This window comes from Pteronotus mesoamericanus, unplaced genomic scaffold (assembly GCF_021234165.1).
Source record: "Pteronotus mesoamericanus isolate MK-2021 breed Mesoamerican mustached bat unplaced genomic scaffold, CSHL_Meso_final contig_20, whole genome shotgun sequence".
Classification (NCBI taxonomy): domain Eukaryota; kingdom Metazoa; phylum Chordata; class Mammalia; order Chiroptera; family Mormoopidae; genus Pteronotus; species Pteronotus mesoamericanus.
The window spans coordinates 21388936-21461024 of record NW_026555085.1 but is presented as its reverse complement, the minus strand read 5'-3'; the positions used below and the strand labels follow the sequence as shown (position 1 = coordinate 21461024).

Sequence of the window (72089 nt, the reverse complement as noted above, 5' to 3'; positions counted from 1 at the left end):
GAGAGAGAGAATTCTCAGTGAACATGTAAGAGTCGATTCAGACCACAGTGGCAATTTATTTTACCGTGTCCAGACTGTCTCTCCATCCTTTTTGTATCACTCTCCCTTCCAGGCTCCTGAATCCCCAGATTTTCCCTTTGACGCTAAGAAGTGAACTCCATCCTTAACCTCCTTCTCATGACCACCCGGTCAGTTCTTTTCCTCTAACGTTGCTCAGCTTTTCCCAAGCCAGTAAGAGGGCATCCCTTAGCAGCTCTCTAGAGAAGCGCAGGCTGGCATTCAAGCCCCATGCATGGCCTCCCAGCTCACACCCACAACTCTTAGACTGGAGTTAACTGTCACTTCGGCCCCCCACCCCTCTCTTCAGGGACTGTAGTGAAGATGGCCGAAGAAAGAGCAATTACCGCCTTCCAAGAGGACAAGGAGGGATGAGCTGCAGAGGGAGGGTGGCGAGAGCATGGGCTCTGGATGGAACCTGAGTGCCGAAGACTTTAGGCTTACAGAAGGCACGAGAGAGGAGAGGCCAAACACCTTGCCACTGATGGCCCCGCTGCTTACCCCATTGCCTTTCTCCCTGAGGGCTTCTGCTGAATTTATGTGATATTTCTGGCATGTGAACAATGCCAACTTCCCCTATTCATGTGTTTCCTTAATCCTTTTGATGGGAATTTGAGAGAGGCGGAACCAACAATTACATCTTGCTGGGAGGAACAAACACACTTTGCACAAGGAGTCATTATTATAAAAGAAAAGGGTTTATGAAGGGTTGTTTTTCTTTGGATAGTAAAATACTTGATGTGGGTGATATAGCATATTTCAAAATCTGAAACACTTCCTAATTCAGTAAATTTCTGCTATTTTTATTCATGTTCACTCAATCATTTTATAATCCCAAAACTACAATTTGTCCCCATCATTTCTTAAATTTAGGATGTATCATTACTAACATGTCAACCTTACAGATTTCTTAAGTCAATTTAGCTTACTACTTCCCCTGAGGCCCAGAGGAGCACCATGTTCCATCCTACAAGAACACCTTGTCTTTGTTCTCTGGCACCTTCCTATTATTGAAGCACTTTCACACACATTAAATTATTTCGTCCTCACGATGACCCTGTCAGGAAAGTAAAGTAGACACTCTGACCCCCATTCTGCAGGTAAGGAAACTGAAGCTCACACAAACCAAGTAAATTACCCCAAATCATGAGGCTAGTAAGTGAAAATATTCGCACTCCAAGTTCCAGTCTTTTGCTCTTTCCACAATCCCACCACATCTCGTCTTTCTGTGCATCCATTTTCTGTATATTGGGCCAGAACATGACTGCCTCTATCAAAAAATATGCATTAGCCCTGGCGGGTTTGACGCAAGTCGGTTGGAGCATTATCCGGTACACCAAAAGGTTGGGGGTTTGATTCCCAGTCACGGCACATACCTGGGTTGTGGGTTTGACCCCCATTTGGGGTGTATATGGGAGGTAAGCAACTGATGTTCCTTTCTCACATCAAAGTTTCTCTTTCATTCCCTTCCTCTACCTCTAAAATCAATAAACATTTTTTAATTAAAAAAAAACTATTAGTTGTGGCTTAAACATATCCTTCATGCTACTTTTATTTCCCATGAATGCCAGCCAGATTGTTCCCAAACCTTATGCATGCATAAGAAGTATCAAAACTGAACACTATGAACCAGTGACATAGAGACACTAAAAAAAATTCATGTAAAGTGCGGTCTTAGATAAGTATGCCAACCTCTCTTCTCCCAGCATCCCTGGACCTGCTCCCAGTTGGAACTACACTCTGGGGAGCATTAAATTTTGGGATGGCCATGCATTGTTCTGTGCCTAATGAAAACATGGAAAGACATTTTCCTTTCCACACATCTCTTAATAAAGGAGTGAAAAGATGAAAAGGATTGTCCTGGGTCCCTGACTTCCTATTCTGTTCCTTCAGCCCATCAAAATGTCAAAGGGTATAAATATTTTTAAGATTCCTGATATATGTTTCAGAATCATGTTGTCCTTTGATAGGAAGCTGATTTCTAGAGTAAGGCACATAACTTACTCTGAAGGTGTCTGAAACTTGTTCACAATAAAATGTAATTATCTGGGAGCCAGGTGCTCAAACTGATAAGGGAACTCCAAAGTGAAAGATTTTAACTGTAGTTACAGTTGATAGACTTAAGGGATTAATGCATATGGAAAACTGTTATTTCAAGAACTGGAATACTTGACCTGTGTAACTCCAGGAGGTCAACAAGCAATTCAGCCTCTGTGCCCCAGGGGGTCTGCAAGCCACTGGTGGAGGTGGTACCTGAGTCATTGGGTTCTAGGGAGGAAACTTCCATGATGCAGGTGAATTGTTGACTAGCAGAAAAAGAAATACTAGGAAAATCCTTGCCAGACTGCCACTCTTACCTGATTAACCTTTTTTCTAAACCCCTTACATATATTTCTGGGCTCAAAACTTTAGTGAAGGACCTGGCCAGGTAGCTCAGTTGGTTAGTGTGTTCTCCCTATGTGCCAAGCTTGTGGGTTCAATCCCCAGTCAGGGCACATACAAGAAGCAACCAAGAAATGCATAAATAAGTAGCACAAAAATTAATGTTTCTCCCCTTCTCTCTCCTTCTCTGTCTCTCCCTCTCTTTCTCTAAAATCAATAAATTAACATTTAAAAAAAAATTTAGTGACTAAAGAATATATGTGGAGGTTGGTGGACAAGAACAGTATATGGGAAAGATAGAATACATAGCCAGGCAGCGTTAACCTCAAAGTCACAAGAACTTTCCATAATAGTGAATGTCTGGAAGCTTCAGGGAGATGGAAAGAGGGTTGCAAACTGGCTCCAGATTCCAACAGCCAGGGAATGTGGGAAAATTTCAGCCTGCATTTGAAAGGGCTGCAGGGAAGCACTGTCTCAGACACAAACCAAGTTTCAGGTAGGGAAAAGAGACGAAAGCATAAAAGCATAGAAAGGAGGAAAGTATAGATGATAGTGTTAATAACCTCTTAGTGAAGAACTCTAAAGGAAGCAATGGGAAGATGAGAGAGGGATTGAAACCGGAAAAGTTGGCATTCATGTTGCCTGTCACTCTACCAGAACTAAGGAGTAGAGACAAGGATTGAATCTCTATGGGCATTTTATTCACATGTCAGCAATCTGAGAAGATGGCAGGTTATATGCACTCAAAAACCGTCTTAACGTCTCATCTCAAGCTGACTTTTTTATAAGGAGAAGAAAGGGTGGTAAGGGGTTTGGAAAAAAGGTTAATAGGATAAGAGTTGCAGTTTGGGGGCAATTTTCCTAGTTCTTCTTCATCAGTTGATCAACAACTCAGATACAATCTCCATCACTTGCAGACCCCATGGACACAAAGGTTGAGTTGCTTGCCAGCTTCCTGGAGTCGCACAGGTCATGCATTTTAGTTCCTCAAATAACAGCTTTCCACATGCATTAATTACTTAAGCCTGTCAATAAGGCTAAAATCTTTAACTCTTGAATTCTATCAGGATGAGAGGGAGGAGGTAAAAAAGAGTAGAGATTGGGTCAGAGGAGAGAAACCATGGGAAATGATTAGGAGTAAGAAAGAAACAGTTAATGATGTATTTTTGTCATGACCAAGACCAACGGGCCTACCAAGTTAAATAAAAATATCTTGACAATACATTAATCCTGAAGGCTTGGATGGAAGTGGACCAGCAACTACAGGAGTTCCTCTGGATGATGGGTGGAGAGTGAGTATCTGGCTGTGGTTCTCAACCTAAAGGGCACTGTAGAGTTTCCTAAAGAGTTTTATAAAATACAGATACCCAGACCCCATTCCCAATCAATTAAAATTATTGTGATATCAGTGTTAGAAACTTTTTATAAGTTTATTTGAGCAAAAGTGACAATTGCTAGGAAGCAAAATCTCAACAGATTGAGAAGATGCTCTAGAGAATGGCAATTTTGCACCTTATTTTATTCATTATAATCAATGAAGGAGGTGTAAGGAAATTACATGAAATTCATTGGTAATAGATTAGGGAGGTAGGAGTAAGCAAAGTGGGGAAGAGGGAGAAATCTCTGGGATTGGATAAAAAGTAAAACAGACACATACTTCTTTTGCATAGGTGGATATAGGATAGCTAATAGTTAATGATTAATATGATAATAATAATAATAATGAAGGGGATTTGTGGTCTTTGCTGTGGTGTGGTGACTGTGCTTTGAGGGGTCCAGAAAAAAAGAAATTACTTTGATATTCCAAAGTTACAGTTATCAGGTACGTTATTGTAAATGGGGAAAAAAAGACAACAGACAGGCTCAGTGAAGGTAAAGACTGGCCTTTGCTAGGAAAAAATAGCGGCCTAGGACATGTCTACCCACCACAAAATTCTTGTAGTTAGAAAGTTTTCATTTCGGACCATCCTGTGTGGTTACAAGTCCTCCATGCACGGCCCTCTTGAGCTTGTCAGGTTTACTCTGTGGCCCTTCCAGTAGTTTTTGGCAACAATATTCTTTCTAAGGTCCTCAGGTACATCCAGGGTTGAGAACCACTCATATTTGGCAATGGTTCTTAAAGTTTTCCTGGACTATCAGTGTCACTTGGGAACTTGTTAAAAATGCATATTCTCAGGCATTTCCCCCAGACTCACTGGGTCAGAAATCTGGGGTGTATGGCCCAGAGATCCATGTTTTAACAAGCGCCTGGGTGACTGAGGCATGCTGAAGTTTTAGGACCACCGGTGCAGGGGTTGTGCTGGGGGTGGGGCTCACCTGCTGCTACACAGAGGCTGCTATAGCTATGTCTGCAAGTCTCCTTCATGGGCAGCAGAGTTACGATGTTTCCATCAGTATTTTATAAGAATTCTTACTGTCAAAATCTTTTTACATGTAATTTTTGGCAGCTTGATAGGCAAGAAAAAAATTGTCTTAAGACTAAACATTCTTCATATGTTTATAGTTAACATAAACCTAGCATGTTACAGTTCAAACTAATTTTTTTATTTTAGTCTAAAATAAATATAGACCCCAACCACTCACTATTGGGTAGAGGGGCAAATACACAGAATGGTTGCCAGGGGGTCAAAAACACTCCATCTAGCCTGCTTTAGGAAGAATCATAGGATAAAGGTAATGTTTTTACCAACTAAATTATGAATATATACAATAACATTTGTTCATGGTCTTTATTTTTACAAAAAGAAAAAGGGAACCACTCTCAAAAAAATTGTGAATTCCTCAAACAAAACAAGAGTAAATATCAATGGTATATGGGAATATAATACCCACATAGAAATGCGCACATAGAAATGTGACATATATTTCCTGAAAATGTAAATGGAAGGGATCATGTTTCTGTATTTTCTTAAATAGAACGTGGAGTATTCAGGGTGGTGCATAAGTTTTAAATAATAACAATTTGCTCACCAATTTGGCTTCATTTAGTTTCCTTTTTCACATCTCTACTTTCTGTCAGTGCTGAATTTGTAATTCGCTTTAAAAAAAAAAAGAAAGCTGAGAGTAAATATATATAGAAAAAAATGGAAAATAAAACAGTAGGTTCTTCAAGGTTGGGCTCAACTAACAAACCATTTATACAGAAATAAAATCCTCCCACTTGGATATACAAACTATTAGTTCAGATCTTCATTACTGTCTACCTTGACTAGTAACTGTTTCCTTCCTCCTTTTATTGTACTCTGCTGCAAAATTAGTTCTCTCACAACATAACCCAAAGGCTCTCAGTAACCTATTTGACACTGCTCCCCCATGAAGCACAGGCCCCATGGAATCAGCTTTGGGGAAACCAGGAGGAGGAGGAATGCATTTATCTTAAAAACTGAGAAATTCCTGAAAAGACCAAAGGTCATCAGAAACTTCGGGTGGAGAGACTTGCAGAGGTGGAATAACAGGTAAAGAGAGTGTTGTTAGGTTCTACTCTGCTTCTCGTTCAGATTTCCTTTGGATCATTGCCTGCTCCGTAACCACTGTGAGTCAGGAGGCAGCAACAACAGTCCACCTAAGGTGGGGGACGTTAAGCAGTTGCCCTGAGCACTCACCGCTTCAATCCTCACCAAACTTCCCATCAGATAAGGGATGGTGCATCCCATGTGAGATAACTATCTTTTCCTTTTAAAACTTTAGAGGAGAACCCTTATCAGAGGAATGCCCAGTGGAGGGGCAACAGATGGGTAGCTGACTGTAGTTCTGTTGTCTAGGACTGTCTGTGCTGCGACTCATCTTCTAACCTCTTCTTAAAATTATGAGGAGGGCATAAACTAGGACCTGAACCTTGGTATCTCATCCTGGTACCTGACAACTCTAAGGGAACATGAGCTTACAGCCTAAAGTACCTGAGGTTTGAACTGCTGTAGAAGGAAAACCACAAACTGAACAATAGGCATCACATCAAGCAGAAATATCGGAACAAACAGATTAAGAATTTAAAATAAACACAACTTATCATGTCAAAAGATATTGGTAATATGAAGCAGGTAAAAAAATAAAAAAAGAGACAAATGGAAGATTAAGTATAAAAAAAATACTACTTGAAAGAAAGTAGATGGAATAAATAGCAAGCTGGAATATAACCAAGGGATAAATTGCAGAACTGAAAAAGCAGACTGAGAATATCCTCCAGAAAGCAGAAAAAAAGTTAACGAGATAAGTATAGAAATAAAAAGTGGCATGGAGGATAAAAGTAGACATGCCAATGTATTAAAAACAGGAATCCAAAAGGAGGGAAAAATATTTAAGGGAATAATAAAAATAAATATTCCTGAATTAAAGAAAGATGAAAGAACTTAGGTGGAAAGACTTGTGTACCAAATAATAGAGATTAAGAACTCAGATACAGCATTGGAAAATTTAAGCACATCAAAGAAAAAGAGAAAACTCTACGAGCTTCCTACAAAAGTACAAGAATCAGATTGGCATCAGATTTCTTAACAGCAACACTGCCAAATATTTGGGGAATTTCCAGATATTATCTTGTTATTTATTTCTCATTTAATTCCATGTGGCCTAAAAATATACTTTGTATGACTTGAATCCTTTTAATTTATTGAGACCTATCTTATGGCCCCAAATATGGTCTTTCTTGAGCAGATATTTCACCAAAGATATATAGATGTCAAATACGCACATGAGAAGATGCTCGACACAATTAGTTATTACGGAAATGCAAATTAAACCATAGTGAAATACTTCCACAAACCAACAATACCAAGCATTACCAAGGTTGTAGAGAAACTGGAACTCTCATTACTGCTGGTTGGAACGTGAGGTGGTTCAACAACTTGGAAAAACTTTGGCAGTTTCTTAAAAAGTTAAACATATGCTACCATGTTTAACTCGGTATTCCATTTTAATGTATTATTTAAGGAAAAAGAAAGTGTATATTCATACGAAGACTTATACATGAATGTTTATAGCAAATTTATTGGTAATAGCTCCAAATGGAAGAAATCCAAATGTCCATTAACAGATGAACAGGTAAACAAATTGCAGTACATTCATATAAAAGAATCCTCAGAGGTCTCAATTCAGCTCTACAGGACTCCTCCTCCAAATTTATAGATTAATAATTTTGATTTCTTCTAATATTCTGCAGAAATATTTGGGAAATAGGAACAATAGTTATTTAAGAAATAATCAAGAAATTGTCACTACTTTTTAAGCAATAGCTTCAATGTTTCCTTTAAAAAGTTCTTTTCTTTAAGAGATGTATATTGAAATATTTACAGAAGAAACTATATATCTGTGATTTGTTTCAAAATACTCTCAGGAGGGACTGCTAAGTAGGTTGAGCTATAGGTAAAGCAAGATTAGACATAAATTTATAATTATTACAAATGGGTGATGCATTGTTCATAATAAAAGGTATATTCAAAAGCATGCACACAGTAGTATTTACATAATACTAAAAGTATAAAAATCAAATGCATTAAAATGATTGTTTGGTGGGAGAGGGTATGGGACCAGAAGTGAGAATCAAAGGAAATTAAAATGAATGAATGAATGAATGAATGAATGAATGAAACAGAAGGGTTAGCACAGACCAATGGTCAAACTATGTTATAACCCCTGCAAAGTATTCACTGATGGCTGCAACTAAGGGAACATGACTGAGAAGCAGATGACCAGATGTAACTAGACTGCAGCTCCCCTCCATGATGATGCCAGCACCAGGAGAGAGAAGGAGCACCGACGCTCTCCGGAAACGCTACAGGAAATGGAGAAGAGGTCGGAATAGAGGGGGTCACCGAATGTCCCCGGAGCCAACAGCTGACTTTGCAGGAGAGCCCTGGGCGCAGTGCCTTTGTTCCCCTATGGGGCTGGGGAGGAGCAGATGGCAGGGGATGCCTCGAAAAGCAAGGAGAGGAACACCTACATTTGAATTGGGGTTCTGCCTTTTATTAGATATAACTTTTAACACTATGCTTAAATCCTCAAAATGTTGCTTTTTTCCAACTGCTAAATGAAGATATTATTGCCTACCTCATATGACCGTTGGGAGAACTGAAAGAGAGGATGTGCAAGAGTTTGAACACTATGACAGACACACACTCTAGCCTCAACCAAAGGAGCTCAGGTCTTCGTAATTATTTGATCTTGGCCTTAGATTAGATGAATCAGGCTTCTTGATCTTCCCTGTCTTGTAGAATGAATCAGTTACCCACTTTCTGCCTAAACAATGAGATAGCATATCTTAAGTATGCAAAAGTATAGCTTTTAAAAATTTTACCATAAGCACTAATCAAAGAGATAATCTGCTCCTACTGTTTCCTTATACACTCAGCTGGAGTATAAGACACTGCAAGCTTTCTCCCGAGATAAGGGATATTCATCCTTATTCTCTGTGCTGCAGGGCCTGAGCCCCACTTGGAGGCCCTTTGAAATACCTCAGATACAGTTGTAGAAATAAAATGGTAAATGGGCCTGTGCCTTTTATCAATTGTATCTAAAGAGAATTTTCTTCTGTAGAGAATTTTTTCAAAGTGTTACCGAACAAATGGACCTGTCGTTGGGGGGCGGGGGTTGCCCAGATACTGTTACTGAAAAAACGACACCCCTCTTCCCCGGGGTCCCTCGGTTGTAGGTCCTTTGCCCGCCGCCCTTGGAATTAGGGCTCTGAATGGCAGAGTTTGGTGAAAAGGAAAGGAACTCTTTATTCAAAAGTTATACAGTTTTGATTAATGGCTAAATGTCGCCTTTAAACCTCAAAATCCCTTTAAAACAATCACCAGTACACACAGTCCTGCCTTCCCCGCTTCGCCCAGTTAGGCCAGTCGGGAGTACCGTCCTTCAGAAGAAAAAAAGAACAGAAGTCCGGGGCTCGGCTAGGCAGGCCTCTCGCGGTTCTCAGCACCATCCACTGTGTCGCCGCGATCTCCAGCTCTTAATCCATAACCGTGTGGCACCTCCTCATGGCCCACTAGCAAGAGTCCTTTCTCCCCTCTTTCTTCCCACATGGTCTTCACACTGTTCCCCAGAGTCTGTATCCCTTTGTCTCTCCTGCAGGCCCCTGTCTCTCCTCTTTCTCTCTGTTACATTCTCTATTAAGTCTTTCAAACCTTCCTGATTAGCTTTGGTGATATGCAAAATAACCCTCTTTGCATATGAGGAAGGAAGCTATCCTGTTATTGACATGCAAAATGACTCTCAATGGCCCTGCTCAAGGCCCCCATCCCCCATGGCGGCCGCCCTGAGGTGGGGAGAATGTATTTTTCTTGGACATTCCATTTTCTGGACCCTGTTACAAATACCCTTTGGGGGGCCCTGGTTGTGCCCCGTTACAAAAGCACTCTCATACATGTTTTGTTGTTTAACCCTCACAATAACTGTGAGACAGGGCTGGCATTATCATTTACAGTTTTTTTCTCTTTACCTTTCTTTCTTAATCTATCCCCCAACCCCAGAACTCAGGCCAAGAGGTTAATTTGTTAGCCCAAAGTCCTATCAGTAGAACACTAATATTCAAAGGAATGAATAAGTTAATTAATGAGCTAGTAAGCAGGGAATCTAAGACACTAATCCATGCTATCACTATTTTCTTTCCTTCCTTTCCCTTTTCTCCCTTTCTTCTTTTATTTGTCCCTGTACTGTTTCTTTCTCTCTGCCTTTCTGATAACTTCCCATAATTTACACCAGTTTTTATGTCCTTCCTCTGGGACTCTGGAATGCAGTAGTAATGCGATTACTGAACTACAAGCCTCAGAGAAAACAAAACATAACTGGCATTGTTTCTTTATTATTGCAACAGTGTTCTTTCTAAGGACAGTTAAAAGAAACTCAGCTTTCAGTAATCATGCAACAACATGTTTCCTGAATTGAGCTGTTAACAGACTGTAAATGTTGAAGTAAATATTTTCAGGCTTACGTTGGCATTTCTTTTGCCTTTCAAATAAACTACCATATAATCATCAAACTATAAAACAGGCCTAAAACTGTATAAACTAGACATAACTTGAAAACTAAAACTTGGAAGCCACTAAGCATATTACTTCAGTTAAAATGTGATGACCCTGACTCTCCTTTCATAACTAGAAAACACAAAAATGTTTAAAAGAGAGAAAACTCTTGTTGAGGATTCCTTCTTCAAGCAGAATTTGTTGTTTTCCTTTAAAGGGAACAAAACGGGATTTATAAACACCTTTGAGTGTAACATAATTAATATGGGTTAAATTACTTATTTATTACAAAGTTGACATTATCAAATGCACTGAATTTCTGAAAAACAAAACTATTTGTACTTTTTCCTCTCTTGTTTTACATTCTAGATGCCTTCCACCACCCTGTGCTGGGAACTTTATAGCAATACTGTCTGCCTACAGAATATTAGAGTGTAACATTAGTAAAAGCATGCCATTCGTCTTCATTTTCATCCCAAGTAAACTGTGAAAAAAAATAAAAATCTTACTCATGTAACAACATAAGTCAATTTAACCAACAAACTTAAAATATCAAATCAAATATTTAACATTTGACACAGTTTGGCTTTTTGAAAAACCCTACTGTGAATCTCTCATAAACCCTTCAGGCTTTAGCAATTGTTTAAATATTATGTTTCTGTAGATCTATAGATTTATAACAGAAACTAAGGACGATCAAAAGTAACTGTTTTTCAATAATCTTTCATAATAATTATCTCACTTTGAAGGAACTTAGGGAGGAAGCTATATGCCCTACCTGAAGGAAAAGGGGAGAAATTTTTCCTCTTTAATAGGCAGATTATGTCCCCAGCTAGAGCAAAGGAAAATTTCCTAGAGCTGGCAGTTTCTTCGGCCTGTAAAATCCCAGCCCTGGTAGCTAAGTCATTAGCAAAACTAACCAGAAGACCGTCTGGCACATGTAAATCACCACGATAACAAAACTTTCTTCAAAATGGCACCTAAAATGACGGAGTTATTTTTTTTGTTTATTGTCTGCCTTCTCTCTCTAGAAGGAAAGCTCCAATGAGAACAGCTGAGTTGCCCTTCCCATTCACCCAGTATCCCCGTCACCAAGAACTGGACCTGCCCAGGGTGGGTACCTGTAAGTATTCGTTAAATAATCAGAAATTTAATCCAATTGGCAAAGAATCACCTTAGCTATATAATCATGGAAATGTATGTAGTGTCCAAACTTACAGTTTTTTGTAGCCCAGATCAACATTGATACTAATTTCATAGTTAATTTATTGACATATTTAATCCATGTTAATAAATATTAAAAGTCATCTGTAAAAGATTTCTTAGTTATTTGTTTTGCATAGGGAAAACAAAAAGATAGTGCCTGAATCTAACTTCAAGACAGTCTGACCTCCAAGGCCACATTCTCATATTCAAGATTTTAGCTTTCGCCTTGATTATTGCAATCCAATCATAACCCGGAAAACTTACTGACTTTCCCCACGACACTTGCCAGCAGCTACAGGTCTGTGCCCCTGACGTCACTGAGGGTCGTGATAACAGTGATTAGTTCCCTATATGTAAAAACGGTTCATGGTCTCTCACAAAAGCTGTATTTAGTTTTTCTGGACAGGAACAAGGGCTTTGCTGTGTACTTGAGAGATATCTCTGGACAGAGAATTCTCCTTCTTGTTTTTTTTAGTGAATGAAATTACTAAATGATACTAAGAAGGAGAGGTTTGTTTTACATCCACGGATTTACTTTAAGGATCATACTTATTGAAGGTTTTCCTTTAAAAAGAAATCGTCTCTTAAGGGACTTCTTATTAGGTCTCACAGTAAGTACTCTCATCCCACAAGCTTGTTCTTCACGTGACTGATGATTTAACCTCTGATCTGTCTTTCTTTCTTTCTCCATATCAACCTCTCTTAGCATGTGACATAGGTATTAATCTAAAATCCCAATATTATGAGCAAAGAAATCAAAGTGTATAGAGATAAAATTAGATATGTATATAAATTTAAAATATAATCAACTTTAAGAGTATGTTTTGTATAGTCTTTACCCAGTAAAGACAACTATTATATTTTGAAAGTCTCTACTGAATGAAATTGGACCATCGCTCATGGGGCAAGAAGGGTCCTGAATTTTAAGTCAAAAGTCCTGGGTCTAAGCGCAAGTTCAATCATTCAAATCATCTCTAGCGCAGTTTTTTCATCCCTAAAATGAAACTGTGTTAAAATTCTACAAGATTATATAATCCAGTGTGAAAAAAAGAGCATACAAAATAGGTCATATATATGAGGTCTGTCTGGAAAAAGTCCAGCCATTGTTAATGCAATGAGAATGGTTTGTGCGACATCGATGAAACCTGGCAGCCAAGGAGAGTGGACTGGAATGAAGTGTGAACAATGACAACATCACTGTACTAGTCGGTGAGGGTGGTAGATGCCATTGAGTGTGCATGTGTACTGTACTGTGTGGCCATCACATTCAAAATGACTGAGTGAGTAGACCAATGAATCTGCATCAAATTTTGTGTTAAGCTTGAATGTTCTTCTGCAGAAATTATTCAGATGTTCAGAAGTCCTTCCAGGATGATGCAATGAGTGTAACACAAATAAAAGTGTGGTGCAAATGCTTCAAAGATGATGGAGAATCTGTTGAAAGTGATCTACATTCTGGAGGGCCTGCAACAAGCAGAACACCTGAGAATGTTGAACATGTACAGGCTGCAGTCAACAAAGATTGGTGACCCAGGTGACTCAACCCTGCTACAACCCTGATTTGGTGCCCTGTGACTTCTGGCTTTTCCCAAAACTAAAATCACCTTTGAAAGGGAAGAAATTTCAGACAGTTGATGAGATTCAGGAAAATATGATGGGGCAGCTGATGGGATTGGGATAATTGTGTAAGGTCCCAAGGTGCCCACTTTGAAGGGGATGGAGGCATCATTGTCCTGTGTGCAAAGTTTCTTGTATCTTCTTCAATAACTGTCTCTATTTTGCATACTACATGGATGGATACTTTCTGGACAGACCTTGTATTAAAGTTTAGAAGGAGTGAGGTACAGAGAGAAAATTATGAAAGGCCATATTAAATTGGTAAAACATATGAAAGCTATCTACTATAAGATTATACATAAGAAATTGAAACTGTTAGAAAATTAAATAAAACTATTGGTATAAAACACAGACATAGTATAGGTATATGAAAAATGTTCATTCCCTCATCCCTTAATTCCCCTTTTTGTCAAAACCCTTATCAACATACAGGCCTATTCAAAATTTAGGTACGATTGTTTATATGGTTTTGTTTTCTTTTTAGCAATCTGAAGGAAGCAAAATGAACTTAGACTTTGGAGGCAAATAGACCTGGAATCAAATCCTAGTTCTGCTGTTTACTTGCCTTCTCTAAGTGTGGCTTTTGAGTGTTTCCTAATCTGTGAGCCTCAGCTTCCTCCTCTGCAGAATGGGGTACATACCTCATAATAGCCTTTCCCCACCTTTTTCATAATACTGCACTCCTTGAAAATGAGAATATTCTTACTGCCAAGCATGTTGCTGCCCACAGTGAGATGTAGCCAGACCAGAGGGCTCTGGTCACCAAGTCAGGTCTTGCTTTGCCATTGCGAAGGCTGTGGGAAAGGACATTTTTGAGGGAAAGGGCACTCCGTTATTATTCAAGGCATGTTAGTATCTGGGTGTGCTCTTTGGGAAGCTTTCCCTTATTTGGTTTGTGGAGATGAATAAATGTAAACCTTCCTGATTCTAACAGATGTTAAATGATTTCTTAGTTCCCCTTCCTTCCCTAGATTGAGGATAAACAAAGCAACTCGCTTAGCTTGTGCCCATTACCCTGGCTGAACTCCCCTCTGAAGGCTGAAGGTCAGGATGCGCCAGAGCAGAGATGCTCACACCAAGTGATATTTCATGGTGACTAACTGGTACAACTCACTGGCCCACCTCGCCATCTACGCACCTTGAAGCAAGGTTCTATCGCACCCCTGCCTGAGGCTGTGGCGGCAGCTGCTGACTAGCAAGTTGTTCTCTACTTTATCCAGGTTGCCATTGGGGAGGAAGAAAATAGAGGAGCCAGTGAGGGTTGGCCTGAGTGACACTTGCAGGAAAAAATGGGCAATAGTCACAAAACCTTGGAACTTAAAGTGGTAGAAAGGCAGCTTTTAGGGACCAGCAGAGAGCTTATAACCCTGCATTTTACAGGTGCTGGGCTTTTGAGTAAAGGGGAGTTTCTGAGGAGTGTCTTTTCCAGTAAAGTCTAAACTTTTACCATTGCAGCAACGGAAGCATCCAGGGCTGGAAGGTGTTTTCTGACCTTACTGATACTAGAGCATAGTAGTATTGCTCCTCCTGAAAGTCCTACCTTGCCTTGATTGATGCAAAAGAGCTCCTGTTTAATGAGTTCCCAATACGTGCCAGATGCTCTACATGTTATTTTCGGTTTTTACAACCACTCAGCAAAGTGTTACTTGCTTCCCCCACCCCTGCCCATTATACAGATGATAAAACTGAAGCAAAGTAGCTTGTCCAAGGTTATAGAGCTGCAAGTGGGCAGAGCTGGGATTCCAGCTCAGTTCTAACACTCATGCCAAGGTTTTTCCCATTACCCATATTCCCTCCCTGTCTAATAGTAATAGAGCTTCTAAGAGATCTAATGAATTTTCATTCTTTAAAATTGAATTTTTAAGAAATGTTCTTAAGGGGGACTAAACACTCTGCAGTTTAATATTAATATTGGTACAAAGTATATAACCAGTCTCACATGGACAGAAGACACTATGGAGAACAGACTGCTAAGTGGCTATGAGGAAAAAAGAAACAGGATAAAGAACGGGCCGTAACCCCTCCTATCATGGGCTCCATCAGCACACTAGGGAATAGTAGTATATTAGATAGCTGTAAATATTTCTGCTCATAACTACACATAAAGTGATACTAACATTGCATATATTCACTTCTTCTCAACTAATCATTTTGATGACCTTAGAAACTTGCAAACATTTAAGGAATGGCACTCAGGTAACACTAAGAATGAATCCTGATACACTTAGACCAAGGTGTCTCAACATTGGTACTGTTGACATTTTGATATACGTGATTCTTTGTGTGGGGCTGCCCTGTGCAGTGCAGGACGTGTTGTTTGCCTAGATGAGCTGATTTCCACCTCCCTGCTCCCACAGAGATACCTGCTACATTTTAGCCTAAGTACTAAAATAGGTGGCAGGGGGAATTGTGTGTGGAAAAATACAGTACCTTCGGGAAGTACAATTATGTTAATTTTTACCCCCCCCCCCCTTGAGGAACTGGTCTTATTGAAGCAAAATTGCTCAATATCCAGTATAATTGCCTTTCTGCATAGATGTAATCATGGTTAGCCACTTTTTCACATATCATTTGCCAATATGGGTTTCTATGTGCCAAACATTAATTATTTGGTGTTATCTAGAATTATTTGGTGTAATGTAGAATAAAATTTATATATTTTTGTGTGAACCAAGGTGAGTGAAATAGGAGGAAAAGGTGGTAACTAAAATTAAGAGTATTTAAAAGGGTAAATACTGCCTTAAAGACCTTACTCACCTTTTCACAATGGGTTTATTTTGACCATAATAATTATTCATGCCAGCCATTGTGAAATAGTTAATGCTACACATAACAAGCAAGGCTTTTTAGCTTTGCTCATAAGTACAATGTACCATAATTTAGAACTACAATAGCTAGAAAATTTGGAATAAAAACAACTGGTTAACATCAATAATCTCCAATTTCAGGGTGAAGGAAATTGATTTCCAGTAAGGGATTAGCCTATCGCTCATTCCTTTCCATTTTCCTGGATCATCGTCCCTCATACCAGTTGCTCAAACTGCCTTTCATGTTCCCCTCTCTTTCTTTAGCCCTCACTTCAAGCTAACTACCTGAAATCATAATCCAGCAAGATTTGCTTTAAACTACCAAAAGAAGATGAATATCCGAAACAGGATTAGCCATGTGATGATTCTGAAGATAGGTAACTGGTACCTTGCACTATGTTCTCTGTTTTCATGCTTGTTTGGAAAAGTCCATTATAAAAAGTTGTGTTTCTTTAGCCCTACTCAAGTGAAAAGATTGATGTTACTCACCCAGCTATCACCTTTCCCACCCCAACACACTGACCTTGGCATCCTTATTTTCTTCCCTAGCAGCTGACAGGAAAACAATGATCCTGTTACAAAACAAAGCTCACCATTTCACGTGTGTTCTGGATCCCATCAAGTTATGTCTCCTGAGACACCTTGCTCTAAATGCATCCTTTCTCACTTCCACATCTTTAATGTTACTGCCCCCAACCTCTGCTGACTCCTATCCATCTTTTCTATTCACTCAAGCTTCCCCATCGTAATAACTGCCTTCACTTAACTCAGCAGACCTTTTGTAACTCTACATAAAAATGAGCATATTTATATTTTCAAAAACCCATAGAGGCTAAAAGTTGGCTTTAAAAACCAAATTAGCTCTAGGTGGTGTGGCTCAGTGGATTGAACGCCAGCCTGTGAACCTAAAGGTCGCCAGTTTGATTCCCCAGTCAGGGCACATGCCTGGGTGTGGGCTAGGTCCCCATTTGGGGGTATGTGAGAAACAACTGATTAATGTTTCCCTCACACATCGAAGTTTCTTTTCCTCTTTCTCCCTCCTTTCCTCTCTCTCTCTTTAAATAAATGTTATTCATTTACTTTCTTAAAATAGCAGTGTGCATCTCAGAAGCGTATGTCACAATACAAATACAAAAATATTACACAATACAAAATGATTTGCACTTTTTTTTCGGCCAGTTTGGTAGGATTGACATCAGAGAATGTTTAGGTTGGAAGGGAATAATCATTTTGTTCTTGACTCTCATTTGAAGAGGTGAAGAGGGAGGGGTCCCTGAGGATAAACATTACTTTTCTTAAATTGACCCAGCAGGTTTCCCTATGAGGTAGGGTGAAGACTCCGGTGTCTTCTGGTTCCTGCCCTTCTATCATAAGCTCCTGGGGAACTTGTTCAGTATAATCAAATCAAATTCCAAGTATAACACAATTGTAGGGAGAAATCCTTTCAACATCTTTTGCCCTTTGGGCCATGTACACTGAAGTTAAGAAATAACTGCATTTATTGCTACCACTTAATTAAAATCAGAAGTAAGCCTTCAGCACCTCAGTGGCAGACCAGAAGTCTTTTGGGGAACAGGTGGGTCAGAGGAGAAGGAGGGCTCTGTGGAGGTGGTATCAATATTCAGGAAGAGTCCCATGGAAGGAGGCCCTGAGCGTCCCCCAGGCTGTGAGGTGTAGTAGAAAAGGCACAGTCTTTGAAATCACTCTGGGGTTCAAATACCTGCATAGCCACTACCTGTTATTTACAATTACAATAGTTCCTCCCTTATTCAGTGTTTTGATTTTCCTTGTACGGTTTCAGTTACCAGTGCTAACTGCAACCTGAAAATATTAAACGGAAAATGGCAGAAATAACTTATGTTTTAAGTTGTAGGTGCCATCCTAAGGAGTATGAAGATATCGCTCATTGTCTCCCTCCAGATGTGAATCATCCCTTTGTCTGGAGTATTCATTCACCCTATGTAGCCGTAGCCATTTAGTAGCCATCTCGGTTATCAGTTCAACTATCTCTCATGCTTACGTTTAAGTAAACTTTATTTAACTTAATAATGGCCACAAGGCAAAAGAGTAGTTTAAACGTTACTGTAAACATGTATGTATAGGAAAAAACCCACTAAACATAGGTACGGTACTCTCTGTGCTCTCAGGCATCCACTGCGCGTCTTGGAACTTATCCTCCACAGATAAGTGAGGACTACTGTACTGGATTCAACTGCTTCATCTATAAAACACGGCAACAACGAGGGCCATTCTTTGGATTCCAGATTGGAGCGCTTGGCATAAAGCAGGTGCTCCATAAACAGCAAGTTATTGAGACCACCAGACCATCCAGGGGGGGATGCTCAGGCCAAAAAGAGCAGTATTGTCTGGGGCGAGCGACAAGTGACTCCAACCTACACCTACAAGTTCTTCCCTCAGAGCCACCTATGAACACCCTCTCTGTTTTCCTCATTTAACCTCTGCTCAGCCAGCTCCACGCTCTCCGCAGAACCGCTGACTCAAGGGAAATTGGGAACTGCGTGCCAACAGGGAAATGATGTTATTTTGCCTTGCCATGTGTACCGAAACGGACGAGTCTTAAATGGCTGCTGCAACACCAGCAGCAGCAGCAGCCCAAGACAGGCTTGACCAACTGCGACTGTGTCCAGGAGGAGCCCCCTGGGGCTGACCTCTAGCACGGCGCCCGTACAAAGTGCTGAGTCACGGGGAGGCGGCGCCGCGCTGCGCCGGGAGGCGGGCCCGGTGCAGTCACATGGCAGGGGCTGTACCACAACAAATGCGCGGCGTGCCGCGGGCGCCGCTTCCTCGCGCGACGGAGGAGCTCTCTGAGCATGCTCAGCTCGGCTGCGCGGTTGCGCGGAGTACCCAGCCGGTGCGGTCCTCGAACCGGGTTTTCCCAGCGGCTGCTTTGGGTGCTAGGAGCGCTGGAGGCATTCTCTGAACCGCCGCTGTCAGGGCGTGGTTCCGACCCGAGGAGTCTTGGGTTTTTTCATCGGAAGAAATGACCGAGAAGCTGCTTTTGGGCAAGGCCTGGTTAAGAGCTGATTCCGCAAGATATGCGTTTTTCTCTTTAATGATCATCAAAGCCCTAAACCATCAGTCCTTGGCTGTCTACTGAAAACTCACTCCCAGAAACCCAGTTCTGGTTGCAATATACAGAATGAAATTGAGAAGTAAACCTAAAAATGCAAAGGACTGTCAAATAGAGGGAAATGACTGTTAAATATAACTTTCGTTGATCTGTAGTAGGTTTCTTTTCCCCCTGTAACAGTTATTGGCAAAGGCATTGTGGAGGTCATGGTTTAAAGTTGACATAATTGCCAGATGGTGCTACCACTCTCTAGCCAATTTGGGATTGTCCAGAGCGCAGGAGTTCCCTCTCGGGATGCCGGTTTGGAATTTGGGGGCAGGATGGGAGAAGCACCCTTTTGTGAGTATCAACCGTATCAACCGGAGTCTGAGACTTGAGTGATTCAAATTATAGCATTAACTCACTACATTCGGTATCACGTAGAGCTTTAGCTAGACTAGAACTTTGTCTCTTCCTGACCCTCTCTCCCGGCACCCCCGCCCCGTTTGTTTCCTTATTAAAGCGAAACTGATACTTTCCCAAGAGACCAGCTTCACAGTATTGTGAGGAAATGAAGCAGGTGTAGGGGGAAAGTGTGTGTTTTGCAAAGTGTAAATGTCTACACCTGCACTGTTCTAATTAAGTGGAATGCAAGCCACATATGTCATCTAAAATTTCCCATTAGCCACCTTTAAATGCTAAAAAAAGTGAATAAATTTAAGTAATATATTGTATCTTAACGTTTAAAATACTAGTATAACAACATAATATGAAATTATTACGGAGATATTTATATTTTTTGTACTAAATATTTTCATTGGAAATACTTGATATGTGCTTAGATTTCATAAGATTAACAGATGAAAAAATGGATTCACATTTCCAATCTTCCAAATTTACTTAAAAGTTTTCCAGCAACTAAATGGGATACCAATTTTGAAATTTATATTTGTTGATTTAAATAAAATTAAAATATAGTTTCTCAAATTAGCCACGTTTCAAACACTCTGCAGCCACAGGTGTTGGATGGCTATTGTGTTGAACAATGCAGGTCTATGCAAATATGTGGTGAGATTATGAGAATAACAAAATGATCCTTTGGATGATTCACCTGTATTTGAAACAACGATCAACACTGTCCTTTCCCCAGCCCTCACACTTACCTGCCTTCCATAGGAAGCAAACATTTATGCAAAGAACTTTTTTAGAATTAAAGACACAAAGGCATAAATCATCTCTATCCCAGGGGAAGTCACTCTCTAGTGTGGAGATATTTTTTAAATGATTCTATCATAATACAGAAATAGAGGTATGTACAAATGCAACCAAAATACAGGGAGGAGTAACTGCAACTCAAAGGATGAACAGGAATGGGCCCCGTGGAGAATTCCAAGCAGAAACAAACAAGAGAAAGCCAGGACCGCAGAGGTCTGGAGAGGTTGGTGGAGGGAGTACAAGGAAGAGTAGGGGCACTAATTGAGGATGTTGAGTCAGCTGTGGACAAATTACTTCGAGGCTTGGTTTTTACCCTGGCTCTGTGCTGGGGAGTGAAACTTCAACCACCACACTCAATCCCCCATACGTATGTACACACATCCTGCTGTGGAAATTACAGCCAGACCTTGGGAATCCATGTCCCCAGGCCCTGAGATAGGCACATCCAATAGGAGGGGTGTGGAAGAAGAGATTCCTACTATCATATATCCATTCAGCAGTTCATAAGTGCTTACTAAATTTTAACTTTGTAGTGTGAAGGAAGTGGGCACAATAAGTACACATTTTCTGGCCTCATACATGTATGCTCAAATTTCTGTCATTTTCCCCCTGACCTGTTGTTATGTCATCGCCCTGTCAACACTTATCTATTGAACAATTACTTTGGGGCAAGGTGCCTCATATCTTCCCTTTCCTGCCAGGATAGGACCAACCCCAGCTGTTTCTTACATCTTCTACGCCCATGCTTAAGCTCACATGAACATCATTTTAATTACTTAACATGTCTCCTAGGCTTGGACCAAGTATATACTTTTGGAAGTGTTTCCTTCAAATGATACATTTGGAGATATTAACAAAGCGCCTTTTGTGGCAATCAATCATGTCTGTGTCATCCAAAAAAATGTCAGTCATCAAATAGAGAATACACAAATGCTTGTAATTTATACATATGTCTAAAAACTTGTAGACAAACTGACTCCTCTTAATAAATAGGTTATTTATTGACCGTTAACTCTATGCACCTCTTCACTGTGCGCACTTTTACAACATACATAAAAGATAGAATATAATTTTGTACAGGTATGGAAATAACATGTCTAATGTCTCACCGTCAGTAAATGTTGGAGACTAGAATTGAACAAGTTTCATCTGATTCCCAAGTATTTTTTCTTGCCCTAATACCCTGCTGTTCTCACCCTGCTTTTGTAAGTGTGAAGACCCTCTAACCCAAAAATTAATCTGGTGTGTTCTTCATTAATTCAAGTAATCAACTTTTTTCCCCAAACCAGAGTTGCTCTCTTTAGATAAAACGGTTTTTTACATATCGCGTCTACTTACAGCGAGGCCGACCCCGCACGCCCCACCCTCTTGGAGCTCCTTCCCTTTGACTCCTCCCCAAGCACTTCCGCACACACCTCCCCTGCAGCCCCCTTTGGTCTCTTCTGGAGCTCAACCACGCCTTCTCTCCGGCACCGCTCCCTTTCCCCGCCCCCCGCCTTCTCCACCCCAGGGTCCGTAGTTTATAAGATCCGGAGCGTCGGATCACGCTCTGGAAGGGCGAGCGAACGGATAGGAGGACTGGGCATGCTCCGCGGCGGCGCAGGTTTCGGTCACAAGTAGGAAGAAACCAGTGCACGACACCGGCAAAGAGAAGCGGCACCGCGGCTGTGAGGTCCGTCATCGCCTCCTCGGAGCAGGAGCTGGGCGGGAGCTGGAGCAGGCGAGGGCCGAGGCTGCCGGGCCGACAGCCACACACCCTGACCCTCCCACCTTCTGCCTCTGAGCCCGCGAGGTGCGCCGGACTCCTGGGTCGGTCACCTGGGCGGTAAGGACCCCGCGTCGAGCCAGACCGGACCCTCCCGCTACCGACCGCGGCCCGAGGGCGCGCCTCCGGCGGACTGCTGAGTGTCCGGCTCGCGCCCCGCGCCCGGAGCGTGCGGCCGCCGTCAGCCTCGAGGAGAAGGAGGAGGGGGCGGCCATGGGGCTGCTGTCCCAAGGCTCGCCGCTGAGCTGGGAGGAGACCAAGCGCCACGCCGACCACGTGCGGCGGCACGGGATTCTCCAGTTCCTGCACATCTATCATGCCGTCAAGGACCGGCACAAGGACGTGCTCAAATGGGGCGATGAGGTGAGCGCCCGCGACCCCGTCTCCTTGGGACACCCCTGTCAGGCCGCCCTACGCCGCCTTTGTTCGGCAAGGCCCTACCTGCGACGCTAGTCCCGGCTCCTGGGCACCACGGCTGTCCGCGTCCTGCGCTGCGCCCCGAGGGTCTTCGGGCGCCTCCTCGCCCGGCGCGCCGTCTCCCGCTGGGCGTCCAAGATTGTCTGGGGCGTGGGGGCCTGGCTCTGAGCCTTCTAGCCAGACTTCTCTCTCCCATTCATTCAGGGCACCTGGAGGGCGCAACCAAGAAAAAGTGTGACATTTGGTGCTTGAGGGATTTTACAATCTCATATCTGCTGTCCGCCTTTCTCTATCCATCGTCCCATCTCGAAATGTGCTTTTGATAGTAATATGAAGGAAAAGTTGTCTTAGCGACGGAAACTTGTCCGTCGCTTAGGAATTAGATCTAAAGGATGTTCCCGTCTGCCCCCCACTGCCCCTCATTGCAGTTACCTTTTAAACGCCCAACTCTGCTTCAGTCCGCTTCCCCAAACACTCACACGCTTAATAGGGATAAATTGAAACAGAATCTGCGAATCGGTTTTCCTGAAGGGGAGGAATCTTTCTGGCCCTATTTAATTCTATCTGGGAACTCTTAGCGCTTCATAATTGGGATTTATTAGTACCTTTCTATGGCCTAAATCTAGCATCTAGACTTGACGAGTCAGTGCTTCATCAACGTCTGTTCTACCTAGAGGTGAAATGTGTTTGGATTCGCAGTATGTTGAACCATTGTTTAATTGGAGTGATCTGGAGAACACCTCCTGTTAAATTATTTTCTGCCAAAGCATTTTGTGCCTTCTCTTCCCATTTTAAAAAATCACATGTATATACAGTTCAGGTAAATGAGCTTTTGGAAAGTCTGTTTACATTTTGTTTTTATTTGTTTTTCTAGCGTTGGTCAGGTGTTAATAATGATTTATCTTCTAATCATTGTTAGTACCCTTCACCGAAGTGTGAAGGTGCTGCTTCACCAGTACAGAATCTCTGCAAAAAGTTTTTCTGTTTTCCAAGATTGGAACATAATTCTGCCTCTACAGTGGAAGGAATTGTGCTGTTTCAAGTTAGAAAAAATATAATGACCAGTAATTCACATTTCTACTGTTAAGTGGTGGTGTACAGTATGTGGTGGTAATTGTTCAGTTTTAGTCAAAAGTTCATTGTTTCTTTACAGCATCTGACATTTTATATATTCATTTGTGTATTGTGGGTATATCATGATCTGTCCTCTATCCCCCTAGGTTTTGTTTTCCTCTCCCACACCTCCGTTTGCTTTTTTCCCCTGCTAATAAACCAGTGTCCTTTGGAGTCGGGAGTTTACTGTTTAGTAGAAACAATGAGGTAGAAAAGTTATCTTAGATTTAAAAAAATAACCTGCTACTTATTTATTAAGTTCTGGTTCAATCATGCCTGGGTAGAATATAGGATTTTCAGGAGGAATAAAATTTCTGTTTTTGTGTGTTGACAGACCAGTTGGAAACAGGCAGCCTGACACAAGAGGTAGAATTGAGATACTGAAGAATGCCCAGGTGGTGAAGGAAAAAGAAAACAAACCAAAAAACAACCCCACTTTACTTCCTACCCCTGAAATGGCGTTTTTAGTGAAGCCTTAGTCTCTGCACCGACCCCCCCCCCGCCCCCCCGCCCCCCCGCCCCGCACCCACACCTGCACCCGCACCCAAAGTTGGTTCTCTCTGCCATCCTTTAGCAGTAGTGTGGTACTAATTCTCCATTGTAGTATCTCTGTTTCTACATCTTTTGGGGCAGACACGGGGTGTAACATTTCCTGTGGGAGAGGAGGGTCTCATACCTAAGTATTGGTTGATGCTTCTGTTTTTCTAGCATCATGTCAAAGTAATCACTGTTTTATGTTACAGGGCATTATTTTTCAAACTACATTATGCTCCATTAATGAGTGGGTTGAGAAATACATTTAAAAGATTTTTAGAAGTCTAAAGTTCATTGTTTCTTTACACTGACATTTCATATAAATATTTGTGTGTTGTGTGTATTTATGATCTAGCTTCTCTGTCTCCTAAATTTTTTTCTATCTAGGCTTTTTATAAAAATGGAGTAGGATGAAGAATATTGATTTATCATACATACAAAGACTATCATGTCACACTTTTGCGTTAGAGGTGCTGTGGATTGGGGTCACGTGTAAATTATTTCTTACCATGGTTGCAGTTAAAAGTTTGAAAGCCAGAGTCTCAGGTTTATTGTGGAAAGCTTCCATGATGAGATGAACCTTTGAAAAAAGCAGTAGTTATAAGTACTCCAGTGTTTGCACTAATCCTTACACATAGTAGTAATTGGCTGTTACATCTGTTGAATTGTGGTCTTTCAGGCAGGGGCAAACAGCAAGCCAGCTTTGTTTTTATGGAGAAGCCTTGGGCAATAACTGAGAAACAGGCTGGGCAGATAAGAGTAGAGAAGGGTGTGGTGGGTAATATGGCTCCTGAGATGAAGATTGGCCTTGGCAGACAGAAAGTGGTGTTTGGGACGCGATTATGTTGGACATTATTAGTGTGACACCAAAATAGTGCTCTTTAGGGGAAGTTTTGGTGTCCTTACAGGATCATGGGCTTGGATTAAAAAAAAAAAAAAGAAAGAAAGAAAGGAAAAAAAAAAGGGCTTTAAAACCGTGGAAGGAGAGCCTGCCGCTTTAGAAATGCTCGGCCCTAGTTTCTAGGACAGTATTTATCTGTTAGTATTTATTCAGCGAGAACCCTGGATCTGAAGTCCCACTCGTGTTATATTCCAAGGCCTGCCAAACTGCCTGTGCGATTCTGAGCCTTGGCTTCCTCATTTGGCGAGAGGGTGGACCCTCTTTCCCTTCTAGCTTTTACAGTTTGAGTAAGTACAGTTTGAATACATTTTTAAATAATGTACCTATTTCAAACTAGGATGTTCGTCTTTTAAATTCACCTGGAGATAATCTTCAGGCTGCTGAGGGAAGAGAGGGCTGTCATCAATTGCCATGGTAAAAATGGCTTGTATAATAAAGGTGTGTGTGTGCTGGCTCATTGGAACTCAGAAGGTGAGAGTGCCTTAGAAATAGGTAGATTCCTGGATCAGCTTAGAGATACGTGTTTCACCTTTAGTGTGACAGGTCCTAAGCCTTGCCAGCATTTATCATGCTGTTTCTGTGGGAAATAGAAGTTCTAACTCCTGGGTGTCAGGAACTCATCTGTTCTTTTTGCCCCGGGATGGGGGATGTGGTAAAGGGGAGAAGATGAAATATTCCTGGGTGCTCAGCATTATATGTATGTCAAAAGGAAGCAGTTCTCTCCTCACAGCTCACACACTTTTGAGTTACAGATTTTGTTTATAACTTGGAGTCTGCACATCAAAAGACAAACCTAGGAAATCCATGCTGCACATGTGGCAATAAATACAACTCTTGAATTTTTCTTAATAACCACTCTACTGTTAGCTGCGTGCCAGGCCTTTTCAGCTATTTAGTGGCAGAGGCATTATCAGAATTGAAATCTGTCCGGCTCCGGGTCCATTTCTTAAACACATTATACCAGGTTTTGGATTATTTACAATGTATGAGATTTCATCAAATCTCCATTTACAGAGTTCAAACTGCAGGTTTCAGAAGTGCCAGAACACAACATTTAAAAGCAAACATAATTTTTCTAATTTTTTTTAACACAGTGTAATGTGGCTGTTAAAGACAAGAAGGGAAATTGTCCTCTAGCAGAAACTTTGAGAGGAAAATATAATGTGTTTAAAATTTATGGGTGTATTCTTAACATGCATAAAACTAATAAAACTGGGGTGGGATTTAGGGGCTGGAATACCTTCCATTGATTTTTGAGCTCCATATTTGCCTGTGTAGGTTAAGAGTGCTTAAGTGACTCTTTCAAAAATGCATAACTTGTCAATGATTAAGGTTATGATCCTAATAACAAAAAATGCATAGTCCTAAGCTATAAATCTAGAATAGGCAAAGGCATAGTCATTTTAGTCTAATGGAAGGTTTTGTGAAGCTTTGGACCAATTACTTAATCTCTCTTAACCTTATTTTTGTCATCTATAAAATGGGGACATTAATAATACCTTCCGTATAGGGTTAAAATTAAATGAAATAATGTTGATGAAATAGTTCACAAACTATTCATAAATAGCAGCTTAAAATGTTTACTTGAAAAAATTTTAATATCTGGTATATCTCATTTAAATAGAATGGTCATTGGGGAATGAGGAATTCCATGTATGTGGGGTTTTTAAACTAACAAATTTGCCTGCTTAGATATAATTATTAACCATTAGTTTAGTAATTTTTGATGGTGTTTCTATATTGCATTTCAAAATCTAAATTATATTTTAAAAAATGCATTATTGGACATTTACTTTTTAGAATAAGATATTGAGCACAAGGTAATTATTTCTTGATAGTCATTATGGAGAGTTTGGGTTTGTGGGACATAAAACAAAGTTGTTGCATCTTTCTCTTTCTCAGCTGTCACTGTGGCTGTTGGTTTAATAGCATTTATTGACATGCGCCTAAAGCACAGTGGTGAAATGAAGGAAAAGAGTGAAACATGATTGGGGCCTTCTGGTGATTTTATGCCCCCCACCCCCCATTATTGCCATTTGTACGAAGAGTTTCATTTTTTTTATGGTTAGGGAACCAGATAACTGACCCTATGTTTACATTAGGTATTTGAGTCCGAGAATTGAAAGCTTAACTGAGCTTGACAGGGTAAGTTTCAGAATTTTGCTCTTCAACTTGTGTTAGTTTTGCATGGGCTTGCTTTTTAAACCAGTTTCATTGAATTATGATTTACATACAATAATATGCACCCATTTTGAATGTATAGTTCAGTGGCTTCTAACAAGTGTATATAACCAGATGTCTGCCAACACGGTCAAAATTAAAAATATAAAATATTTGTATATAGAACACTTCCATCACCCTCGAAACTCCCGTGTTCCTTTGCAGATGTTTGTGGGAGAGAGAGGGACAAAGAGAAACACAGTACTTCAGGCGATTCCGGTTCTTCAGACACCACCTATGGGAAGCTGCCCTAAGAATGTGTGGCTCTTAATTAGATGAAAAGAAGGGATGGCCTTCCAGGCAAAAAACAATGTAATAAAGGAAGAAAGGTGAGGAATAATATTGGTATGTAAGGGTTACGCATACTTAGATACTGCAAGTGCTGTGAAATAGGTATGATCAGTTTGTAGAGGTCTTTGTATAGTTCTGGATAAGTAGCAGTTTTGCTGTATTTTAAAAGCATGAGGAAAATAGAATGGAAGAAAAGGTCTGTACACCTGGCTCCTCTAGAAAAATATTTCTGAGCTTCTGAACTATTTACTATATCCCTACCATATCACTGTTGAGTACCTCTGTGAAGGAGAATGTCTAGAATATCACTTCTAATACCACTTACAGTAATGTCTAGAATGGTATTAGCAAATGTAATTGCTAGTATTCTGTGTGTAGCTTCATTTTGAGGTATAAATTTAGGTTAAGTTCATTAAGACTCTGCATCTTGATAAAAGGTGTCAGAATATTAATTGAACCTTTAACTTCAAAATTTGTGTTTCTGAACATTTTTAGATACTCAAGTCATTTGACTGTATTGTTACATTTAGAAAACTGTATATGGGGTGTTACTGATGTTGCTGGTATTATTGGACGTATCATCCTAATCACCTTGCTAATTAATAATGTCTGTGTATATGCTCAATGATATAACTAAGGTTTTTTTTGAGGGGGGGGGAGCGAGAGAAACATTGATTTGTTGTTCCACTAATTGATGTATTCATTTGTTGCTTCCTGTATGTGCCTTGGAGAGACCAAACCCACAACCATGGGGTATGGGGAGGACCCTAACCAAGTGAGCTACCTGGCCGGAGGCCAAGTTTTTGGTTTCTTTTGTATTTTTAAACATTGTAACAGCTTTATTTAGATATAATTGACTTAAACTGCACATATATAAAATGTACAGTTTGATAAGTTTTGATATATGTATCCACCTGTGAAACCATCACCACAATTCAAATGGTGAACATAATCATCATCTCCAAAAATATTCTTGTGACCTTTGTAATTTCCCCTTTTCCTCCCCATCTCCCCTGGGGATTTTCTTTGTTTCACCATAGCTCACTGTTTGAATTGTATCCAATTTTTAGGTATTACAAACAAAACATTCATGAATATAAACATACAAGTTTTTGTATGGACTTATGCTTTCAGTCTTATTATCTAGGAGTGATGTGTTTTATCTTAAAACTACCGAATGTTTCCAAAGTGATTGCACTGCATTTTACATTTCCACCTGCAGCGTGTATTAGTTCCAGTTTATCTGAATTCTTGCCAATGCTTGGTGTATTCTATCTAATTAATTTTAGCCATTCTAAAAGGTGTGTGGGGGTATTCATTGCATTTTTTATTGTATTTCCCTAAAGAGCAGTCATGCTGAGTATCTTTTAATGTACTTATATGCCAAAAAAAAGATGTGTACATCTTTTTTGTGAAGTGTGTTAAAATCATTTGTTTGAGTTGTTTTCTTTTTAGTGAGTTTTGGGAATTCTTTATATATGCTGGATATGAGTAGTATCAGATGTGTGCTTTTGCATCTGTGTTCACCTAGTCCATCTTCATTCTCTGAAACTGTGTGTTTGGAAGGACAGATATTGTTCATATTGGTGAAGCCCAGTTTTTTCATTTGTTCTGTTATGGATCACGCTTCTGGTGTGGCATCTAAGAAATCTTTCTTAACTCCCAAGCCACAAAGGTTTTCTACTGTGTTTTCTTCTAGAAGTTTTATAATCTTAGATTTTTACAATCAGGTCTGTGATCCATTTTGAGTTAATTTTTGTATATGGTGCAAGGTATAGGTTTTTTCTTTTTGTTTTTGGCACTGTTCGATTGATCTATTTATCTTTATGGCGAAAAACACACTTCTTATTGCTGTAGCTGTATAGTAAGTTGTGAGATCAGGTAGTGTTAGCTTTACAACTTTGTCTTTCTGAAATTGTTTTGGCTCTTCTGGTTCCTTGAATTTCCACATGAATTATTTCTATCAAAAACAAACCCTGCTGGGATTTCAACTGGGACTGCATTGAATCTATGGGTCAATTTGGGGAGAATTGACATCTTAACGATAATGAGTCTTCTGAGCCATGAACAAATACACCTCTTGACTATTTTTGGTTTCTTAAATTTCTTTCTTCAGTGTGTTGTAGTTTTCATTGTACAAGTCTTTCACATCTTTGTCAGATTTATCACTGTTTCATATTTTTTATTCAATTGTAAATATTATGTTTAATTTTTGATTGTTCATTGTTAACATAGAGGAGGACAAAAGAGTATTTACAACTTTGACTAGTGTGGCTTGGTTAGGCATCATCCTGCAAAGAAAAAGGTTGCCGGTTTGATTCCTGGTCAGGGCACAGGCTTGGGTTGCAAGTTGGTCCCCCGTTGGGAAATGTGTGAGAGGCAACCTGATTCAAGTTTCTCTCTTTCTCTTCCTCCCTTCTTCCTAAAAATAAATAAATAGATAAAATCTTTTTTTAGGTAGGTTTACAATTGTGAATATGTGAAAACAGGTTATTCTTATGTTTGTTGTTTATATTATTGTATTTTCCATACAAACAACTGTAAACCTACTTTTGCCCTACTCTGTGTTTTGAAATAAAATTGATTTCTGTATATTTATTTTAAATCCTGCAACTTTACTAAACTCACTTTTGAACATGTGGAATACAGTTCTAATCACCGTTTTATTTTTTTTTAATAAAGATTTTATTTATTTATTTTTTAGAGAGAGGGGAAGGGAAGGAGAGGAAGAGAAACATCAGTGGGTTGCCTCTTGCATGCCCCTGACTGGGGATCTGGCCCATGACCCAGACCTGTACTCTGGTGATTGAACCAGTGACCTGCTTTGCAGGATGGCGCCCAATCCACTGAGCCATAACAGTCAGGGCTCTAATCACTGTTTTAATATCTTTTGTCATTCTTAAAAATATCATTTTTTTACATTTATTTTTAGAGAGAGGGCAAGGGAGGGAGAGAGGGAAAGAAACATTAATGCGTGGTTGCCTCTCACATGCCCCCTACAGGGGACCTGATCCACAACCCAGGCATGTGCCCTGACTGGCAATTAAACTGGCGACCATTTGGTTCTTAGGCCTGCACTTAGTCCACTGAGCCACACCAGCCAGGGCTAATATCTTTGTCATGTAAGATCAGGTTCAATTGATTTTTCTTTTTTCCATCCTCATTTTGAATGTTTTCCTCCTCTTCTGCATGTCTGGTAATCTTTGATTGGATGCTAGACATTATGAATTTTTTATTTTTGGGTACTTGATATTTGTGTATTCCTAAAAGTATTCTTAAGTATTCAGAAGTATTCTTTGTTCTGGAATGTAGTTATTTGGAAATAGTTTAATCCTTTCAGGTCTTTCTTTTACAATTTATTAGGCAGATCCAGAGAAATCTCAGTTTAGGGCTAGTATTCCCCTCTACTGAGACAACATCTTCATGAGTACTTTCCCCAATGGCCCTAAATTAGGCGTTATTCTGTTATGATTTATGGGAACACACCCTGTTGCAGCTTTGAGTACTTGCCTCACATGCATGGGTTGATTTACTACTGAATCCTTAAGGGGCACCCTTTGCAGCTCTCTCGGGTTCTGCATGCAGCTCTCTTCTCTTTGGTACTTACTTGGTCCTGTGAACTCTAATTGACTTGGTTTCCTTGGACCTTCAGCTGCATGTCTTCAATTCAGGGAATCTTCCATGCTCTGGTCCACCTCTCTGCCGTAATCTAGAGCCTCTCTTCAGTCATAAGTTGGGGCAATTGTAGGGCTAACTTAATTCATCTTCCCCCACCCCCGGTATCTCAGGGATCTCTGCCCTTGGTTATCTGATGTCCAGTGTCTTGGAAAAAACTATTCTTTTATAGTCTCATTCATATTCTTCCCCCCCACACCTCTGTTCTAGGCGGGAGGGTAAAATTGGTTGCTGTTACACCATTTTGATCAGAAGTGGAAGTCCTGTTCTTCAGCTCTGCTCTCCTTTGTAAACTTTGCTCAAAGTTTGGCTACCCTTTGTGGTTGATATCTCCAGCAACCAAGATGTGGACAGATTTTTAAAGTCAGGGTTTTCTTACCTCTTATGATACAATGTTCAGCAACACTTGGTATTGTTGTTATCATCCTATTGGCCAGGTAATTGGTGAAAACACAATTTTTTTGAAAGTTTGCATGCATTTTCTGAATGGACTTTAATTTCAAGATAGGAGTCCAAGCCCCAAGTCTTCCCTCAAATGGTTGTGTGTCTTAGATATGGAACTTAAATTTTTTGGACTACAATTTCCTCATCTGTAATACAGATTTAAAAAATCCTGCCATTTGCTGCTGATAAACTAACTGAATCATAAAACCATAGATAACTAGATTTCTAGAAACTTTTTTCTTTAACTTTCTCATTTTCTGGTTGAGCCTCACAGCTTTTTTATAAAAAGCAAGATGGTATTACAAAACGTTTCCTTCAGAAAAACTAAGACTTAACCTTTACTTATATGTGGTAAAACACTAAAGCCCTTGTTTCCATGGTGGATGACTTTTAAATGAAAAAGTGCTTATTGAATACCTCCTACGTGTGGAGGACTTCCTATGCTAGGTCATGGGGTTGAAGAGAGAAACCAAGAAAAGAGAGCAGCTCTCTACCCTTGAAGAACTCCAGTGGTTGGTGGGGTGGGTTTGCGCTATACATGGAGATCCTGGGAGTCTTACAGATGGGGGTCCTTCAGGTAGGCTCTCAAAGGACATGTGCAAATGTGAGTTTATGAAGGTGCCTAAAGTTGAGGGAGTTACTGCTATAACATAAGACCAAGGCAGGGAATAGGGAATGGCTGGAAGTTTGGGTTAGAAAAGTGGATTGGGCTCAGGCTGTTGAAGATCCTTTATAAATGAGTTTGGAAGGGTCACTAGAGATAAGGAGCCCACACTGCATAGGACATCTCTGCGGGGTGGGGGTGGGGAGAAAGAGAAAAGAGAGTCCAGCCTGAGGCTCTAGAAACAGAGTTGTGCCTAGTTAGAAATATTAAAGAGCCACTTGAAGGGGGAGCTGAGTACCTGGCACCTGGTTATGTTTCTCATCCAGGTCCTAGCTTATATGATCAAGTGAGTAAGAATTCCTGTGGAGATACTTTCTCAGGGAACTAGTTTGGGTAGTCTTGTTTGGAACCTTTAACTTAAGGAGCCCAATGCTGCTTCTACCAGGTGGATAGTGGGGAAACAGCTGAAGCAACATCTGAGCTGGTTGTGTGTGCGCCTGCGCAGCTACAACCTAAAGATGGAGAGCAAGGTAACCCAGAAGAGAGGAAGCATTGCTGGTGATCGGATCCCTGATGAATACATAGGTAAGGGACAGGGACTTGGTGTGGGGTCCTGACAGGCACGGTAGGACTGTTGTGTGTGGAAGGATGGGAACTGGAGTAAAGTTGTTGGATTTCCCAGTTAGGTGAAATGGAGGCTTTGGCAACAACCTATTTCAAACATGTTAGCAACTTGGGAAAAGAGCAAAAATTGGTTTCAGGCCAAAATTAATGGCACAAAGCCCGTGAATGTTTTCACAGCTTGTAGAATCCTTGAAATCATGATTATAATTTTCAGAAAGAAACAGGATTGAACTAAGAAAGCATATGAGCTTGGGCCACTTAAGTAGTATCTCTGGCTGCTAAGTTATCTCTGTTGTATATTGAAACTGTAATAGATTGAGTATGTTAGGGGGAGGACTCTGAATCTCCACTTAAAGGTTGGCTTTCTCAGACATTGTTTAAGAAGATGGGGAAACATGATAAGCCTCAGACTTTGAGCCAGAAGAGCTCATTTTGGATGCATCTTTATAAGTATCTGGAAAACTTGATCTAGATCACTGTATCCTTGGAGAGTTCATATAGCAAAGGTTCCACTCTGTTGGACACTTTTTGGAGAGCTTTCTGTATTCTTAGATACTTGCGTCTGTTATGGTCAGGATTTGGTAGTTAAACTTATTTCCACAACAAGATTACAAAAGAACCCCCAAACCAGATGTTCCTGATTACGTAAGTATTCACAAAGATCCACTGTCTTCTTTGTCTCCCTTCCCCCAGCTCCTTTGTCAGTCCTTTGGAGTCACTTAACTTCTTTTTAAACTGGATACTGATTTAGCAGCTCTAAAACAAAACCTGAAAGCAAGAGACATTCTATGACCCTTTCCCTGGAAGTTAGTAAGACTCAGCTGAGCTGTAACTCTGCCCCTTTTGGATCACCCACAGGGGTCATGGGCTGGGGTGCACAGAGCTTCACATATTTCACTGCTCTCGAAGTACCTGGGAAAGCTGGCTGGCACTTGGAAGGGATTGTAACAGTTGACCTTAAACACTAGAAAGTTAAGAGATTTTTTTTGTTTGTTTTTTTAAATCTCATTTGTAATGTATATACTCTTAAGAGAACTGTAAGCTTCAGATGAACCTAAGAGGGTATTTTGGGGTGCTTCCTTCATTTCTCTCTCTAAATATTTACACAAATCAGGTATCTGGAAGGTACGTTGTTCTCTAGCACAACGGTCCCCAACCTTTTTGGCGTCAGCAGCTAGTTTCGTGGAAGAAGGTAGTTTTTCCACAGGGGACAGGGAGGAGTGTGTGGGGGGTTGTTTCGTGATGATTCCAGCGCATTACATTCAAGCTCAACTCCTGCTGTGCAGCCCAGTGCCTAACAGGCCTGACCGGTGCCAGTCCAAGGCCCGGAGGCTGGGGACCCTTGATCTCGCACACTTTTCAACAGTCCTGCCTGTGCTAAGCATGGTAGTCTCTCCTCTGTGCCCCCAGGGCCACTTTGGTCAGGTGAAGCCGGCCATGTAGGGGTCATGATTTGCTGACTTTGTTACTCAAAGAGTAAGACCTAGGAAGTAAATGAAAGTCCTCTAAGTACAGAGTTCATGCACTTGACTCCTGGAAGTGTCTCAAGTCCTTACCCAGAGATCACTGGCTTCACACATAATTCCTGCAAGCTCTTGCATCTGTTTTCCCAGCTCAGGATGAACTATAAAAACATCATTTGAGGCAGAAGTGAGAAAGAAATTCACAGAGAGCAACGGTGGAAAGCAGATCTAGGTGCAGCCCCTGAGGGCCTCCCAGGGCCTTGCTCTGTTAGGACTCCAGTTAGAAATGAAGTTGCCAAAGAAGTCTGAAGCCTTAATAGAAAGTAAAGCTGTCTTTATTGTCTTCCTATTGATAGCAGAAGAGGATATAATCAGTTTTAGACAGATTTCTACTGATACACAGTTTTTTAAGAGATCATATGCTTAAAAGGGTGTATAAACTGTAAATAACAAGGAAATCTACTTGAATAAAATTACATTCCTGGCAATGCAGAGTAGGTAATGTATTTGAGAGTGAAATAAAAATTGATGCTTATATACTAAGAGGATTTCTTTAAGCGTTTAATTACAGAAACAGTAGTTTAGAGCCGGAATGGACTTTTTTCCCCCTTACTTTCCAGAGGATGAAACTAAGGCCCAAAGATGAGAACACATTCCAAATGTCTATAATTGTAATATTTGTGAAAATAGAGGGTAAGTTAAGATTGCTCTGGTCAGGGTAACCACCTTGCACAAGTCCAGGAGGCACTAGTATGGTTGGTGCCGCTTGAGGGTGGAGACAAGAGGGTCTCAGTGTTGAGTGGGGGGGTGTCAGCAGAGGTTTCTCTGAAGGAGTAGTGCTGGACTTGAGACCCGCAGGAACCAACTATTTGAAGGGCTGAGGTAAAATCTTTCCAAGCAGAGAGAATAAAAGTGTGTCAAGGCCCTGAAGTGATTACTGGAGAAACAGAAAGATGGCCACTGTGGCTGCATCCGGGTGGTGGTTGAAATGGAGAAGGCGGAGGCCAGCAGATGGGCTGAATGCTTCTGGCTGGGGGCCTTGGGTTTTTTGCTGAGTGTGGACCATTTGTAAGTTTCAAGAAGGGGAGGGACTTGATCTGCTTAGTGAAGGAACCCCTCCAAGGTCTGCCTTCTTGCAGAGTTAGGCAGTGTTCTACACTAGTTAAGCTTTCCACCTTTCACTGAGACCAGTAGTACCTGAAACAAGTGCTATTTGAAAGTGCAGTTTGAAACAGTATTTTGGTAAAACAGTGCTTCCCATAAGTGACATATTCTGATATTTTATTCTACTTTATTTCAAAATTTTTTTGTCATGTTGATTACAACCTGCCACGGCCCACTAAGCAGTTTGTAACCAAAATTTGAAAAACTTACAAGACACTGGCCTTCCTCAATCAGTGCATCACTGCCCTGGAGCTAGAAAGTAATAACCACTAACGTTGGAGTGGTATTGTGTACTTATACTGTTGAATGCACTTTGCATGCATCATTTTATGTAATCATCCCCAGTGGCTCTATGAGGTACTCTTAATCCCCATTTTACAAAAGAAAAAAATCGAAACTCAAGAAGTTACTAAGATTCAAACTGATTGATGGCAAACTGTGCACTCCTAGCTGCCCCCCCAGGGAGCACGTCCCACATACACAGGAGCAAAAGAGCTCTGTGACAGTGTCTGTAGCTCCAGCCGAAGATGTGAATGAAGGAGAAAGGGAAAAAAAGAGTAGAGGAAGGGATGGTGTCAACAAAGAAAGAAGTATTTTTGTTGGGGTAGGGGGGTTGTTTCTGAAGGAAAATATAAATATCTTGGAGTCACAAATGCAGGCTTAAGTATTTTCCATTACCAGATAGCCAGTGATTCCCTTCTGATGAAATGCCAGCATTCTTTCTTTTTTTCCCCTTTACTATATATTATTGGAATCCTTTTAATAAAACCAAATACTTGGTTAAGACAAAGTGGAGAAGTGAAAGCTAAATGACATTTAAGCTCTCCCCACATTTCAGGGCAGTTTTTTTCTCCAGTAATTTGACAGCTGCTCACACTGGCTAATGCAGGAAGTTCTAGGGTCTGCCCAACACCAAATAGAGGGTGTACTTTGTGTCAGCAAAATCCTGTGTTGCTCGGTCAGTTGAGAGCTGTCCCACAAAGTGAAAACCCAGCAGTTGATTCATAGTCAGGGCACATGCCTGGGTTGCAAGCCAGGCCCCTGGTTGGGGCACCATAGTCGCCTGAGAGAAGGACCGGGCTCTTCTTGTCATAGCCTGAAGTGGCAGGAACCATCACCCAGCACTTTTTCAACGGGAGTAACCCTAGGCTTTCAGTCACCACTGTAGTGGTGAATCTGGGAAGGGACACTTTTTCAACAGCACTTTTTCAACGGGAGTAACCCTAGGCTTTCAGTCACCACCGTAGTGGTGAATCTGGGAAGGGACACTGCCCCTGGCTGGGCTTCCAGAGTTCATGCTTTATTCAAGGATAACACACTGGTGTACACCCAAAGTCCCCTGTCACGCCGTAGACCTGCCTGTGAGAATCAGTGGCCCTGCAAGGATGGCCAGGGCGCTGGGGACTTGCACCATCCTCCTTAGGAGGCAGGTAACGCCCAGCTGCTAAGCACACTGCAGGAGACGGACACTCTCCACCAGGCCAGCATTCTTTGAAAACTACAATGTTGAACGTGCTTGGTTAAATGTCTCGGTCTGCAGGACAGAGGCTAACAAGGTTAGTAATGTGGCCACAGCCTTCTCAGCTAATCTGCTGCTGGCAGTGGAGCCCTGTGAAAGGCAGATAGGGGCATGCCCTTTGTATGAAGGTCATGCTGACCTCACTTGATAGTTAGGCAGCCTGTACCCACCTCATCCCTGGACAGCAGGTAGCGGGCCAGCATCAGAGGCCCAAGGCAGGAGCTTGAACTTACCTCTGAGGCTTTGCTCCTTCGACGTGCATTTCAAAATCACCAGTGAAGGAGTTTATGTAGCAAGGGGCTCCATCTTCCAAATCCCGTCTGAAGCAGGTCTGTTGGTGGGATCGACCCTGCCTTCCAGGAGTAATTCCCGAAGGGAAGCCCTGCTGCTGCCTTTATGAGATGTGATCATGAAAGGGTAGCTCTGCTCAGATTATTGTGATGGCGGACTAGCATTAGACTCGGAGGTCTTGAATCACTGTCACTGGGCATATAGGTGGGGGCCCTCTGGGCACAGCAGTTACTTTGGAGTTAGAATTCCTATATCGTAGCATTTGTTCTCACAGTCTCTTTAGAAAGCACTTTTCCCCCTCTTTGTTAGGTGGGTTAGTCTACCACCAATTCCTGAGAACTAAAACCCTGATTTTCACATAAGCAGTCCCTGAATTTAGGACAGCCTAATTTATAAACACGTGTTTCAAGGGAATGTGCTTGCTTTCTCGCTTGCTCAGCTCTAGTTAGTGCATCAGGCCCTGAGCTGGGCTCCACCATGGAGGGTGGGTGTTCTCTCTGGCAATAGTCATGCCTCTGCTAAAGTCCTAAGCTCTTCTGCACTTGGTAGGAGCCACCTCAGAGGTTCTTGATGTGGCTTCACTCTCTCACACTCTTCCTACCCCACATCCAGCTGAGCACTGCAGAGCAGTTGATCCAAAGTAGCCTCTCTCTGGGAACCAGAATGCCCTCTTTCTTGTCAGTCACATGATAACTGGGACTCTGGCTGGGGAATATGTTCTCAGGAAGAGCCAAGGAATTCACTTGTCCTTGGAACCCAGAAAATATAGTCTAAAAGCACAGGTGTTTTGAGATCAGTGAAAATGACTTATCTTTTACAGAATTGTTTCTTTAGGAGGAAAAGTCTTCTGGTTTAGGTTCAGGTTTCTCAATTGCAGACTGTCTCCATTAACTTAGAATCCATAGCGAATATCAGCATTGGTAACTTTACTTGATGTGCTACTTTTTTTGAGGTTCATTTGTGTGAGAAGACTGGTTGGGTTCTATTAGATTTGGTCCAGAAATAATAGGAGTCCCATAGCATGGTCTTCATAACCATTAGAAAATTACTACTGACATGCCTGAAGTGTAGTGGTATGGTTTAAAAAAAAAAAAAAAAAGTCAGTCAATGTAAATTCTCAGGGCCAGAAATGAAATATCTTATTCCATCTGTAGGCCATGAAAGAGCAGATCTACATTCAGGGATTTCCTGTGTAATGAATACGTGCGTCCAGGTACAGTTCCAAGGTTGTATGTCTCTTGGGTTTAGTCCAGTGATGTCCATTACAACTTTCTGCAGTAATAGATAGGTTTGCACTAGCCAGTAGAGTAGCCACTAGCCATAGTTGGCTAGTGGGGTTTGAGAACTGAATTTTAATTAATTTTAACTCTAAATAGCCACACAAGTCTGGTAATTGACAACATGATTTTCTTTCACTTCTCTTTAGTGAAAGGTGTCATTGTCCCCCTGTGAGATTCACCGCGATTTTTCCAGCAGCTCCCAGGCTTACTCTCTGGTGACGTCCTAAAATTTTTAACTTAGGCTTCCTATCACTAATCTTGGCACGTGAAGAATTTGTTTTCTCATTGTGGGTCAAGATACCCATTCAAGGAAGTTACTTCACCGAAACATAGGAAATTAATTGCTCTTATGCTGCTCTGCAAGCTGAAGTCCTGTTCTAGGATATCAGCAAATAGAAGGTCATGGTGAGGCCACATTGATTTTGGTTTCTAAAAGTGTAAACTTCCTTAGAGTTCACCTGTGTAATTTTGTTGTCTAACATGACATTTCACGGTGGCGTGGAGGGGTGGGGGGAGTGAAAATGCATCATATTATAAGGACGTGATAGAAGTTTAGACTACACTACTAAAACATTTCTTTGGGAGACATAGGACAGTTTAATCTGACACATCAATAACTACCAGTTTGAAATATATACACAACAATACAAAAAGTGTGTTCCAATTTCTGCTTTATACTTGTTTCCCCAAAACGCTCAAATGTTACTACATAAAACAGTGGTTTTGATATTAGTAGTGATATCACCCTTAGACATACCTAACCTGGGAGTCTGCCTTGAACTGCATTCTGCGGTATATCAAATTTTATTACATCTATGTTAGAATTTCTTGCTGAAATTTAAGCTCAGCAGCCCTTTCGGTCTTGTCGTTCAGGTCTTCCCTATGGATAGATGATTTTTTTTTTTTTTGAAATGTCTGTCTATGGTTAGCACTGTCTTAGGCCTTCCAAGTTTCCTGTTGTGCTAGGTATGGGAATGGAACATCCAATTAGATGTTTGAGAGTGCTCAAAAATAGTAGTCGTTAGTGTTTTGTCATAGGAGGAACTAGTCTTCTGGAGAGAAAGCATGGTCACTAGCTTTAGAACAGCGTGTAATCTAGAGAAGGACTATTGTGGCCAGATCTCCGTGGTTGGGACCAGTTCATCTGCATCTCTGAGCAGCCAGGCAGGCGATTCTACTGCAGCAGTCAGAATGGTGGTCCGAGAAAGCACAGGGTTTCCTGCGGGAGGCTGTGTTCATACTGAAGCAGCAGCAGGCCCTCTCCTTTGGCTGGGCAGCCCCCTTCCTCCCGGAAGCCTTCTGATCTCCCAGCCTGGATCAGGTGTGGGAGTGCCCCTCTCAGGCACTCCCGCAGATCCTTTGGCTGAATTGGGTTTAATGGCAGTGGCTGCAGCCCACAGTGTAAGCTGGAGAACAGGAACTGCATCTGCCTGGCTCTTCACAGTATTCGCAGCACAGGGCTTTCTTGGGGCAGTGAAGGGACAAAGCAGGTAGGGGAATAAGGGAGGTGGACGCAGCAGAGGGAGGCAGCAGGATGCTGCTTTGGCACTGATTTTGTCATCAACTCTCACTGGAGACTTCAGGATGGCAGTGGGCTTTTGCTAGAGTCAGCGTACGCGGAGAGCTGGGCCCCTGAGAAGCAGTGGGCAGGTCCAGCAGGAGTCAGGACTGCAGGCCTGTGCCGGTGGAGGAGAGCCAACAGCGAATGAGGGCTCTGGCCTCAAACCCCGAATTCAGATTTCAGTAGGGTGGCTAGAGACAGAGGAATTTTCGCGGAAGTGTGACTTCCTTAAAGAGAGAACTGCCTGTAACTGCTTATAGAGCTAGATTGTTCTCCTAATGAAGCATGGTTTTCACCTCCAGAGAGCAGAAGTTTTAAAATTTGTATTTGATAAAATGCCTAGTTGTTCCTTAAATGATAAGCTCCCTGAAACCCTTACCTTAATGGTAGAGTACCAAAATGTTTTCCTTCTGTTCAAAAGGAAAACTTTGATTTTAAGCTATTGGTAAATGCCATTTAAAGACAACATAAATACTAAAAATTTTAATATTGTAATATTAAGTTAATATTTTAACTGTTATCTTGAACTTGAAAGCCTTGAGTGTTTCATGGTTTGTGTTCAGCACTGTACTGGGTACTTACGTCATCCTCAATTAAAATTTTATTTATTGGCTTAATTTCAGATGAGCATAATGCACCTTGTGCTTGTCCAAACCTGTATTAAATGACTAGAGAGTTACTCTGTCGGGGTCGTTCCAGGCAACACTATGTAACAGTAAACTATATAATAGCCTTCTGAATGTTCCTTTGTTTTTGATTCAACAGCTCAGAGATGTTATTCTAGAGGGATAAAATAGCCACTTAGCCCTTTACCAGTGAAATTTAAAGGATTTTAATTTTCATTTGTAGAAAAAATTGTGTACATTTTAAAAAATTGAGTGTCTCACAAAGAGTGATAGGTTATTTTTATGGGGTTTATTCTCCCCCCTTTTAAAGAGATAGCTGATGGACACCAAATAGTGTCCCTCAGATACATCTAGGGCATGGTAATCTGTGTACTGAGAATAGCACTAATTTTGCTTCTTCCAAATGATGTTAATTATACAAATTTGAATTAGTCACTCTGCAATCCATTAATAACGCTCTTTGGGCATCCACTTTTAGCGGTGTGTGTGTGCGCGCTGCACATGATGTTGCTGTAACTCTGGGGAATCAGCCTACATGATATTCAATGCCAGGAAGCTGGTACAATTTAATGCTTGGAATCTGTGTTGCGTACAGAAGGGCCTCTGTATCCTTTTTTGTTATTTTCTGTTTAACTTTGTCTTTTCCTCTCATTCTTGGGATGCAAAAAGAAAATTTAGGATGGGGACAAAAATCCAGAAATAGGAAAATAAATAAATTACTGTGGCTTTAGGTATTTTATACTGGGAAAGCATGTCTTACTGTATCACTTTTTATTATTTCTCAACAACAACTAGGTTACTGAACCAAAATCCAGTTCAGCTCTTGTTTGACTCTTAATGATTGAGTTATTTGAGTATATGAGCTAGAATTGGAAATTAATATAAATGTATTGAAGTTGGTGGGGTAAGGATTAAACAAAATAACAAAAAGCCAAGAGATAAAGAACGGTTTTGAACACTGGTGCAGAAAGGGGACAATTACTTCAGACCACCTTAAATTTGAGTTTGAAAAATCTTCAGATAATTCTTAAGGCTTCTAATTGAACTTAGATTTTATCCAAAAGAAAGTTTGTTTTTCTTTCCCACTTGATAAATATTCTGATGTTTTTCTATTTCATTTGCTTAATGAGATCATGAATGATTATTTTTTAATTAAGGAGAGTTTGGTATGTTAGCATTTTAAATGTCATCCATTTGGCTGATATTTAAAACTCAGGCTGAGTTTTACCTTTTTGTTCTTTTTGCCCTTCCCGTGCTCTAAATTGTGGGCTGAGAGTGTTTTTGAAAACTAAGGATTTCAACTATTTCAGAACTAGGAAACTAACAAAAGTTATTGCAACTGAGGTTATACGGCTGGTACAAAAGTTGGTTGTGATAGTGAATGATGGGAACCCAGTAAGGCAGAAAGTTTCTTTTCTTCTTTAGGAAGCAGGTTATCTGGTGAAGAAGAGAACTTAATCCTGATAACAGATGCTGGCAGGCAGAGGTGTTGGAACCGATGGTGGAAGAAGTATTGAAGGAGGAAGATTGTTTCTAACTGGAAGAGTTAGGAAGGCTACATAGTGTGCTCTGGCCCATCTGTTTACATCTATAACCATTAACTGTTATATCTTAGCTACTATGATGCAATGTCAAGGCCGCTTCATAAAATTGAAGCGTAATCAATTTGAGAGATTTTTTTCAGCCAGTATTAAACCTTTCCCTGCTTCATATAGCTTACAACAATTTTTTAAAAAGCTTATCACTAACCAAGACTGGCACCCTCTGTAGTCCTAGCAGCAAGGTGTGCTGGGCTTTGAGGACAGAGAGAACTGGGTTCAAATCCCTGCCCTAACACTTGTGGCCTTGGGAAACTTACTCAGCATCTCTGAGCCTCCTTGCCCATCTGTAAAAGGTGCGCATGCCTACTTTGCATGATGGGTTTGAAGCTTAGGATCTGTAAATGAAAAGTTCATGGTATATACCTTTTCTCATTGTGCTCATTTAAAGGTAAATTTGTTTCTCATACCTATATTTTCATATACCCATCTTGAGACCTGACAGAGTTTCTCCGTCTGTCCTGTTTTAGCTCTTCAGGAATCAGAGATCTGTAGATGTTATCTGAAAATCTGTACTTAAAACTGGGAGCACTTCCAGATTCCATAGCCTACAGGTTTCAGGCATTTGACATTGAGTGATTGTGCAGGTACAGATTTCACATTTCCAGTTCGTGTACCTAAATCAAGTAGTCTTACCAATGTTTTTTTTTCCCCAACTAAAAAGTTCTAAGGGAAGAGCATGAATGGGAACATAAATTTTTTTTGGGGGGGGGTAGTGTCAGTTAAGGCTGCTGTAACAAATACCATAGACTGAGTGACTTCAATAGAGGTTTATTTCTCATAGCTCAGGAGGTTGGGAAGCCCAGGATCAAAGATTCAGTTCCAAGTAAGGGCCCCGTCCTGACTTATGAATGACTGCCTCCTCCTGTGTCCTCGCAGGGTGAAAAGAGATCATTTTTCATCTCTTTTTAAATAAATTTTAAAGAATTTTTATTAATTGATCTTCAGAGTGAGAGTATACCGATTTGTTGTTCTAGTTATTTATGCATTCATTGGTTGATTCTTGTATGTGCCTTGACTGAGGATGGAACCTGCAACCTTGGCCTACCAGGACAGTGCTCTAACCAACTGAGCTAGTCCACCAGGACCTTATCTCTTTTTATAAGGACACTAATCCCATCATGAGGACTCCACTCTCCTGAACTAATTACCTGCAACGGCCTCACCTCAAACACCATTGCATTGGAGAGTAAGGGCTTCAACACACAAATTTGGGGGGGGGGGGGGGGGGGGGAGAGGGCACACAAATTCAGCCCATAGCCACAACTAATAAAAGTTAATTGAAAGTTTACTTTTCTGTTGTTGAAACCTGCCAGGCAGTAATTCCTAATGATTTCCTACCATTACTATCTTTTCCCCCCTTTATAATTATGTTTCTTAGCCGAAGGGCAAAACAGTTTCTTGATCGTTACTGTTACTGGATAGGGATGGCTGGGTCAAACGCCTTCCAAGGCTGGGCAGGCACGCGTAAATGAGGGAATGGGCCTGCAGACCACGGCGCGCCCCCTCAAAGGAGAGCAGCACGGCCCCAGCCCTGCAGGCCTCCAGAATCTGGATTTACAGGTGAACTGTCAGGCAGGTAGTTGTTATGTTGTTGCTTGCCTTTTTTAAAATGTCAATTTTAATACTAGGGTAAACCATGGGAAACCTATCTGTGTGCTGGTCTGCCTTGTGGGACATCATTTTGCCGCCTCCTCTCTGTCTTATGCAAAAGGTACTCTCAAGTGTTTGCCTAAATAATCCAGTCCCTTCCCTTTCCCTTACATATGGGTAGTATGTATTTTAGTTCTGTCGTAGTGATTCATAATCTCCACTGTTTATATCATTAGTCATGATTTAAAGCATGTCATTTCAGGAAAAACAATAGCTCAGAAAAGTCTTACTTCGGTATTGAACTCTTGATTTTTATCAGAATTCCCTCAGGTGTTGTTACAAATGCACTAGTGCACCTTGCATTGTCAACTTAATCTGGTTTCAGAGTCAGAAAGTTGTCTTACATTATTATTCAAAAACCCAAACTAAATGGTTGAAACTCCTGAGAAGCTGCTTCATATTGATGTGTTGAACTCTCCAATAGTAGGACTTAGAGTGGGATTATTAAATAACCTGTAAGTACGGATAATGTACCTTGATCAGAATGCCCAGACAAGCACCTCCATAAACTTATAGTCAACCAACTGAGCACGGACAACAGTGTCGTGATTGCTGGGGGGAGGAGGGAATGAGGGGACTACATGGTATTGGGAAAAAATACAATAAAGATTAAATTTAAAAAAATGAAAATTAAAAAAATTCAACTTCCTGCCGTTGTAAAGAATCTTAGCTTTGAAATACTTCTCTCTTGAAGTACAATTTGTCAAAATGGGCATCTCGACCTTTCTGTAGAGGATATGAAATAGAACACAGGAAGGAAGAAATCGAGGTATAGGAGTTCATGTCCTCACACAGTGGCACCACTCCTGACTGTTTTCTCTAGGTTTTCATATTATGCAAACGCTTATTATTTGCTATGGTATAAGGGAATGTGACAGTCCTGAGTTACTGTGGATGCCTTCTGACCTTCACAATTCCCCCTGCCGTCTTCTCTTAAGGTCACATTTCAATCTGAAAGCGTGTTCATCTTTCTCTTCTTATTTTCAATAGGTGGAATACATGTTGGTGTCTTTTGATCATGAACATGAAAAAGTCCAATTGGTCCTGTCCGGAGAGGAACTTCTTGAAACTCTACAAGAAAAGGGGGAAAGGACAAACCCAAAGTAAGCTGAAGACTTGTTTTAGTGTTTCTGAAACTGTTGGAACTACTAAAATAGATTCTTTCCTCAGATGTAAAGGAGACAGGATAACGTGGCAGTTTTGAGCCCAGGCTCTGATTCCCATACTTAATAGTGAGGTAACCTTAGGCAAGTCACTTAACTTTTCTGTGGCTTAGTTTCCTCATCTGTACGGTGGGATTAATACTATCTACCATGTGTGGTGTTGACATTTTAAATCCTTTAATATATTACAGCACTCAAAATAGTTAAACTCAGGATAGAGCCCGTTTACTAATATTAAGCTTTAAAAAAATTGCCATAGTGTTCCTGAGATCACGAACTATGGTGCCAGATAAAATTTGCAGATGGGTTTTGTTTGGCTAGTGGGATGTTTTTTTAATATTTAAGTAGACGGAGAGGTGAAGGGGCCTGTATTCTCCCCAGCAGATTTGGGTAGGCTGCGTTTTGAGTCTGGGCCTCAGCATAGAACTGAAAGAGCCCTTAAGGCCTGATTGCCTTTCCTGCCAAGTAGACTAGCTTGTCTTGGACAGTGAGTACCCTGTTGTGTGTATTTTCAGTTATTTATAAATATTTTCGACCCAGTACTTTTACCCCTAACATACTTGAAGAGCTTTGAAATATTAGTGGCCTTTAGAAACTGTTACGGAGTTTTTAGCTTCATTTGTACCTAATAGTTTCTGAAATTGTTGAGGCAGCTTAAAAAAGAAACGGAAAACAAAACCAACTTTGAAAAATTGAGTAGACTGCAGCAAAAGAATAAGATGGAGTGAATTCTTTTCTCTTCTGAAGCCACCCTACGCTTTGGAGACCAGAGTATGGGAGTTACATGATTGAAGGGACTCCCGGGCAGCCCTACGGGGGGACCATGTCCGAGTTCAACACAGTCGAAGACAACATGAGAAAACGACGGCAGGAGGCGACTTCTTTATTAAAAGAAAATCAGGCTGTTTGCACAATAACTTCATTTCCCAGGTTAGTTCCTCCATGAACGTGCGCCAGCAGACATTTAGGTTATAAAGAGAGCAAATTATAACCAAGCATTTGACCCTACAATTCTCATGCTTTACAGACAGGTCATTCTTCACAGTATCGCCTTTGATAGATTCTCTCATGTTAGAGCTACAGGCCAAAATCGCACGCCAGCTTCAGTGGGTGGCGGCCGCCCTGAGCCCTGTGGCAAGAGCCGTGATCTGGGCTTGGTGGGAAAGAAATGACCACCAGGGGGACCACAGTGACGGTTAACTGGCTAGCATGCGGCAGCGTTCAACCCAGGCAGGGGGGCGGGGGCGGGCAGCATGTCCTAATGCCATGCAGCTCTGACCCAGTGAGGAGTCCCCGAGTCCCCAGTCGCCTGATGATTATCAAGGGCTCTTCTCGCTCATTTGCTTGCCAGCAAATGATGTTGATGTTGGTGGCAGATCAAAGGGTCACCCGGGCTGGCTTCAGTGCCCCCAGGGCACTGTTGATACATATTAACTATGAATGGGGTGAGAGGAGGGCGGTCATCAGGTCATGTATGGATATTGCGCTGAAAGGAAAATTTTATGTATGTCATCAAATCTAGTTATGGCCAAAATTCCTAAAGATAAGTATAAATAGTGAGATTATGTACTCAGTTTACAGTGAGGTACATAAATATGCTACAATTATACTTAGGATCTTTAAGATCTACCAAATTGTGAATCTGATTGATTGATGCTAGATATCTGTCGGAGTGTGACAAAGCATGCTTACCTCCTCAGAGTTCAGAAGAGCTTTGGGGATTGCCATCTATGTCCTGGGACAGTTTGAACTATTTTGAGACTTTTTTTTCTTTTTTCCTGGTAAGTGTTCGTAATGAACACAGGCAGGGTTATACCAGTGTTCTTGGACGGACACTCGAATGAGAATTTTTTAGAATTTCCATTGTCACATCTAAATAGTTGAAACCTATTTTAAGTAACTCATCAAACGTTCATAAAACCATCTCTTATTTTCTGTGATTCCTTCATTCCATTTGTGCAGGCCACGCCCCTCTCCCTGCCAGAAATAAAAACCCCAGCTGGGTGAGGGTGGACAGGTTTCTTGGAAGAGAATTGGCATGTTCCTTTGCCCCGATGTTGAAGGAGGAGGCAAAGAAATCCCAACTGCCTTTCACTCAGACATCGGAATGCCTGCTCCACACCAGACCCACACAGTGAGGGATGCGATCATAATCCTAGGATGAGCCGGGGAGCATGGAGCCTCCTGAGAAGTAGAAGAAGGCTGGCTGGTGTGACAGGGATGTTGAGAATGAAGTGGAAGTACGGGGTGAGGTGACCCAGCCAGGTGGTTGGTGGGCCATATTATGTTCCCTAAGAATTTTGGTTGCTCTCCTGAAAGCAGTGGGAGGCCTTGGCAAGGCTGGGTTGGGCGGGTGGCATCACGGCTTAGTTCTGCAGGGCCCGCTTGGGCTGTGGTGTCATTGTGGTTCTGGGATGGGTGCCAGGGCTCACTGGGCGGTGAGTAAGGGGGCTCACTCGGGGGGACAGTGGTAGCCTGCATGAGGTGGGCGGTGGAGAGGGGACAAGAGGGTGGATGAAGAGATGGCAAAATCAGCAAACTGAGGGGTAGAGAGAAGAGATGTCAAGGCTGTTGGTTAGATAATAATTGTGAAATTTAGAATAATAAAGGCCAAGAAGTGTGTTACAGATGTCATTTGACAAGTTTCAGTGAACTGGAAAAGTCATATCTTAAGTTTTCCCTTTTTTCCCCTTAATATTAGAGTTCTATCTTTTCCTTAGCAAATTTTAAAATGACAGTTGTGATACAAACCAGAATTGTTTAGCTTATACTTTAAAATTCAGGAATGCATAGTATGGTGGCCACAGAGGGAAATCTTTGATTAAACCTAATGTACCTTTTACCTTGTGAGAATGGTTCCATATAGAACAGTTGCCAGCCCTGCCCTTTTTGTTTTCTTCTTTTTAAGATCCAGCGTCTTTTTCTTACAGTGTTATGAGGGAGAGTTGAGACAAAGAAATTAAAAGTTTTATTCTAAAAACCTTTACGTAAAAAGCCATTGTTAATAATGTGATTTTTCCCTCTGTAAAGAGGCAAAACTTTAGTGTGGAATTAGTCTAAAGAATGGTCATATGACAATTTAAAGTTAAACATGCAAAAAATGAAGAATTCACTAGCCGCGTTTGAGTGCTCAGTAGCCACCTGCAGTCAGTAACTACCACGCTGGCTTTGGACAGAGCAGGCAGCGAACGTGGTGCTGTTGGCGCTGTTGGCGCTGTTGGCCGCTACTAGTCTAAAAGAAAAGCAGTGGTCTGAGTTCTGACTTGCCAGATCAGCAAATGCTGACTGGCTAAGAGTCCCGCAGGAGTAAGCTTGTCATTCCCCTAAAGGGCTTTCCCCAAGGGTGCAGGCTAACAATAAATAAAGCACATAGCCATAGGCGTTCCCTGGGAACTGTTTTTTAGATAAGACCAGCAAATTCAGCTCTTCACTGGCAGAAGTTCAGCCAACAGGTACTTCATTTTATAAAGGGTAGGGGTTGAAAATGAAGGCATAGGCTAGTCTTAGCTCTCAACCAGAAGTTTCTTATCACTGATCAGAGCCCTGACAAGAGCCTCCCTTGTTTTGCTTTCACTAACTTGTTGGTTTTTGTCCTCCCTCACAGCACACTTAACAATGACCTTAAAATACTTAGTTCTGAAGAATTGGTGGTATCACTGCACTTAGGGATACACACAGCACTTCCTTTTTTCTGTGCTGGATTTAAAACTCTTCTTTAGGTCAAGTAAATAATAGGGTTGGGTTTCAGGCTGCAAAGTGGATGAGGACACCTGTAGAGACAGTACTTACTATTGAGAGACTTGTTCGATGACCTGCAGCGACAGAGAACAGGAGATTCAGACAAAACTTACTAGGAGATTGGGGGCAGTGGCAGTGTGCAGGGGTCAAAGGATAGGCTGAGAGTTTAGAGCTAGTAAAAGAGGAGGCCTCAGAAACTGCGGGGGGGACAGGGACCTGTAAATCCTGACAATTGACAGGACCAAGGGACGGGACTTCTGTGCTGTGGGTGTAGCTATTAAATGAAAAGATGGGTAGGACGTTCTGTGGACAATGAGTGAATGGAAGTTTTCTGATGAGGTCTGTGAAGGGCTGGAATCACAAAGGAGATCTTGGTGAATAAGATAAAGCGCAAAGGGGTGGTTGTAATGGGGCATGATATTTACAAAACATTTGTGTGCTTGACCGTCTGAAAAGGGGCATAATACATGCGAGGTATTTTAACAGGTGCAATCGTGGCCAGGCATAATTGACCCTTGAAAAAAATTCCTATCTATTTAGTTCTTAAATTTGTTGTAGATTAGGCTGTCCTGGGTTCACACTGCCTGAGTTCAAACCCAACCCAGTCAAAGGTGGAGCCTCCAAGTCCCTCTTCTTTCCTGATGAAGCAATAAACAAGCACCCCCGCTTCAGGTGAGTATGGCTTTGTGTTTAAACACAGGTGCCCCTCACTCACTCAGATCCCTGTCTTACGAGGATTCTCACTGAGCATTTGCTGAATTCTGGCTCCTTTTGTAACCAACCAGGAGAGACAGCAGATACATGATATGCACACACCACCCCGTTACATGCTCAGTACGTTCAAGGCTGCCCGATTGTTGCTTTGTTGCTCTGGTACCAGGCTCGACTTGCCCATTTCCAGCTCATCTTAAAGTCATTAACTTAGAGACTGTCTTCTTTTGTGAGCAGATTCTTTTCAATCCTAGTTCTCTAAACACCTATTTTGGGAAGCTTTCCCTTAGTTATGTTTATCTTTTTCTCCATCTGTAAGTTACCACCAGTATATGTGATCTACTCATTCCGCTATCTCAATAATAAGGTAAAAGAGGTACATGTGTGTATCATAGGTACTCTCTATCTTCTGTTCTATTTTCTTCTAGCTCTGTTAGATTGTAGTTTAATTTGTGGTTTTGTACCTTGAGTCTCACCCATCATCCTGAACCTAGGACCTGACGTAGAGTTAGGGGTGTTGGGACTTCTCAGTATTCATTTTTAAAGAGGCCGGCACAGCTGCTATATGCAAAGTCTTGGGGAGACAAAGATTTATAGACATAGTTCCCAACTTCAAGTTAGAGTGTGCCCAGAGAAAAACAGATATTCATCTGCAAGAAAAGATAGATTATGACTGTGTAAAAAAATGGTAGAACCAGGGGTACTCCTTGGAGAAAGGAGGGTGCTTCTTACTGAGGGGATCAAAGCAATTTCATGGGAGAGGGGGCACTTAAGCTGGGTCTGTAGCAGCGCTGTCCAGGAGAATCATGATGTAAGCCACAGACATTCAATTTTCTAGTAGCCATATTTAAAAAGTAAAAAATGGATACTTACTTTCATAATGTCTTATTTAGCCCTACATATCTAAAATATTATTTCAACTTGTAATCTCAGTATTTTAAAGGTATAAATAAGAACTTTTTCTGTACTAAATTGTCGAAATCGGGTGTGTTTTAACCCCACAGTGTATTTTGATTAGGACTAGCCACATTTCAGGTGCTCAGTAGCTGCATTTGCCTAGTAGTTTCTGGATTAGACATTGCAGGTCTAGGGTTTACATGTTAAAGCCTCAGGTTGGGGCGGGAGTAATGGGGAGTTGGGGCTGCAGAGATGCCTGGGGAGAGCAAGTACTAAAGTTTGGTTCAAGTCTTGGGTCACACAGGAAGTGTTAGAAGGGCAGGGTGAGATCTGACCAGGGCAGACTCAAAACACTTGGTCTGGTGAGTTACAAGGAGCTGGGGAAGTGGGGATTGAGCAGGCGAGAGAGTGGCCTTCTTGAGTAAGCACCCAAGGAAGTGGCATTAAGGTAAAGCCTTTGTTCAGAGATCCCTCAGAGGACCTTGATCCACATAAATTACCTCTGGCGTAGCCTCAGAAGTAGTTCAGAGGTATAGGATTTCATTCATTTACTTGCATATGATCAAATTCTTCTGTTATATAATGGGTCTGTGGTGACCAGTTTATGACATTTGGTTGTCTATTTCAGCACCCTGACAAGAAATATCCGGCATAGGAGAGGAGAAAAGGTTGTCATCAATGTACCAAGTAGGTCCACGGAGAGGTGGTGGGAGGAGAGATCTTTGTTGAATTGGTGTTGAATCCTTGGGTCTCACTCATTATCCTTTTTAAAAAAAATTTTTTTAAATACAGTATTTAAGGATAAGAACACACCATCTCCATTTATAGAAACATTTCCTGAGGATGATGAGGCAGCGAAGGCTTCAAAGCCGGATCACATCTACATGGATGCCATGGGATTTGGGATGGGCAACTGCTGTCTTCAGGTATTGTTCCACGTACACAGAGAGGCACGGTGCCCTCAGCCATTTCTGTTTATAACTTCTCTTATGTATTTGTGTTTTCTTTTTAAAAATCACATTTAATCACGTTGAAATGGTAGCTAGTATGCCTTTCTGAAAACCAGTGAAGTTATTTTATTAAACTCATTGAAAGCTATCCCTTAACAGAGAATTTACAGAGTCTACCATTCACTCCAAAGATAAGTAGTTTTAAATTAACTTACGATGCGAAATACTCCCAGGTTCAGGTCTGTTCTTTCCATATGCCTAATTTTTGCTGCCATCTAGTGACATAGCGACAGTGTGGCTTTGAGGCAGTAAACAGTGCTTGAATCTCTTATTTCTGAAAATGAATTCCGATGGGCGCATTCCAATGATTTTGTAATCCAAAGGAAGGACTGTTTGGACTTAAAATTTTATACTCATGCAAGGCCATCTAGCAGTAGACAAAGAATAAATACCTAGCAGCCCCAGTTTGCTTTGCCCTTGGCTCAGGTACACAGGAGGTGGGACAGCCTTTCTGGATCTAATCAGATTACAACGCCCCGGGCACCGACTGTGCTCAGGGTTTGGCTACTCTGGTATTTGGGTAACTTCCTCCACCTCATTTGGCCTCAGTTTTCTCAGCAGTTGAAAGAAGCATTTATATGAAGGCCTCTTCTAGATCTGACTCCAAGCTAATATTTATTTCATTGTTTTCATTAACAGAAGTATTTGTTTTAACCTTTGTTTAAAGTCCTTAAACAGGAGTTGAAAATTTGAAAATATAAACTTTCAAATTGAACAATCAAATCAAGAGAGGCCTCTTGTTATTTTCCAAGGAGATTTTATCTAGTTCCAATTATTTCAGCTTGTTAGGAAGGTGTCCTTGGAGCCGGGCAGAGCCTGGCCCCACTCAAGGCCCCCGGGCCGCCCGCCTGAGCGCTCTCCGTGGAGGCCAAGAAACCCAGCATCCCCGCATCCCAGGCAGCTACAGCGGAAACACACGCCTTCTTGCACATATCTCTAATGCGTTTATTTTTACAGCTGTGTGTATCAAAATTGAAGGCCAGCGTCAGAGTTTTCCAGGCTAACAGTGCTTTGGTAACCATAGCCAAGGATAAAATTTTTTCCTGACTTACATAGGTAGTATAAAATATGTGGCTTACAAACAAACATAGACCAGAAAGTTTCCTTACAGATGTTCATACTTCATAAGAAAGAGACCTTTTGACTGTTAACTGAATATCTGCTTCCCTACCTTAATTACAAATATTTCCAAAGAGAACCATTAAGCTTTAAAATTATCGGTGCTATGGGAGTACCGCTTGCCTTTTCTTGGTTTAATATTAAACCCAGGGTGTTTTGCCAGGGACATCAGTTTTGCTGTTCCAAAGGGCTATTCTTTCCTTTGAAATGCTGTATTTATATGAAGAAGTATGTTCTAGTGGTAGGAGTTAACATTTTTATTGCTAGTTTTCCATCCAATTTAAGCTTTGACATGGGTTTAAGATTAAGTTTTCTTTTTTCTTAGTGGCACATCTAGCCCCCTAGTTTCAATACTTAAAAAAATCGACACATACAGTGTGAAGTGTATGGCAAATGGGACAACTTCCACAAATCAACAAAGAAATCCTGCTTTGAATCTCTTAAGTGGAACACTAGAAACTGCTTATTACAGTAAAGCAGAAATAAGGGTTTCAAAGTAATTTAAGATTAATGGAAAACTTACTTTACAAAACAAAAAATCATTTTAACCACATTCAGATTCTAGACTCTTGGGAGGCGTTTCAGGAATCATTTAATGAGTTCATGTCAGTGAGTTCATGCATGTTACAAGAGGTCTCCCACCTTCACGAAAACCATGTTTTCAGACTGAGTTTCAGACTGGGTTCTAGATAAATTTTAGATTAGATCATTTAGGTTTCTAACATCTATTTTTTATACTTCTCTTTTCTCCCCCCTCTCATCAGTGTCCTAGTGACATTGCTTCTCTTTTTTATATACTTAAAAAGATACCAGAAGCCAACTGATCATATATTTACATCTTTTTAAGGTATTGGAACATTTTTTTCCTTCCCCCACTAAAACCGTTGTCCACGGTGATACTGCATTTGGTTTGGTAATGGCTATCGGCTCTAGAATAAGGAAGCCTGCTAGTAAATAGATTTAGAATAAGTCATTTCACTGCTGTAACTTGACTATTGAATTCCAGGGGCTGATTTTCTGAAGGATACTTTTCTAGAGTTGATTTTTCCAGGATTTGTCTGGATTTATGCACTAGGCCAGCTCAGAGGAGCCAGTCAAATAACTGAAAGAAAAAATGCTTATCACAGTATCTTTTTAAAAACAAAGTAAAACTCTCTCTCTCTCTCTCTCTCTCTCAAAAGTGATGAAGTAGGTCCTAAATAAACTGGAGATGTATGTTCAAAAGAATTCAGCAGTCAAAACACTTGGGGAACATTTAGGTACTTATAATATATTTGGCCTGTAGGGTCACAGATTTTCAAGTGTCTCTACCATTTTATGAAAATACAACTTATCTTTTTTCCTGTCTTCTCCTCTTTTGCATCTTCTTTCCTTCAAGATAATGTACTCATTTAATAAATACATATTAGGTACTAAGTAGGTGTCAGACGCTGTTTTGCACACTTGGGATCGAGAACGCAAGGCAGACAGATCTCTGCTCTACTGGAGCTTTTAGCGGTGGGTCACAGCAGATAAAGTGTGGAAATACTTTACTCACCTCCCCCCATCTCCTCACTTCTCATTTAATCCTTACCCATGCACAAGCTGGTTACTGAGTTCCCACCTCTTTGCAGAAACTACCCTTCTGGTTGTCAGTGACCTAATTGCCAGCCCTCTCAATCTTTATAATCTTTATCTGTTTTAACTGTGGATACTCTTACTCGTTGATGGCTATGACACAGCTCTTCTCCATGTTGAATTAATCTGTAATGGCTGGTTCGTTATTATGCAAGAACTTGTCTAAGTGATTGTTTTTTGTAGTTGTCACATGGACATGAAATGCCACTGTGATTCAGCAGGTGCTCTTATGACTGTCCAGCAGAAGTTCTCAGCTTTTAAAAAAATGCAAAGTTGAGACCTGGTTAAAACTATGGGAACTAACATGCTGGGATTAACAAACTCACTCAGCTGTTATTTCAAGTATTAAGCACTTAACTCATTTCCTGCACCAACACTAAATTCACACTGCCATTATTAAATAACAGTGACAGAGGAAGTTAGAACCGTTCCCAGTGTGCATTTAATACAGATGTGCTGACACAACCATGACTTGTAACCCCTGCTCCATCCACTGTTCCCAGTGCTCCCTCCCCCAAAGAAGGCAGACATTTTATTAGTTTCTTTATGGTAATTATTCATGGAGTATTTGTACTAATCATTTGGTGACCTTTTTCTCTGCCTGACTAAGTGTACTACTTAGCCATCTTGCACAGACTCTCAGTGATCTGCCCATCTTCAGGACATCATCTGACTCTACGCCCCAAATATTTCTCCAGTTCAGGTTTTTCTTTTGGGCACCAGCCCTGGGGCCCAGCCGCTTACAGGGCCTCTTTGTTTGTTCCTTGGCTTCGTAAGCCCATCTGTCATGGTGCTTCTTCGTCTGTCTGTCCTGGGAACACCCGACCCAAGTCCTAAGTCACATCCTCACTGTCTGTACCCCCTGGTCACCAGAGCCTACAGCTTTAATTCTGGTGTGCTCCACGTTTTGTTAGACAGTTGCAGTGTTTGAACTGCTCTGCCTCCCTCCAGTCCTGCCCCTTCCAAGCTATTCTTCATACAGCCCTCCAGTGAACTTTGAAACCCATCCTTAGCATCTCCAAATCCCTTTTGTACCAAAACCTATATAACCCCTCAGCCAACTGAAGTGAATGGGGAGCTCTTGAAAGAAAGAAGCCAGTAAGAGAGGAAATGCCTTACCGGACTTCATCACTTACCTCGTGTCTCGTTTTTCTTCATCTTTTAAAATTTTTTTTAACTTAGGAACATGGTCATTTATATTAGTCGTGAACATGATTAAATACCATTTTCTAGCAAAATTAATACAAGACAGCTTTTAAACAAAGCTCCTGTATTAAATATTTCATCAGTGGAATAACCATTACATACCAGGTCCCCTCCCTTCTCCAGCATTCTTCTCAGACTTTCACTCCTTGGGGGAGGATGTTAATCATTCTTTGTTGTTAATAACTTGCAATTCTTAAACAGGTAACCTTCCAAGCCTGCAGCATATCTGAGGCTAGATATCTATATGATCAGCTGGCCACTATCTGCCCAATTGTTGTAAGTAGAAATCACATCTTATTTTAAATACTTTTTTGTGTAAAATAAAGACTGCATGGGCCAAATTTGCTGAATGTGCTATTTAAGTCCAGTTAAGACTTCATTCAGAAATGAACTAACACAGAAAATACGTAGAGTAAAAGCGGACTAAGAGTCTATGTTGTAGATGTTTACTTTTTGCTAGTAAGACATTTATGTGTGAAGGTGTCAAGTTCAAGTGGAGCCATCTTCCCTTTCCCTTCCTTCATGTCCTCACATTATAGAGGATTATTTAAATGGATTAGACCCAAGGATTTGTAGTTACTTCTTGTGTATTTCATTGTGAGAAACAGGCACAGATGATGTAGTAGAGCTCTGTATGGGTTGCATAACTGATTCTTATTGACCAGAGATAACTGCATGGAGCTTATTTCAGCATGGAAATGACACTTTGAACCTGCAGGTGCTGACTTTTGTTTGTTTTTAGATGGCTTTGAGTGCTGCGTCTCCTTTTTACCGAGGCTATGTGTCAGACATTGATTGTCGCTGGGGAGTGATTTCTGCATCTGTAGATGATAGAACTCGGGAGGAGAGAGGCCTGGAGGTGGGAATGATTTTCCTTAATAGCCTTTTTATATCAAGCAGGTAAAATGGAGTTACTGTAACTACTTGCGATTTTGAAGTTTCCTTAACTTTTTGTCTTGAGTAGGTTAATCATGTGGGAAAAAATTCATGGGTTACAAACTTGTTTGTAATTTTTGGCTTTATAGTGTTTGTTTTGGGGTGAATATGTGGGAAACATGATTTGGTTTGGGTGGGGAGTTAATTTTCATCATTTGTTGACATCTATATTTGTTTAAAATTAATAGTGCAGGGTTTCTTTTGTTTGTTTTTTGGTTTTTGTTTTTTTTTTTACTGTTTTGGAAGTCATTGCTGATGGCTGTTTTTACCAAAAGGCTTTTTGGCGCTACATGAGTGCTTTGTTTATGATGCTTTCTGCTGTGGAAAGTGTACTGTGTCGTCAAAGTTTTTTTTTATCCCATATAAAGTGTTAGGTTTTGCCTGATAATAGTCGGTTAGTGCTCTTGTTTGCATGGGGAACTGTGACCTTACATTTCTCCAGCCAAGAGTGTCCATCAGAACCACCTCTGGAGATCTTTTAAAAATAGACCCCCAGGCCCATCTTAAGCCTAATACGTATCTCCAGGACTAGAACCTTGAGAGGTGTTTTTAAAGGAGCTTTCACAAATAATTCTGATTTTCCCAACCAGGACCATGCAACTGCTACTCTGGTCTTTATATAATTGTTCATGAGTTTTACTGAACATGCTTTCTAAAAATGAATGAAATTTTAAAAATTTATTTTGGCCTGGCTGGTGTGGCTCAGTGGATTTGAATGCCAGCCTGTGTACCAAAAGGTCACCAGTTTGATTCCCAGTCAGGGCACATGCCTGGGTTGTAGGCCAGTCTCTGGTTGGGGGTGCACGAGAGGCAACCAATCAATGTATCTCTCAGACATCGATGTTTCTCTCCCTCTCTTTCTCCCTTACGTCCCCTCTTAAAATAAAATCTTTCTTTTTACAATTATTTCATATTGTTTTAAAGATTTCATTTATTTTTAGAGAGAGGGGAAGGGAAGGGAGAAACAGCAATGTGATAGAGAAACAGATCGGTTGCCTCTTGTAAACACACCAGGGACTGGACCGGGAATTCAACTGGTGACTTTTCACTTTGTGGAATGATGCCCAACCAACTGAGCCACACTCTGGTCAGGGCAAAAATAAAAAACTTTAAAGGAAAAATCATTTTGATAGTTTCCTTTTACATTGTAAACTTTTTTTCTTTTTTTTTTTTTTTTTTTTTTGCTGTGAACCTTGGCATTTACTTTCAAGTTTAATAAGAATGAAAGTGATCTGCTTTATAAAAGAAAAAAGTTAAAGTATATTTAAATTATGTCAGGGGAAAATGGCTACTTGTCTCCTGGCTTTTTAAATATAATTTTCCCTAATAATACTTTTCAGTGTTAACTTTTCTTTCATGGTCTTATGTTAAGTTTGGACTCCTTTATATAAATATTATACATAAAAACATGGCATTTTAATATTATTTGAGGCATTAGTTTGTTTTCGGATGATTTTATATGACATTCATTCACATTTTTTAAATTTTAGCCACTGAAGAACAGTAACTATCGGATTAGTAAATCCCGATATGATTCAATAGATAGTTATTTATCTGAGTGTGGTGAGAAATACAATGACATCGACTTGACAATAGATAAAGAAATCTACGAACAGCTGTTGCAGGAAGGTGAGCATCCACGCCTTTTTTCCTAGATTTGATTGTATACCTTCCGTTCTTCAAAGCTCTTTTAAACTTCTTTTGCTGACTCCTGGTCTGGTTTCTGTTTTTAGTGTGAAGTCTCTAACTTTTCTTAAGAGGCTGCTTGTTCCAAACACTTGTGAGATCTTGACTTTTAGCAAAATGAACTTATTTTGGTGCTCTGTGTCTAGGCCCACATCAGTGCCCCCACAGGCCTTGTGTAAGTAAGTAGTGAATAAAACTCTGGCACGCACCCAGGGCCCATAGGATAAAATCCTCCACAACAGGAGAATACTGAACAAAACCTCTAGATACCCTGTCTTCAAACTTCCTGAGCTGTCCTGTCTTCTTATGGAACTCAGAACAGTGGCACCTTGAGCTCTGAAGCGAGTCCAGTGTGACTTCTCTTTGCAGGCATCGATCACCTCCTGGCCCAGCATGTTGCTCATCTCTTTATTAGAGACCCGCTCACTCTGTTTGAAGAGAAAATACACCTGGATGATGCCAATGAATCTGACCATTTTGAGGTATTTCCTGTTCTAAATGCATTTTTATTTCACTAATAACCAAGATGGAGGCAGTTTTCTATACCTTAGTGACAGTAGAAATCTCAAATGGCTTACATTACCCAGTGCAGTAAAGAACTAAGAAAAATTTTAACTGGTTTAAAATACCTTTATTATGATTCTCACAGGTTGTATCTCTGCTTCTAAATTTCTTGTTCAGAATTTTCTCATTTGCATAATGGTGAAAAATTCAAGTATTCTGCATAAGAATAACTCGGATCATTTATTTCAGTGCTGTGACATATCACCCAACTTTTGTTAACACTTGCTGTTTGTTTTCCTAGCAGGTCACACTCTCAAGAAAATCTTAAATTGTACCTTTTTATAACTGTAAATTGAAGAGTATTAGGTATGGACAGTGAGCAGTCTTCCCTTAGATATCAAATCATCTTAATATTTTTTGGACCTATGGAAAGGTGGTTTTATTCTCTGCCTTTTTATTATAGAATATTCAGTCCACAAATTGGCAGACAATGAGATTTAAGCCCCCGCCACCACACTCAGATATTGGATGGAGAGTAGAATTCCGACCCATGGAGGTAAGACACGCGACAGCAGGAACTAACTCATGTGCACTTGTCTTCTAACTGCTCATCACCCCTTCTGATGCTCTTAGCAGAGGCCCCAGAGGCCCTTAAATGAATTGGGATGCCATACAAATCAAGTGTGTGCATGCTGTAAGCAAGTCCAAAAGTTAAGGATTGATCTCTGAGATTAAATCATGGGCAGATGGGTAATTAGGGAATGACTTGATCCAAGGAGGGCTTTGTTAGGGGACAGCATGTTTGTGTGGTTGGTCTGTAACTCCTCTGGGCTCCTGCTTATCTAGGTTCAGTTAACAGACTTCGAGAACTCTGCATATGTGGTGTTTGTGGTGCTGCTTACTAGAGTGATCCTTTCGTACAAATTGGATTTTCTCATTCCACTGTCAAAGGTAAGACTATTTCAGTGTAGTGATGGCTCTAGCTATGTGTAGATTATTCTGTTGTTTGTTTATTTATTTTAAATCTGACCTCATTTAGAATTGTTCGCCCTTTAGAATAAAATGTTTCTCCTTTCATCCTTTCTTTTTTTTTTTTTTTTTTTTTTTTTTAATTTTAAACCTAATTTTATACTATAGATCTTGGTACGATGATACATTGGTGGGGACTCCTGGGGGGGGGGAGTGCTAATAGTGTAGTTCCTCGCTCAGCCCATTTGAAAGATGATGGTTGGAGTGAGTCCCACCAACTGATTTCATTCTCCCCCAAATCTCATTTTGGTTACGGTATTAAAATTAGGATAGGAGGGGGAAGTATGCAAGGAACAGTCGCCTCAGAGGAACCAAACTGGAGATGTTTCTGGAGAATGTAGATGGCCCTGCACTGTCAGAAAAACAAATCAGAGTTAATCAGTCTCAGCTCAATTTAAAAAAAAAGAACCTTCTGGAAGCAGTTTCCTGGCAGAACCATGGAACAGGCAGCGGATAGAGGCCTTTGGTTCCTGGGCAGTAGGTGTCTTGGCACAGAGAGTGGCTGGGAGAAGCTGGGAGGCAGACTGAGAGGTTTGCTGAGGTTTTAGCGCAGAGAAAGGAGTAGAGCAGCCTGTTGCAGGTGTGGAAGGAGAAAGAAAACTGCCTAGCCTGGCATCTGCTCCCCCTCCCTCCTGGGGGGCACTCCAGCCTGTACCTGTCCCACCCGCACACCTGAAGGAGGTCTGCAGTCAGCTTGTCCCTGTCTGCTCTTCACATCCAGGCCCAAGGTGACCTGTAGAATCCTGTGGGCCCACATTGCTCATGTGGGTGTACCTGCTGGGGAGAGGAACCCATCTAAGGCACAGTCTGTGTAAGCTACTAGTCTAAACCTTTGTTTACAGATATGAATAAAGAGATGTCTGAAAGTCAGTAGAATACTAAGAACTCTTTAGTAGCCTTAAAGAGAAGGGCCCAGCTGGGCCCGCAGAGTATATTATCCTTAGTGAAACACAGTTATTTCGAGAAATTAGAAAGAACTCTTAAAGAAATTGTGATTAGTGCCCTAGAAGAAATCCTAGAGAAGGGTCACATTCATAAAATGAACAAGCATTGTGAACCAAAGAACATTTGGAGAATAGTTGTTAGAAACAAAGAACATGGTAGCCACACGTTTAAAACTCAGTATATGCACCAGTAGAGCTAATGTTATTGAAGATCGAAGTCAGTGACTTAGGAAACCAAATTGAGATTCATCCCAGCAAGTGGCAAAGAAATGGAAATTATGGAAAAACTGAAACATGGAGAATAGCTCCTGAAAGCTCAGTGTTTGTGTAATAATTTAGAAGAAAAGAATAGTCTATATAAAAGAAATGTGAGATAGAATAGTGAAAGAAATAAGACAGTATTTTCCCTGTAAGGGTCCATGTAGGTTGAGACAAATATTTAAAGAAGGTTCCAAATCTAGAAACTTCTGAGTCTCAAAAAAATCGGCTATCTAGATAGGAGAGAAAATTAGGGTACCTGCCAGGAGGGGGAATGCTTCTCATCTAAAACATTAAATCCTAAAAGAGATGTAGAAAAATCTTCAGAATCCTGAGGGATTAAGAATTACAACCATTGAATTTTCTTCCCAGCCAAAACAAATTATTCTTTAAATTCCAGGTTATTCTAACAAAATTTAAGAGATTAGCCCTGGCTGGTGTGGCTCAGTGGATTGAGTGCCAGCCTGTGAAGAAAAAGGTCACTGGTTTGATTGCCGGTGCAAGGCACATGCCTGGGTTGCGGGCCAGGTCCCTGGCAGGAGGTGTGTGAGATGCAACCACACATTGATGTTTCTCTCCCTCTGTTTCTTTCTCCCTTTCCCTCTCTAAAAATAAATAACATCTTTAAAAAAAAACAAACTTAATAGATTATTAGGGCTAAAAGTGTGCCAGAAGTCTTATCTAGTGAAGGAGAGGGATGGTAGATACTCTTTAATGCTTGGCATTTAGAGGGAATTTTAAAACTACTTGTTTAAAAGTGTAAGCTGCAAATAGTATAGAAATAGGATTTACTACTTTTAACCTGCTAGTGAAAAGGGATGGGCAAAGAAAAAAGAAACTTCCTAGTCCGTAGAAGTGGTGTGGTGTCAGGGGAGTGGTAAGAAGTATAGCCCAGGAAACATAAAATGGTTAAAAAAAAAGAAGGACAACAAATCTGAATAAACCCTATTAAAAAGCTAAAACACATAAAAAATAGCCACATAATGGCGTATGTTGTTTGCATGTGATAGTCATAAGGACAAATGTGGAAAAGAGCTACATGGTGACCTTTTAAAAAGATAGCCAGAATGACAAATTAATAACAAAATAAAATGTGAGATTGAAAGTATTAGGTAGACAAAACAGTTTTCTGTGCTTTTCCAAGATAATGTTAGAGTTGTGATTCTTTTTACACTATAAAGTGTAAACATTTTTTTGAAGCAGAAAAAGCATTTGAAAGCACCATAGTACGGTAAGAAAGATTACAGCTTTGGTGTGAGCACTAAATTCATGAATCACTTGTAGTCCTTTTTACCCGGGCAAGTTCCTCATCCTGTCAGTCTGGAAGTAGAATGGGGTAAGTGAGGGTTGGGAGCCAGGTGGGTGCAAGGAGGTCCATCACTTGGCAGAGTGCCCTGAGTGTTACTCAGTAACTGACAGGTCACATAAAGAAGGGGAAAGGCTGCAGGAACATTAAATGACATGGTTAATAAGCTACACAACCTCCATCACAAATCTCATACCACGGTGTATCTTTTTATTCAAATGCCCTGAAGAGGATTTACTCAAGAAAATTAATCGAGGAAAATCTTTACTTCTCAAATGTAGATACCATGCAGGGTGCATTCCCACCCAAATTCAACAAAAAGATGTTGAGAAATTTAACTGTTGGAAATTTTAAGTGTTTTTCTTCATAAGTTTCAGATTAAGTCAAAACTAGAATTACAGATTGTATAGGAAAGTGAATGGTAGGGAGCTGCTGGCAAAGCTAATCTCTGAGGGAAAAATTATACTATTACATGCTGTAAACAAAAAATGGGAAATAAACCTCAGCAAATTGAAGATCTAAAGAGAAATAGTAAAACATACTTTTAAAAAGGAATTTATAAAAACAAATTAAAATAAAAACAGTGATCTTAAGAACTTTTGTTGGTACTAAAAAAAAATTATTAGATAAGAAGCCATTTATAACCATGGTGGAATTTTAGACTACTATTTGTGTGCATAGAACTGTCTAGATTATTCAGGTCATATGTGTCTTTGGCGGGGGGGCGGTGGGGGGAGACAACACAATAACAGCCCTGGCCCGTGGCTCAGTAGGTTGAAGCATTGTCCTGTACATCGAAAGTTGCGGGTTTGATTCCTGGTCAGGGTATATACCTAGGTTGCAGTTTGAAACTCTGGCCAGGGTGCATATTGGGAGGCAACTGATCAGTGTTCCTATTTCTGTCCCCCACACCCTCCTCTTTCTCTAAAATCAATAGGCATATCCTCATGTGAGGATTAAAAAGAACAAAACAATAGGAGCGGCCAAGTAATGAAAGATTTTGTTCTGCCCATGCTAGTTCAATGTGACCCTCTACCTTGTGTCTTTTATATATTGAGATTTCCCTAAGATTTCATTATAGGAAATAAGAGATTCTAAGAAGTTTTAAAAGCTCTACTTTGTGGGTCTTAAGAAGTCATTGAAGAAATGGAGAAATCACAAATGAAGAGTTTTTGGTCTCATGAGTTAGTTGACATGGCTAGTGCCACCAGATGGGCAGACAGCATTGGTGGCCCTCCACCCATGGAGGACTGACTTCGTTCTCGCTCTGACAAGAAAGTGAGGCAGCAAAACCACGGGGGTAGGGAGGGCAGAGCATTGAACTGGAAGTCAGGAGGGACTGGGTTCTCTGCCTTTCCTTACAAGGGATCTCAGGTGAGTCTCCGTGTTGTATAAAGGGAACCACCCACCTGCCCTTATGACAGAGATTTCTTGCAAGGTTCACTCACAAACGTGCTTTGAAATGCAGGCAGCCTGGTGATTGTGTTTTTTGTTTTGTTTTTTAAGGTAAGCCTCTCTTAGAATTTCGTACTGTTATTGAAAAGCACATACCAATTTGTGGTTGACTGACACAGGCCCCACATAAAAGTAAAAAGTCTGTTATTCTAACCAGAGAGCACCAGCAGGATGGTAGAATTCTGAAGGGAGGGGGTCCTGATTGCAGAAGTGAGGAAGGTACTACTTTTGTTTGGTCAAGAATGTTTTTACTTAGCCATAATTATTGTTCTCCCTCAGGTTGATGAAAACATGAAAGTAGCACAGAAACGAGATGCTGTTCGGCAGGGAATGTTCTATTTCAGAAAAGATATTTGCAAAGGTATTACATTCTCTGGGATTTCTCGGGTCACTTTAGATTGCACCAAGACCCTAAAGCTCCTCTGCGCTTCTTTCCCTGCCCCGCAGGCGGAAACGCTGTGGTGGATGGCTGTGGCAAGGCCCAGAACAGCCCAGAGCTGGCCGCAGAGGAGTACACCCTGATGAGCATCGACACCATCATCAACGGGAAGGTAGGCGTCCTGTGAGTGCACTTCACTGTGACACCAGTGGGCAAGAGCTGATGCCACATCCTGCTTCTTGTAGGAAGGCGTGTTTCCTGGGCTGATCCCGATTCTGAACTCCTACCTTGAAAACATGGAAGTGGATGTGGACACCAGATGCAGTATTCTGAACTACCTAAAGCTGATTAAGAAGAGAGCATCTGGTATGGTATCCTTTGCTGCTGCTCTCTTTAAAAAAAACAAACAAACAAAAACCTCAATGTAGGCAGAACTCCACAGTCTTAAAATACTGCTTTCTAAACTTGTCTTTTAAAGGATGCATTGATCAGTGCAAGTGCATACCTTTTCATATTTTGATATCTCTGCAATTGGATACACTTTATAATCTTTGATAGTCACAGTGTAATTAGCAATGATTTGTTTTGCTTTTTTAAAATTTGTTTTTAAATCATGTTTATTCTATTACAGTTGTCTCAATTTTCCCCCCTTTGCCCTCCTCCACCCATCCCACCCCGCCTCCTGCTCTCAGTCAATTCCCACTGTGTTGTCCATGTCCATGGGTTGTCATACATGTTCTTTGTCTAGTCCCTTCTCCTATTTTCCACCATTGTCCTCCTTCCCCATCCCCTCTGTTCACTTTCAGTCTGCTCCATGTTCCTTACCTGTGTTTTATTTTCTTCATTAGTTTATTTTGTTGAATAGAGTCCACTTACAGGTAAGATCATACGGTATTTGTCTTTCACTGACTGGCTTATTCACTTAGCATAATACTCTCCAGTTCTATCCATGTCGTAAAAGGTAGGCGTTTCTTTCTTTTTCTTCCTTTCTTCCCTTTCTTTCCTTTCTTTTTTCTTTTTTCGTCCTTTCCTTTTCTTTCTTTCTTTTCTTTCTTTCCTTCCTTTCCTTTTCCTTTCCTTTTCCTTTTCCCTTTCCCTTTCCCTTTCCTTTCCTTTCCGATTGATTTTACTTTTTTTAATGTCAAAATCCACTATAAAGTATTAAAAAATTTACATCCATTATAAACTCTCAGCAATTAAAGCAACATGACAGCCCCACAGAAATAATCAAGTAGAACAGTGAAATAAAATGAGCATTCTAGAAACGTATATATCTAACAATGTAATATATGATTCAATTGATAGTTCAAATCAATGGGGAAAATAAGGCTTATTCAAAAGATAAGGTGCATGAACCACTATTATTTGAAATAAAACAAATATAGAGCCCTATTTCCACATTATACAAAAAATATTCAGGTGAGTTAAAAATCAATTTGTAAAATCTGAAAGAGTTTAGGAGAAAATACAAAATAATATTTTCCTTACTCTGAAGTAAAATATTAAAACCCAGAAGCTATAAAGTAAAATATTGACAATATGACTATATTAAACATTTAAGACTATATGTAGTAATATATATAAAAAAAGTTAAAGGACAAGTAATAGAATAGGAAAGTATTTTCAACACATCTGGAAAAGGGTTAATAGTTTTTGGGGTTTTTTGTTTTTTTTTAAGGGAAAAAATTCTACAAACATTTAATCAAAATGGATAAAGAATTACAAAAAATCATTTAAAGCTTTTTAAAAATAATAAAAACAGGCAAGAAATAAAGAAAAACAGGTTTAGTTTCAACAAATAAAGTAGCAAAATAATATATCTTTGTCACAGATTAATAAGTATTAAAAATATTCGTAATATCAAATATTGGTGACTGTGAAAGGAACTGGGTATTCATAGACTTTTTTTTCATCTTCTTAAAGCAGTCCCTTCAGCAATTTTGCAATGCTGGTTTGGTAGAGGTGTATTCTTTTAGCCTTCTTTTGTCTGGGGAAACTCCTTATTTTGCCTTCCATTTTAATTGAGAGCCTTGCTTGGTAGAGAAGTCTTGGTTGCAGACCTTTGCTTTTCATTACTTGGAATATTTCTTGCCGTTCCCTTCTGGCTTGTAGTATTTATGTTGAGAAGAAAGCTGCTAGCCATACCGGGGCTCCCATATATGTTACTACCTCTTTTTCCCTCGCTTTAGGATTCTCTCTTTGTCTTTGATATTTGCCATTTTGATGATGATGTGTCTTGGAATGGGCCTCATTGGGTTCCTCTTGAATGGGACCCCCTGTACTTCCTGGACTTGTATGACTTTTTCTCTTCTCAAATTGGGAAAGTTTTCTATCATTACTTTTTCAAACCAGTTCCCTATCCCTTCCTCCTCCTCTTCTCCTTCTGTTATCCCTATTTATACAGATATTACTACGTTTCAGGTTGTCCTGCATTTCCCTCAACGCCTCTTCATTCTTTTTGAGTCTATTTTCATTTTCCTGCTCTTTCTGGGAGCTTTTTTTTCTTTTTTTTTTTTTACCTTATCCTCCAGCTCGCTGATTCATTCCTCTGCTTCATCTAGCCTGCTTTTGATTCCTTCTGTTGTATTCTTCAGTTCAGGAATTGTATTCTCCATTTCCTCTTGTCTCTTCTTACAGTTTCTATGTCCGTTTTCATGCTGATGTAGTTTGCAATAAGTTCCTTTTAGTTTCTCTGTAGTTTTTTTTGTAATTTTCTCTGAGCTCAAAGAGCTCACTGAGCTTCCTTAGAACAGTTGTTTGGATTCAGTATCTGATAGTTTACTTGCCTCTATTTCATTTAATTCTCTTTGTGGGGATTCCTCCTTTCCCTTCGATTGGGGGATGTTTCTTTGTCTTCCCATTATTTGTGAGACTCTTCTTTTTTGCTTCTGCTTCTTAAATTGATCTGTCTTGATTTTCTGACTTTGTGGTGTAAACTTCTATGATAGGAGACTGCTGTTTTTTTCTTTCTGGATCTGCCTCTGATGATGTCAGATGTTGACCCTGTTTTACCTTAGGCAGTCTGTTCGAGACTTCCAGAAATCTACTGTCTGTGTCTGTCTCCTTCAGTTGTTAATCTAATCACTCAGCACTCAGCAGTCAGGCTTCGGCACCACAGGGTGGGGCAGAGTCCGTCCTGGGGGCGGGATTATTGGGTTTTCTCTCACTGTTGCCATTCAGGGGAGTGGTCTGCCTGAGCCAGATGGCTGCTGCTGTATAGGGGAGAAGTCAGCACTGGGATCCCGCCAGCTACTGTCTCCGTTCTCTCCCCAAAGCCTCCATCTCCAGTCTTTCCTCAAGTGTCTCTAGACCACTCTGCATGCGCTTTAGCCAGTGACCTACTATCTGTAGCGGCCACTTGTACTCAGCTCTCAGGCTTAAGCACCACCGGCCCAGGTCAGAGTCCCTCCAGGCAGTGCTGTTGTGTCCTCTCACACTGTTGCTGCTCAGGGGAGTGGTCTGCCTGAGCAAGATGGCTGCTGCTGTATGGGGCAGGAGTCAGCACTGGGATCCCACCAGTCACTCTCTCTGTTCTCTCCCAAAGCTTTCTTCCCTAGTCTCTCAGGTCTCTAGCCCACTTTCCCCCCGCTTTTCCTGGAGTCCAGGGTAAGCGGCTGCCAATAAAAATTTATGCGTTGGCCCTTTAAAAGGCTCTTTATATCTCCAGCCACCTGTCTCTGGCAGAGAGCAACCCTGCTGCTTTTTGCAGATGGTTGTTATCTTTGTACTTTTTGGGCTTTGGTGCTATGGGCTGGAGATCCCTGCTTATGATTTAGATCCTGCTCTTTTCTAGGGGATCCAGTTGGCCGTTTCAATATCCTTCTGGTGCTCCCGCCCATGGGCGCCCTGCCCGCCTCCTCGAGTCTGTACCACACTCCTTAGCTAAAGCTGATTCTTCTGCCTGTCCGTGGTTAAAAGGCTCTTCTCTCACTATTGTTCAGTTGTTTGTTCTAGGTGATTTCTCCACAATTTAGCTCTAATTCCGGATTGGTCCTGGGAGGATATCACTGTGACTTCCATTTACTCTTCTGCCATCTTAATTTCCCCCAGTGCTTTTTTTTAAATACTCGTTCATAAAACAGTGGTCTGTCTTTAAGTTGATGGCATCATAGACCATGCAGTACAGTATCTGGATTGCCTATTTGTCATTGAAGTCCAGCTGTGTTTGCTCTGCACCGTCATGGGCTCTTTTTATCAGGCTGAGTAACTCTGTAGATTAAGTAAGCAACACAGCTAGGTTGTCTGGGTCTTCAGCCTGCTAGCACACAGGGAGCACAGCCAACAGCCCCCCTTGTTAGCTTTGAGGAGCTCACATTGACCCCACCTAGAGGACCGGTCAGTTGTGAATAAGAACAATAGTGATGGTTATGGCATCTGTATTTCACTTGAGCCTTGTATAAACTTTATGGAATCACAAAGGATATACCCTCCAAATGGCATATCTGCCAACTTCTCGCTTCATTCACTGTATGTACTATTTATGCGCTCCACATCTCTGATCAAAGATCACTCTGGCAAACTCGGGACCTACTGTCCTGAGATAGTCTCATGACACCAACCAGCATATGTGGTTTTAGCCCTCTGGCGAGATGGGAGGGCACATGTCCTAGCACACAGGTTGGCTCCCCTGTTCCTTACCAGTGAGCTGTGTCAATCATTGCGTAGCATCTAACAGGTAGCGCTGGGATGTATGTGTTCTGGTGCCTGCCTGCAACCTGAAATTCTTTCCCAACCCCTGCCACCTGGCTACACCAAAAGGTCAAACTGTTTTTCTTCAGGATTGTGTTTTTTTCTGGCCACTAAATAAATGTATACTTACTTTAAGAAAGCACTACTTATTAACTTAAGGTGTCTTAATTTTTTTTTTTTCCCGCAGGAGAACTAATGACAGTTGCCAGGTGGATGAGGGAGTTTATTGCAAACCATCCTGACTACAAGCAAGACAGTGTAATAACTGATAAAATGAACTATAGCCTTATCGTAAAGTGTAACCAAATTGCAAATGAATTATGTGAATGCCCAGAGTTACTTGGACCAGCATTTAGGAAAGTGAAATATAGCGGAAGTAAAACTGACTTCTCCAACTAGACATTCTGCAGACGGGAAAATGCTTGGCTGTTTTATTGATGGCAGCCCTCTCAGCCAGCGTGTGGTGTGAAAGCCAAGTTACAGGACTGTGATGTTTCCTGGGCCAGTTGTCCACAAACGGATTTAGAGGCTTCCTTCAGTCGGTAAATCTAGAGTTTATACAGTGAACATGTACATAGTAAAGTATTTTTATGATTAACAATGTATTTTATTAACATATCTAAAGTCATTGTGAACTGGCTTGTACATTTTTCAATCCTTACTCTGGAGCAACAACTGTCTAAGCAGTTCTGTAAATGTAATGTACTAGTAATTATACTATACCTGCATTCCAGAGTTCAGAATGTTTACTGTAAATTTTTTTTTTTTTTAAGACTTTACCTGGGGCCTGATTCACTGAAATTTATTACTTCACTTTAAAGAACAGTTTGTCATGTTAATTTCCCTTGAGTCATCGCCTTTGCTTTGTACATAAAATCACTTTGAATCCATTGAAGGACTTCGGGGGTAACCCTGGGTTTCTGGCACCTTATCCGTTTCTTCTGTAATTGGAATAGCTAACCACTTTCCTACCCTGCTCCAAGCTTTCACCACCATTGAACTGACGGCTGTTAATGAGGGGTACAATACTTTCCTTCTTGGTTTAAATTTGATTCAGGCATTAAGTTTAGAGAACTCTGCAGGAAGGCAGGAGACTTATTACCCTGAGTTCACATGTAGTGATTGTTAGGGGCGATTTTTTGTTGTTGTTGTTGGGAGTGGGGGGAAGTGGGGATTGTTTTTGTCCTCTGCATAATATACAGAGTATTGTCAAAAATGGCACCAATTCTTCTTTAGTGGCCCATGTTTATTCTGGTTGCTGCTGTATATTTAAATTTGCAAATCAAGTGCAGTTGCTGAAGTTTCTGTTTTGTTACTTTTTTTAGTTTCCAGTAAGCATATTGACAACCTAGACAATCTAGACTTTACCTGGCAGATAGATATTCTACATGCTGCTTATTACTTTCTCTATGAAACTCATAAATAAATCATGATATGCACTAAGTTTTGTGAATCAGGGCCCTAACTGTTTAATTGTAAATAATTTAAATTTCACATAATTGTTGTTAGAGCATTTTGTTGAAGTTTTTTTTCCAATTAGTTAAGTCTTACCTGCTTCAGAAATGACGATGTATAGTAGATTATGCAAACCTTAACAGGCATCAATATTTAAACTGTAATGCTGATTTTAAGAAATCGTGATAAAGCTGCTTCCACTAAACCTGTTTATGTATAAATACTAGGGTCTGTGCTATATTTCATACATGCATTTTGGAGGATTAAAGAATGCCTGTTTTTCATTTCAATTTGCTTGTAAATCAGGTTGTAAAAAGGAAGATAAAACTAAAGTGTTTGTGGAATGAGGAAATAAAAGAATGGAATTAGCAATCTGAAAACCCTTAAGTGTGTGAGTTCTGCATCTAAAGGATGGTGGTGAGATTTTTCTTAATTAGCTCAGATACTCTGTGAAATCATTTTTTCATTGTGATCCTCAGATGTTTTTAGAAGCAATAGTGATAAAAACCACTATTTCAGCTTCCCCTAGAAGCTGTCAGTCCCCGGGAGGAGGGAGGGTCTTGATGATTGGCTGAAATGACCACTGGGACAGTGGAAGTGAATTGTTTTTTGTTTGTTTTTTACTCCAAACTGCTGCTTAGTGGAGCCAGCGGTCACACAGGGAGTGCTGAGTGACCTGGGTGCTGTTGGCGCGCTCCTGTCGAAGCTGGAGGCGCTTAGCTGAGAGTCAGCAAGTCCCGCACAGAGCTGTTTTCAACCCCTGGCTTTGCATCCACATCCTTCTGAGTTCACCTGCTAATGTTCTTCGTAGGGCCGATCTACTTTTCAGGGAGCTGTAATTTTACCCAAATGCTCCTACGGTGGTGCTAGTCTGACTGATCTGCATACAGATCTCTTAGGGGTTTTACTCAAGTACACATTCTGACTTGGTGGGCCTGGGGTGGTGCCCACATCTCTGCATATCTAACCAGCTCCCAGGTAATGTTCCTCCTGCCAGTCTGTGGTCCACACTGAGTAACAGGAACTTGATCACTTTCCATTCCCAAGTTACAGACACATCGGTTGTACTTCTCAAATAATACCTGCTTCTCATTTAATTGGGTGTGTCTAGATTTTCCTGCTGCTAAAAACCAGGTAATGCATGGTACTCTTTCTCCAAGACAAGAATGGTACTCTGCCTTTCATGAGCTTTACCACCTTAACACAGCTGAGGACTCAGTTTTAGGAACAGAACTGGAAACACCGAGGTAAGGTAAAACGGGCTTCCTCTTTGGTGGCCCAGCCAAGACTCAGAACCTCAGAGTAAACCCACCCCACTTCTAACCCAAAGTCTAGCTTCCTGTCCATCAGTTTCTCCTGGATTACCAAGAGGTTCCTTCCTGGTCCCAGGATGCCTGTGCCCCTACCTTTGGCTCCTCCCTGCAGCTCTTCATGAGCCTTTCTCTTCCGAAATGGAGGGTGCTTGCCTTAGTCACTTCCGTCTAAATGGCCACCTGACAAAAAATTAACCAAGTGACATGTGGACATCCAGGATGTGGTGCGGGTTAGGCCATATTTGAGGAGCTGAAGGTAGATTTCTGGGGATGTGAAACTTTGTAGAGAGAAAGTATATCCTTCAAGCAGCTCGTAGTGCCTGACATGGAGAAATAGACCACAGGAAGCGAGCCTTTTGATGACAGGCCTTTCCAAGTTCTCAGATAGATAAGGGGCCCTTCTCAGAACTGTAAATAGGCTGCCTAACTGCAAGGTTGTTAGAGGTGCTGCTAATAAGTTTTTTATTTAAGTTGTCTCCGCTTTTCCCTGAAGAGAAGCCAGAGTTCTACCAGCTGCATGCTCCTCTCCATTATGCTTTTGTGCAAATATTTTAACAGTCTCTGAACATACATGCCAAGTGATATTTAGAGAAGTGTAAATGAGAAGAGAGCTGATGAGGTC

At 40.9% G+C, this 72089-nt stretch overlaps 1 protein-coding gene across 2 annotated transcripts; it reads left to right on the top strand.

Moving 5' to 3' along the window:
- The first annotated feature begins 21866 nt into the window (after positions 1 to 21866).
- Positions 21867 to 70516, top strand: GCLC (glutamate-cysteine ligase catalytic subunit). 2 transcript variants are annotated; one of them, XM_054569490.1, is made up of 16 exons: positions 21867 to 22437; positions 45043 to 45155; positions 45963 to 46145; positions 49512 to 49625; positions 51190 to 51248; positions 51354 to 51487; positions 55715 to 55789; positions 56256 to 56372; positions 57940 to 58078; positions 58505 to 58617; positions 59103 to 59195; positions 59486 to 59590; positions 63911 to 63992; positions 64079 to 64182; positions 64256 to 64376; positions 68887 to 70516. In XM_054569490.1, exons 1-16 carry the CDS (start codon positions 22288 to 22290, stop codon positions 69096 to 69098), a joined length of 1914 nt encoding a protein of 637 aa, XP_054425465.1. In that variant the 5' UTR covers positions 21867 to 22287; the 3' UTR covers positions 69099 to 70516. The 2 variants fall into 2 exon arrangements, with proteins under 2 accessions (XP_054425465.1, XP_054425466.1); XM_054569491.1 differs by lacking the exon at positions 56256 to 56372.
- The last annotated feature ends 1573 nt before the right edge of the window (positions 70517 to 72089 follow it).

Excerpts from the sequence above, each read along its gene's own strand:
- GCLC (XM_054569490.1), top strand. The coding sequence starts at position 22,288 with ATGGGGCTGCTGTCCCAAGGCTCGCCGCTGAGCTGGGAGGAGACCAAG. Across the intron at positions 49,626-51,189 it reads AACAAGCACCCCCGCTTCAG|CACCCTGACAAGAAATATCC; the intron begins GTGAGTATGGCT and ends TGTCTATTTCAG. Across the intron at positions 58,618-59,102 it reads ATGAATCTGACCATTTTGAG|AATATTCAGTCCACAAATTG; the intron begins GTATTTCCTGTT and ends TTTTTATTATAG.